General features: G+C 38.0%; 2 protein-coding genes across 4 annotated transcripts; both read left to right on the top strand.

Annotated features, from left to right (window-relative positions):
• The first annotated feature begins 2497 nt into the window (after positions 1–2497).
• LOC131038432 (uncharacterized) lies at positions 2498–2854 on the top strand. The gene has a single exon (XM_057970871.2). It carries the CDS (start codon positions 2498–2500, stop codon positions 2852–2854), a length of 357 nt encoding a protein of 118 aa, XP_057826854.2.
• Positions 2855–32604: 29750 nt separating this feature from the next.
• LOC131038430 (cytochrome b5 domain-containing protein RLF) lies at positions 32605–49053 on the top strand. Of its 3 annotated transcripts, none has more exons than XM_057970864.2 (6): positions 32605–32757; positions 34889–35002; positions 35520–35865; positions 46149–46283; positions 48440–48490; positions 48660–49053. In XM_057970864.2, exons 2-6 carry the CDS (start codon positions 34970–34972, stop codon positions 48734–48736), a joined length of 642 nt encoding a protein of 213 aa, XP_057826847.1. In that variant the 5' UTR covers positions 32605–32757; positions 34889–34969; the 3' UTR covers positions 48737–49053. The 3 variants fall into 3 exon arrangements, with proteins under 3 accessions (XP_057826847.1, XP_057826849.1, XP_057826848.1); XM_057970866.2 differs by lacking the exon at positions 32605–32757 and adding an exon at positions 32891–32914; XM_057970865.2 differs by lacking the exon at positions 32605–32757 and adding an exon at positions 32973–33400.
• Positions 49054–72089: the final 23036 nt, after the last annotated feature.

The following is a 72089-nucleotide window of genomic DNA, read 5'->3' as shown; positions in this document are numbered from 1 at the left end:
CTAGTCCGAATGGGTTAAACATTGATTTCTTTCAAAGATGCTGGGAATTTTTGGGGGTTGATATATGGAGGGTGGTCGAAGACTTTAGGAAGGGTGGAAAATTTGTCAAAGAGATAAATCATACCCTTATTTTCCTTATTCCCAAAAAAGCGGAGTGCACTGCTATGAAGGATTTTTTATCGATATCTCTATGCAACACACTGTACAAGATCATCTCCAAATCTATGGCAGAGGGACTTAAAGCTTTGCTTCCCAAGCTGATTTCAGAACACCTGAACGGTTTTACCATGGGAAGGGAGATAATCGATAGTATTATCCTAGTTTTCGAAGTCATTCACACCATGCATAAAGAGAAGATTGGAGGAATGGCAGTTAAGTTGGGCGTGGAAAAAGCATATGACCAGGTGGTATGGAAGTTCCTTCTCTGTGTCCTTGAAAAATTTGGTTTTCCCCTCCAATGGATCTCTTGCATTAAGTTTTGTATCTCTTCGGTCAATTTCTCTCTGTTGGTTAATGAGAGTGTTTGTGGTTTTTTTCCTGCCACTAACGGCCCGAGACAAGGCGACCCCCTCTCCCCTTCAATTTTCATCATTATGGCAGAAGTTTTAGGAAGATTAATTCAGAAAAAACATTCACAAGGGAAATGGAAAGGCGTCTGTATTCATGATCAACTAATTGCCATCACACATTCTCAATTTGCAGACGACACAGTGGTTTTTGGGGAGGCTTATGTGGCAGAAGCTAGATGCATATTGGAAACCTTGGACTAGTATTCGGAACTCTCGGGCCAAGTAATGAACAGGGATAAGTCACAATTTTTTCTCTTTAACACCTGTAGACAAATGCAGACAAGAATCTCGGGTATCCTGGGGATCAAAATAGAGGAACTTCCTATGAAATACTTGGCCATTAAAATGGACAAGGGATGTCATCAAACTCATATTTGGGAGGATGTGAAATAATCTTGCGTGGCCAAATCATCACAATGGAAGAATAGATGGTTATCTCAGGCTGGGCGTTTCACAATGATCCGATCAGTTCTGCCCGCTATTCCAATCTATAGCATGTCATGCTTTAGAATGCCACATGCGATCAGGAAGAACTTAGATAAAATGTTGAGAAAATTTGTGTGGGAAGGGGCTAAAGATGCTAGCAGAATTCCCCTCATCAACTAGGAAATGATGTGTTATAACAAAGAATCGGGGGGTGGGGGGAGGGGGCTGGTTTAAGGAAAATGGATCTCCAAAACATTGCCCTTGGTGCAAAACTCTCTTGGAAGATGTATCGGGAACCCCAAAAACTCTAGTGCAAAATCTTTTAGAAGAAGTATCTTGATACGGATCATCTGGATAGAATCCTTACAGTGGAAAATGCAGATAGAGGCTCTGCTTCTTGGAATTTTCTATGGGATTGTAGATCCATGATAACTAACCACATCTCTTAGCATATTGAGCAAGGGAACAAAGCAAAATTCTGGGAGGATTCATGGGAGGGTGAACCAGTGTTAAACGAATTATTTGTGGATCAAGATTGGATTAATTTAATAAAAGACCAGTACAGTTCTTATGTTGGGGACTACTTTGACTTTGACTCCTCTAATAGTAATATCAGAAATTGGAAATAGGTGGATGTTGGATGTCAGGTACTTTGCGATCAGCTAAGATCCATACTTAGTAGAATAAATATTCTTGTGTCCAACGAAGATTATAGTATCTTCTGGTGTGGTTCGAAGTCAGGTGAGTATTGCGTGAAATTGGGATATAAGATCCAAAGGGCAATAGGCCCGTACACTGACTAGCCATCTAAGCTGTGCTGGCACAATAGAATTCTCCCCAAACCTGGTGCCTTTCTATGGATTGCTCTTCATAACAGAATCCTCACAGGGGATAGGCTCAAATTGATAGGCATCTCTGGCCCAAGCATATGTGTTATACGTAAGAATGCGGAAGAGTTTGTTGACCATCTACTATTTACTTGCCCAATGGTAGAGGCCTATTGGAACTGGTTTTTAGATAAAATAAACTACACTACCTTTAGGAATTTGAAACTGAAGGATTTCCTTGCCTCGTGGCCTTCGAATAGATCTTCAATGTGGAGTGACATTTGGACTACAGGCCTGTCAATGATAGCTTGGCATATATGGAAGGAAAGGAATAGGAGAATTTTTAAAGATAAATGCCTTCCAGTGGACAGACTCATTGAGTGTATCAAAGTGTCCATAGAAGAAATGATCAATGGGAAGCAGAGAAAGCATATCCAACACTATAATGAATGGGACAGAAGTATGGAGAAAAATTGGTTCCTGGTCACCCCTACTTAGTTGCCTAAGCTATCGGTCAAGAAAGGCAATAGAAAACATATCAGATGGAAGGCACTCCCTGTGGAATGGCTGAAGCTGAATTTTGATGGTGCATATCGAGGCAACCCCAGGGTTTCTGGCTTTGGGGTTGTTATTCGTAACAGTGAAGGTAAGTTATTATTGGGCAGTTATGGGGCCATGGGGGTGGCCACCAATAATGAAGCAGAAATTCGGGCCCTCTTGGAAGGCCTTAAACTATGCGTCACCAATAAAATGACCAAGATAGTCATTGAAGGGGACTCCTTAGTTACTATTCAAGGGATTATTAAAAGGGGTTTCCAAAGGAGGAACCTTAACAAATGGGTCCCATGCATATCTCGACTTCTTAATGATATCGACCATTATGAAATTGCTCATACATATAGAGAGGGCAATCAGGTGGCAGACTGTGTTGCTAATATGGGCACTGACATCCCCCATGGTACTGTCACTTTTGATATACACTCAGTCTCAGAATCAATTCAGGATCTAATCAAAGTTGATCACGCTCAGTAAGGTTTCTCTGATAGTTTCAGTTTTGGCAGTTTGATAGGACACTATTGGTATTCAAGGTCTGTTTTTGATCATTGCACCCTTAAGGGTAGCGGGTGATACAGTCAAGTGGTCCGAAAAACACAGTAGAACTGTAAACAACTCTGACACTTTCTGGTTTCTTGGTTTCATGATAGATTCTACAATCCTCATTGAGGAGAGTGCAGTCTGGAGGAAGCTTCTAGATTGGGATGTTTGTTGCTATTTATGTGGTCGCTCTCTATATGCTTCCATATTCGAACTATCTTCTTCTGAGTGGGGACTGTGGAAAATATGTCCTTCTTTGGAAGCATCTCATGTGTTAACTGTGAGGAGGACCTGAGGGGGTAGCTGTAGAATTTGTTCTTCATAGTGGATGTGGCCTATGACGCCATGGAGGGATTGATAAGTGTGGCCCTCAATCATCAAAGGCACTGGTGCGACTCACAAATCCTTGAAGCCAAACTAATCCCAGTGGTGGATGTATTAGAGTCAAGTGAAACGATGGTTGGGCTTCTCGGCGGGTTTGTTAAACCCTTGATGGTGGACGAAGTGGCTAACTGTATTCTAAGTTTACCTTCTGATCGGAGGCTTAGTATTCTAAAAGTTTATTTCCAGATGGAACACTACCTGCCGTCAGACAGCTTGGACGAGGGGTCATCTAAGGGGGATGGGGAGGAGTCGGACAACGATAGGCACAATCGTGCTATGGAAAAATATTTGGCGAAGATGGCTGAGTGGGAAAAAATGAGAATCTTCAGCGAGAACACATGGGAGGTGTTTTGTTGCGCAGTTATGAACGGAAATATGGAGCCCTTCAGGAGAGTTACCTGATCAGAGGAGTGGTGGCTGTCTGACCAATCAACCAACAATGTTATCCATGTTGGTGAATGCACTTCTATTATTCTACAAGCCCTGCGTGACAATTAGCAGTAGATAGGCTTACAAGGGCTGGTTTATGCCATATTTGATTCGGCATTTTATGTAACCTTTTTAAATATTAATATAGGGCGCTATCCCCACACTTGATAGCACTTATCCAATATATATATATATATATATATATATATATATATATATATATATATATATATATATATATATATATATATATATATATATATATATAAGTTGTAGCTCTTATATATGTGTGGTGTGTGTGTCCATATATATACATATGTATGTGTATATGTATACGTATACGTATATGTATATGTGTATGTATGTATGCATATACACAGACATATCCACATATACTAGATATGTTAGTATGTGAGGTGTGTACATATCTACATCTACGTATACATATACACACATATCTACATATACATTATATATGTATACGTAGATGTAGACGTGTACACATATACGTATACATATATATACACATGCATAGCTAGATACAGACACATGTGTAGACATACATACATACATACACATGTACATAAATAATCTATGTATATATGTGTGTATACATGTATAATATATACATATACATTCATACATATACATAAATATATGTACATATATATTATGTGTGTGTGTATATGTACACACACACACACACACACACACACACACACACACATATATATGTAAATGTATATATGTAAATGTAAATGTATACATGTACACACACACACGTATGTATGTATGTATGTATGTATGTGTGGGTATACATACATTATACACATATATATGCATATACAATACAAACACAATTTTTTTTTATAAAAATTACATTATAAGGGAGGGAGAGAAATTATATAAAAATGAGCAAACAAAAAAAATATTTTAGAGTTTAATTTGTAAAAATAAAGAAAATAGAAAATAATCCAAATAATAAATTGAAAAGAAAAAAAAAAGAACAAAAAGGGGGTTAGGCAGGTTGGGAAGGAGTCGTCTCACAAAACCGTGCCATGGTGGATAGTGGGGTAAGGGAAACCTTATATATATATATATATATATATATATATATATATATGTATGTATGTATGTATGTATGTATGTATGTATGTATGTATGTATGTATGTATGTATGTATGTATGTATGTATGTAAATGTAAATGTATACATGTACACACACACACGTATGTGTGTATGTATGTATGTATGTATGTGTGGGTATACATACATTATACACATATATATGCATATACAATACAAACACAATTTTTTTTTATAAAAATTACATTATAAGGGAGGGAGAGAAATTATATAAAAATGAGCAAACAAAAAAAATATTTTAGAGTTTAATTTGTAAAAATAAAGAAAATAGAAAATAATCCAAATAATAAATTGAAAAGGAAAAAAAAAGAACAAAAAGGGGGTTAGGTAGGTTGGGAAGGAATCGTCTTGCAAAACCGTGCCATGGTGGATAGTGGGGTAAGGGAAACCCATCCCCCACAACCATGACAACCCTTGTGTGGGGACATGATCACCCACAAGTGGTCGTTGCCTTCAATTATTTTATTTTTGTTTCCTATTTTCTTTAGAAAATAAATACAAATATACATACATGTGAATGTATTTTTATGCACGCACACACTTTCATGCCTATTTCTTTTCCTGGATTGATGTTGTGGCTGCTCTCAGGGGGAGCGGTGGCATGTGTAGTTTTGTTGTGGTCTTTGTCCTTGACGACAAATGGGGAGAGATAGAGAGATAGAGCAATTTAGAAGAGACAGAAATGTGATGTTTTTGATAGTGATAGAGAAGTTTTTGAGAGAGATTGGGCAGTATTTGCAGTGTTTTTGATAAAGCAATATTGTTTTGCAGATTGATTAAGTTTTGGTTGCATGTTGAATTTAGTTGTGTTGTCAATTGTTTCCATCAATGACAAAGGATGTGTTGTTGTGGTTATCATTGATGTCAAACTTGTTGTTCTAGATTGGTGTTTGTTTGGAAAGTCTATGGTGCAGAGATATCTTGTTGTGTTGGTGATGCAGTTGTTCTATTGGTTGTTTCAAAAGTGTTCGGGCTTGGAAAGTGTTGTTGATGTTGTTTGTTACTATTATCTTCTGTGGATGTAGTTTTGGTATATGGATATGATAGTTTTGTGGTCCGGAAATATCTTTGTGTTCTTTGGATGTTGTGGCATTGTTCATAGCTAGTTGTGATAATCTATGTCAGACCTATCCTTAGGTCTGGATATGATTTGTGGAAGGTTGTTTGATGTGTTATGGGTCTCACTATAACGTGTGGAGATCCAGACTAGAGTTATTTGCATTGGAGAATATATTTTGACTGTTAATTGTTTATATGGATGCATAGCGTGTTGATATGTTGTTAGTTATGTTTTGGTGATTGTGGATTGGTGAATTGATCTTTGAAAGATGTGTTTTGGTCCCCTCTTTCTCCTAGAGTGGATCAACGTGTATGTTTTTTGTCCAAAAAACACATTTTGTTTTAGGGTGACTTGGTTCAAGCTTTGATGATCTATCTTGTATATAAGGATTGCATATGATTGAATTGAGAAAGAAAGAGAGTGGGAAGTGTGTATGGTGAAAATGGATAACAATAACAACAATATTGAAAGGCTAAATGAATCCAACCACTAAACCCTAGCCTATCAATCAACAAAGATCCACCATAACATATGAAGATTACCTAAGACAATGCAAATAACTCAAAATCACAAAGATTATACCAATCACATGTCTAATAGGGTTTTGATCTCCATTCTTCCTATCTCCATTGATCTTGCTTGATATATTTGCTCTCAGATTTTTATATGCACAAGAGCTCAACAAAGAACGGAATGTGGTTGCAAGTAGGATCGTAATGTAGCCAAGTCCTCCTAAAATTGTTGATTAGGGTTTGACAATGAAGGAAGCATCTCCTTAAATAGAAGACACAATATGAAATTGAGGGTTAAGATTGAGAGGTGTAAAAAGAGAGGTCGGCTAGGATTAGAGGGTAGGTAAAAGAAATAGTAAAATAATGAAAGAGGTAGGTAGTGTAGGAATTAAGAGATGAATGACATGTGTCATGTATAGAAAAAGATAATGAATTAATTAAATAAATAAAGATTTATTTAATTAATAGAGGAAGTAGGATAATTAAATAAATAAAAATATTTATTTAATTTAGGAAAAAGATAATTTAAATAAATAAATGTATTTATTTAAATAAGAAATAAGGCTAGAAGAGGATAAATGAATTAATTAAATAAATAAAAATTTATTTAATTAATAGAAGAAATAGGCTTAGATAATTAAATAAATAAAATATTTGTTTAATTAAACATGACAATTTTAGGTGTCTACATTTTGCCCCTCTTTGAGACAATGCGGCTTGTCGCGTTGTTTCAAAGAAGATAAGATGAACTGATACAGAGTTGCCCCAGTATGGGAATAATATGCCCCCTCGAGAGATTGGATGAAAATGTCTGAAAAGATTGCAGACAATCTCTCGATAAGAAAGAAAGGCTAGAATGGACTGACCGAATAAAGTGACAAAGTCACAGGATGAAGAATACTGACTCGGGAAATGAAGGCGAGGGGCTAGGGTAGGCTATAAGATAGACCACGGGCAAAAGACATCCTCATTGTCATCCACACCCTCACGAGATCACAGTGCAGAGCAAGAAAAGAGCAGCAACAGTTAGCAGCGATGGCCTTCGTACACCGATTCAACCGCGTTCACCGATTTCAGAGGCCAGCAGAGGCAGGAGAGCCGGTAAGTACCACCAAATCTCCTCGTACTTTGACACATTTGATTTTTGTCATTAATGCATAGTAGGTAGCAATAAATGCGCTTAGGAATAGGGCATAAAAAAATGCAAAAACGTACAACCGCGTCTGTGTCGGTGCCAGGCACGTCTGTGTCCGCTAGGCGCGTCTGTGTCGGTTCCAGGCGCGTTTACGTCTGGGACCGCATTTGCGTTGAATGCGACCGCGTCTATGCATTTCAGACGCGTTTATGTCCTGTAGGGGCGTTTATGTCCCAAAGTCGCGTCTGTGCATGATGTAGGCACGTTTATGTCCAGAAGGCGCGTCTGTGTCGTAGAGGCCCGCTTGTGCAGTCAAGAGGCGCGTTTGTGAATTTAAAGCGCGTTTATGTGTAAAAATGCAAGGTTTTGGTCTTCGAGGTCAAATCAGCAGTTCTGTGATGAACATACGCTGTCGATTGGATAAGCTGCTGAGAGGATACACTCAAACAAGTCCTCTAGGAAGACTAGGATAGATCAAGGCACTTTGTGATGAACAGTGAGTACCAGGATAGAGTACTTTGTGATGAACAGGGAGTACCCAAAGTATGAGCAGCACTTTGTGATGAATAGGGAGTGCAAATGTGAGTAACACTTTGTGATGAACAGGGAATATCACACACGTAGTACTTTGTGATGAATAGGGAGCACTACTAGGATAGATAGCAACACTTTGTGATGAACAATGAGTGTCACTAGGATAGAGAACCATTTGCATTTAGATAGCAGGTAGCATTTTGTGATAAACAGTGAATGCCACAATGACTGACATGATTTGATTGTGTGACTGCAGGAGTATCTGCCTATGCTAGAGTCACACGAGAGATTCCCGTCTACACAAAGGTTACGACCAGAGTTGTCATTTGAGGACAGAGCTGCCATCGAGGAGATTGGGTTGAGACATGTATTGTATGTGCCTGAGTTTCGGGCGAACATGGGATTGCTGACTGCGCTGGTGGAGAAATGGCACTCCGAGACTTGTACATTCCACTTGCCGATGGGGGAGATGACAGTGACCCTCGAGGATGTCTACAGGATATTACACATACCGATCGATGGAGAGCTGATCCCATACGATCGAGATGGAGACAGAGAGGCGCTGAGACGGGTGTTCCAGGATCCTGGGCTAGAGATGAGAGCAGGGCATGTGGCATGGGATACCATGACTGCGACAGGATTAGCCTTGCCAGCTATGATCGGAGGAGCCATCAGTGGGTTCTTGTGTCCAGATAGGGCTACACAGGGGTTGGCAGTTGGCTGGGGAGGCGCACTGGAGACATTGGTGACTGAGCACACCAGATATGCATGGGGTCCATGTGTCCTGGCACATCTGTATTATGAGCTTCATCAGTTCGTCTATCATGGATCAGTGGGACTAGGTTGCGGAGTGACACTGCTACAGGTGTGGGCATATGAGCATATACCTATCACACGACCGATACACTTCAGAGGCAGGGGTCATGGGCAGAGTTTTGTGCATCTCTATGATATGATCACTTCACAGCCTCGGATTGGCAGGTTAGAGCACTGGAGGCGTGTGATAGATGATATTGATGTGGTCATCTGGAGGCCGTACCTGGGGTGCGAGGAGTGGGAGGATGACGCAGTGGAGCTGCCGTATACTTTCAGGAGCAGATATCTGATTGGGCGGACACCTTACATACTGGAGAGACAGCTTGTGGACAGGGTTGGCAGACAGTTTGGCAGGATCCAGAGGATGCCACGAGGCTCGCGTATGTATGCCCGCACAGTCAGGGATCAGGCGCAGTTCAGGCCATTATTGTCGTATGATCAGGTCGTCACACAGCTGGCAGAGATGATGCCCCTACCCTGGGATATGTGGCCGGAGATTGAGGATGCAGGTATGGATGCAGAGTACTCTGCATATTGGGCAGAGCATCCGTTTCCACGGTTGACAGATCCGGGAGAGCTGCTGGAGGGAGAGGTTGGAGGAGATGATGATGATGATGGTGGAGGTGATGGAGGCCGAGGCCGACGGAGGCGGAGGGGAGTAGTGGGGGAGAGGAGGGTGGCACCTCGGAGGGAGGGGGGACAGGAGAGACCGGCTCAGGTGGTGAGGGGTCGCGGTGGATTGCCCCTGCAGGTACCAGCAGCACAGGGTCCTAGAGCACAGGGACCGAGACAGGGACAGGTACAGGGACAGGTGCCAGTAGAGGCACAGGTGCAGGGTCAGAGATAGGTGCAGGTACCCAAGCAGGTATAGGGGTAGATACAGGGGCAGGCACCCGCAGAGGGAGAGCCATAGGCAGAGGCAGAGGGTGAGGATCCAGAGGAGGATGAGCTGCTAGAGCTGAGGGAGATCTGTCAGGGCCAGGCAGATGAGATCCAGGAGTTGGAGAGGGAGAGGGATCGACTCAGGATCAGGCTCAGAGATACTGAGCGGGAGAGAGATCAGGCTATCCAGCGCTACACTGAGGCTGAGACAGCACTGAGGGCAGGGAGGCAGGTGGCAGAGGACGCAGGAGCAGGCTACGCATATGTCTTGCGAGCCGGAGAGGAGATAGGTTACTGGAGGGACCTCTACTATGGTGCAATGCCAGCAGATCAGCGGGCGAGGAGATTCCATAGACCATTGCGGACAGCGACGGCTACGGGAGGGAGTCGGAGGAGGCAGGCATCGAGTGGTGGGGTCATGGGTCCTCCACCACCACCAGATAGGAAGGGTGATCCTGGAGCGGGTCCTTCTATAGCTCAGCGTCCGTCGAGGCCAGGCGGCTCTGAGGGAGGGAGTTCATCATAGCCATAGAGGGCTCCCTTGTATCAGTATATGTACCATTTTTGTATTGTAGACACCTGCGGGTGATTTTGTAGCCATATGATTCTTTTGACATCATTGTATCATGACACATTTGATTATATATGAGAGATGATCCATTTTTGCGGCAACTATATGCATTTGTACCTATGTGATGAGATGTTCTTATGTGATGCATGTTTAATGTGATGGATGCAAATATGTATGCAATGCAATATTTTTGTCTTTTATGTTTTATCGGTGATGCATGATACAAATGTGAATGTATGTAAATGCAGATGAATATGATAATGCAAATATAAACTGTGCTAACAGATGTTGTGTGCAGGATTTGATGCAATTATGATATCTATATGTATGTATGAAATGCTTATATGTGGTAATGCAGGTGTAAATGTTTTTGGTGTGTCATTATACTCAGTCATGTGATAGCGGGCTACGCGGACTCAAAAAGGACGATGGAAGTCAATCCAGAAAGGGGGATGAAAGACAGAAGATATGAACGTGAAAGAGCTTCTTGTGCGTTATCATCATTGAGCTTTATTATGGCAAAATAGGTTATGACAATCGAGGCATTTGTTCGACCCAGAAAGTCATTGTACCTGTTTGCATGGAGATAAGACAGTCACAAACAAGGAATGCCCCAGTTCATACTAGACTCGCAGTGTCCTCATATCCTTGGACAAGTCATAGCATTACTAAAAGACAATCCACAGACAGCAAAAAATAGGTGACGATACCCCATCCTCGCCTTTCTAGTCAAAGACATCCTGGAGATAGAATCTCTAGTCAGAGACATCCTGGAAAAGCTAAAAGACATGTCACCAAAAAGATAAAATCAAAAGAAAACCAAGACTCGACACCAACATCCACTGTAGTCCTCAAGTTTAGTGTCTCTTGTCACTTGTATAAGTCATGTTTGATTGTGGTCACAATGTTCACTTTCACAAAAGGGATAGATTAACACTGAACCATATGTTGTCTGAGTCTGTTAAAAGATTTGATTTTGTTGAAGCCCATTGTCGTTGCTGTGTCTCATCTGAAACTGACTGAATCCATGAAACTGATACTTTATTGCGGAGAAGACGAAACTTTATTGCGGATCTGGTGATGCAAATGTTGCTTTATTGCGGATTGTGCGTGAATAGACTGAAGGAAGCTGGAAAAAACTGTACTCCTCGAAACATGTGATGTTCTTAGTTCCACACCCATCACTAGACATAGGATTTGCCTTAGCCACAGATAGGATCTGACTTATTATGGATGGAAAGGGAGGTTTATTATGAATGGCTAACCAATCTTAGGTAGATCAATACCAAGCCATGACAGGAATAGGTAAATTTATTGTGAGTGAATAGGTTGTGAGTGTGTGCTAAGTGAAGAGAAAGAGAATCCTGAAGGAGGGAGGAGCAATGTCTCTACACATGGCACTGGTGACCCAGTTTTCACCATGGTACTTGCCCAGGGCGCCACTGAGGTGGTTTTCACCGTTGGACGAAATTATTTCTCTTTACTTTTTTCGATTTTTTCAAAAAAAAAAATTTGTGTCACAAGGCGCCTGTTTGCCAGGTTTTCACCAAGTAACAATTTTTTTTGTTTTATAATTTTTTTGGATTTTTGAATTAAGATACTCTTGAAAAGCTATGTGTAGAACCTGCGAAGGTGCATGCTATTGATAGGATCCTCCAAAGGTTCACCCTCTGTAGTTGAGAGCTGATATACCCCAGATCCATAGGCTGCTGTAACGATATAAGGACCAAGCCAGTTTGGTTCGAACTTGCCCTTTTTATCTCTGTCTTGTTGATTCTTGGGGTTTTCTCTGAGGACTAAGTCACCTACCTCAAATATGCGAAGCTTGACTTTGTGATTGTAGCTGCGACTCATTCGTTGTTGGTAAGCCTTGAGATGATTAAAAGCAATTTGTCTTCGTTCATCCAGCAGTTCTAGTTCTTGTAAGCGAGAGACCTTGTAATCTTCATCGTTGATTATGTTTCTCAAAGAGATCCGTAAAGAAGGTAACTCGACCTCAATAGGCAAGATGGCTTCAGCGCCGTAGACAAGTGAGTAAGGTGTAGCTCCTGTAGGTGTGCGGACACTTGTACGGTAGGCCTAAAGTGCAGGATTGAGTTGAATATGCCAGTTATGGCCAGCGTCGTCGACTATCTTTTTGAGGATTTTAAGAATTGTTTTATTAGACGCCTCAGCTTGGCCATTACCTTGGGGGTAATATGGTGTGGAGAAACAATGGGAAATATGGAAGCGGTCACAGAGTTCACGAACATCCTGATTTTTGAAAGGACGCCCGTTATCAGTGATAATGGAATTGGGAATACCATATCGGCAAATGATGTAGTTCAGGATGAAGGTAGCAATTTGTTTCCTAGTGACTTGTGTGAGAGGCACGGCTTCAATCCATTTTGTGAAATACTCTGTGGCTGTGATAATGAATTTATGACCATTGGAGGAAGGAGGGTGAATCTTGCCTATGAGATCGAGTCCCCACTGACAAAAGGGCCAAGGAGATGCAAGTGGTTGTAGTTCTTGTGCTGGTGCATGTATGAGATCTCCATGAATTTGACATTGCTTACACTTCTTGACAAACTGATATGAGTCTTTTTCCATAGTGGGCCAGTAGTATCCAGTCCTGATGAGTTTCTTGGCCAAGGTAGGACCACTAGTATGCGGACCACATATCCCCTCATGCACTTCACGTAACGCAATCTGAGCTTCGTCGTTTTCTAAACATCTAAGAAGAGTGCCATCTAGACCTCGTCGGTATAGGATATCAGCGAGAATGACATATAGAGAGGATTGGCGAATGAAAGTGCGGCGTTGGTTGTTTGATAGATCAGGAGGTAGGATATTGTCACGGAGATATGTGAATATGGAACCATATAACTGGGATTCGGGACCAACAACGCATATCATTTCAGTAGGAGTGATCTCGTATGAGGGAATCAACAGGTTGTCTACCAGGAACTCATAGCAGGTCTCATTTTGCGGTAGATCAATTAGCAAAGCAATTGTAGCCATAGCATCTGCAGCACGATTCTGTTCTCTTGGTATCTGCTCAAAATCTATCTTTGCGAAGTGTTGTTTCAAATCATCTACCAATTGTTTGTAAGGCATTAGTTTTTCATCTTTTGTTTGGTAATCATCAGTTGCTTGACGAATGACAAGTTGAGAATCCCCAAAAACACGAAGTTCTTGGATCTTTCATTGAACCGCAATTCTTAATCCAGTTGTTAATGCCTTATATTCCGCTATATTGTTGGTGCAAGGAAATGATAAGCAGTATGATTTTGGTATAGAATCGCCTTGAGGAGTTATAAAGAGTATACCAGCTCCTGCCCCATGCTGTGTGTATGAGCCGTCAAAGTATAATTGCCATGGCTTTGCAGGTGATATTGTTAGAATGGATTCATCTGGAAATTCTGAATTTAGAGGAGCATCATCTATCATGGGAGCATCTGCTAATTGATCTGCAATTGCTTGTCCTTTTATTGCTTTTTTGTCCACGTACTCGATGTCGAATTCACTCAGAATCATTACCCACTTGGCCAGTCGCCCAGTAAGTGCAGCTTTGTTGAGAAGATATTTTAGTGGATCAATTCTTGCAATCAACTTAGTTTTGTGAGTGAGCATATAATGTCGTAATTTCTATGAAGCAAAGACCACAGCGAGACATGCACGCTCGATTGGTGTGTAGTTTAGCTCATATCCCACCAATGTTCGACTGATATAGTATACTGCTTTTTCCTTGCCGTCAGCTATTTGTTGAGCTAGTAGTGCCCCCAGTGCTGTTGGAGTAGCTGATATGTAGAGTAGCAAAGGCTGATCTGGAATTGGTGGCATCAGAACTGGCGGATTCAAAAGATAGTCTTTGAGCGTCTGAAAAGCTTGTTGACAGTTCTCATCCCATTTGAACTTGATGTTTTTATGTAGCAGGTGCTGGAAAGGATTACACTTATCTGCAAGTTGTGCTATGAATCTTCGTATAGACTGGAGTTTCCCTTGTAAGGATCGAAGTTGACTGATGTTTCTAGGTGGCGGCATGTCCAAGATAGCCTTGACTTTTGCTGGATCAACTTCACTTCCTCTTTTAGACATGATGAATCCTAGGAGCTTCCCGGAGGTTACTCCAAAGACACATTTCTTGGGGTTTAATCTTACTTTGTATTTTTCCAACCGATCAAAGACGACTGAAAGTATGTCCAAATGTGTATCTCTGTCTATTGATTTTCCCAAGAGATCATCAACATAATCTTCCACGGTTATGTGCATGAGATCATGAAAGATAGTGGTCATTGCTCTTTGATATGTAGCACCTGCATTTTTCAGCCCAAAGGGCATGACATTCCAACAGAAAGTTCCCCATGGACATGTGAATGATGTTTTATGTTGATCTTCGGGTGCAATCCTGATTTGGTTATAACCAGAAAATCCGTCCATTAAAGATAACATTTCGTGACCTGCTGTGAGATCCACGATCAAGTCAATGTTTGGTAATGGGAAGTCATCCTTTGGGCAAGCTTTGTTGATGTCTCTGAAATCTGTACATATTCTGATGCTGCAATCTGGTTTACTGACAGGTACTAAATTGGAGATCCATTCGGGATAATCAATTGGGCGTATGAATCCGACATCCAATAATTTCTCCAGCTCTGCTTTGACTAGTAATGCTACCTGCGGATGCATTTTCCTTAATTTCTGTTTCACTGACTTTGCCCCCGGTTTGACTGTCAAATGATGCATTACCAAATCTGGATCTAGTCCAGGCATATCAGCGTATGACCATGCAAAGTTGATTTGTCGTTCCTTGAAGAAGCTTATGAATTTTGCCCTTTCGGACTCTGTCAAGGATTGAGCCAAGAATATGTTGTGTGGAACTTCTTTTGTACCAATGTTTGTCTTGATAGTCTCCTCTACCAACATGGATGATTTTTCCTCATATGATGTTGGGAGAATGTCGAGCCTTCCATCTTCGGATGCCTCAGAGAGGTTTTCGCCCTCAGATACGTCCTTTCTTTTTACTTTTTTGGAGTCAGATAGCACCACAATGTGGTTTTTGCCATAAGACCCTTGTTTTGTTCTTATTTTCACATTTTTGCGACTGGAAGGTCCGACACCCTCACCAAAGTATGCCATGTTGTTGAATTCTATGGTGTATCCTGCTTTGTGGTCCCTAGGGGGAAGATCATCTCGTATGCCAAGATAGTCAATAATAGCTTCATCATTTTGAAACGTGTCAAATTGTGCTGGTCCTTCATAATCCCAGTCAATGAGTTGGTGGTGAACAAGGGGAAGGCCTTTAATGTTTTCAGAGTTTGCAGGGCTAAGAGTGAAGATGTGGTTATATTCGGGTATATTGAGGCAATCGTCAAGGTCATCGATGGCACTTTCCTCATTAGTTTCGATCACGAGTGAATTCTAATGGTCATCACTAGTAGCGCCTTCCGGGACAGGTGTTCTCATCCTATGCGATTTCGACCTAAGGCTTTGAAACGAAGATTGCATTTAACATTTTGACATTTTGGCACGCCCGGTGGGACTCTTGTCCCTTTGCATTTAACATTTTTGTTGCAGATTTTGCGTTTTTGAAGTTGCAGATCGGACAATTTTCGACGGCATTTTAGGTTTTTCCGCGTCTACGAGCGTTCGGATCGCGTCTCTGAGTTTCAGAAGCGTCTGCGGGATCGGGAATCGCGCCTGTATTTTTGCCAAAATTTATTTTGCAGGTTTCTGAAAGGCGCGTCTGTGTTTCCGAAATGCGTCTATGTTGCATCTGATCGCGTCTGTGTTCTAGAAGGGTGTCTGTGAATTCTGAGCGCGTTTGTGCATCACAGAACCGCGTCTGTGTCGTACAGACGCGTTTGTGTCTGGTATAACACCGTCTGTGTCTTACTGTTTTGAAATTTTTAAATTTTTCTTTGATTCAATTTTTTGAATTTCGTACTTAGGGTTTCAGATCTGGTTTATTTTTGGACTAACCCTTGCAGATCTAGCTAACCAAGTTTGTGCAGCTTGTTTTGGAGGCAAAAAAACATTTTTGTTGAAGGCCCCTTTTTTCACAAAGTCTTTTTGGGTTTTCTAAAATTTACCTAACTTGTGTTCTTGCAGGAAGGGGTGATCATTTGAAACAACCCAAACTACTAACAAATTTTGTTGCAGGGCCTTGGCTAGGGTTTTGTAATTTTGTTGTGTGCCTTGTTTTCATAGATTAGCAAACACTTCCATTGGTGCACTAAAATTGAATCATTGTCTTTTGTGTCTTGAATAATAGGCTCTTTTTGTTTAAATCTTTAGAGGGTCTGTCTTCCCGTGTGGTCATTAGGACTACTAGTGAGAAGAGAACGACCCAAGTGGTAGCAAAAGAAAAGCCATCTTCTTCCAAGCCACTATAAATAAATTTATTCATGGTGAAAACTATGAATAACGTGTGCTGATTAGTTCATACCGACACTATGTCTCCCCATAAACCCGTTTGATCAAATTTATTTGATCATTTGTAGGGCGTAACCCCTACCGGCTGGGAGCCTTCTGTATTTATAGAGCTAAAAGTGCCGCATATATGGCCACACGAGCGGATGCCCTTACTAGCACCTTTTTGTTTTAGAAGCCCAAATCCTTCTAGTTGTTGAGGCAGGAGGTCAGACCTCTGGTAGCGGCCCACACACATACAGTTCTTAGTAGAGATACAAAGTTCGCCATGGGGAGTTTTCATGGGGACTGATGCTTGGCTGACCCGAGAAGTGAGTGCCGAGGGTGGAGCCAGTGAGGTCAAGCATCTAAGTATCCGCTCTGAATAGCGTAGCCTCGGGGGTAAAACCCTATGTGGGATCAACAACTATTGTCTTGGCCAACCATAAGAATTGTGCTTGTCTTATGTTAAACATTCAAACATTCAAGACCAAACTACAAAACATTGTGTCTTTTGTGTCTTCAAGTGTATGCAAAACATTTTACATCAAACAACACACTTTTGGAGTCTAAACATTTGCAAACATTGAGTCTTCATCAACATTGTGTCCTCTTGTCACGAAAAACAGTCAAACAGTCAGATTTGGTCACAACAAAACAACTTTACAGATTGGAAAAATTGCACGAAGTTTACAGAAACGCGTCTGTGTCTGTTTTAACCGCGTCTGGGTCATCTAAGCGTGTTTGTGAAGGGCAGAATAGCGTCTGTGTTTTTATCAGTGTCTGTGTCTAACAGAGAGGTGTCTGTGTCTGAGAATCGCGTCTATGAAGTATACAAAAGCGTCTGTGTCAGGAATTGAAAACTTTTACAGTCCAGCAAACAAAGGAAATCAGTTTCGGAATACTTGAGCTTCCTAGGTTGTCTCTTCAGGTTTCATCTAGCATTCAACCTGTTCTAAGGTCTTATACAGTCCATCATTGCTTCACATCTCATTTTGCATTCATACTTGTCTAAACTTGGGTCACAAGGTCACTTGCTTGTCCTCACTATACTTTTTCAACACACTACATACAACTACACTTTGCTAAGTGGTCCCTCATCAAGGTTTCTTACCTTTGGGTCTCATTTGGTTTTACTTAGAGTCAAGGTCAGCTTACCTCATCAAGAGAAACGATCCTCTCTTTGGAAGTCACACCTACTCTACTACTTACATACTTGGTCTTACACTTTGGACATTGCAAGTACACCTCAAGATTCATTTACACCACATACAACTCTTGGTCTTCCATACTCTTTTCATTTTTCATCTAGTCCCTTACATCTTGGTCAAACACCTAGTTCATGGTTGAAACCCGCCTTCAAAAATCTAGGAGAATAGCTAAAGAAGCTCAAGAATCCGCAAACATGAGTTCTTATGAGTATGACAATGATTTATTTTACAATCCTGAGCACACTACATTACCAGACATGGATGTTTATAGAAACAATCCAAATGTGGAAAACACAGACACTACAAACAACAATGCCACACACAATGACAATGTGGACAACTTTTCAATACAATCAGCAGACATAGAAGAATCCATAATGAATCCTCATTTCAATAGATTGGTTGAAGAGATAATGAGGAGAGATCGACAATACTTCTTACACATGATGGCACAAAGTGGCGCTAAAATACCCCATGACTTTGATATGTCTCAACTTATGGAAAGTCGACCCTCACAACAAACTCAATCCAACATGGATCAAAGGAGACCAAATAGTGGAGGAAATAGAGGACCGAATATGATGCCTAAGTCACCATCAGTTTTGCTTCAAAAACTAGAAATCCCACATACACAAGCTCCAGCATATGATACTTACCTTTGAAGACCATTATGGAAGCCTTATGCAGATAGATATGCTCAATCATATGCTCAAGCTATGGATCAATCAAAACAAGTAGACAATCAAAGGCATCCTCAAAATTTGGACATAAGGAAACCTCATGTCAAATTTGGGGGCAACACAATGGAAAATGAAATGCCTATAGAATATGGTATATATGCACAAAACAGATATGGGGTTCCTCAACATGAAGCTATGCCAAGTGCTCCCTATATGCCGCATCAATATAGACCTCCATATGGACATGTCTACGATCAGTATCATCCATACATGCAACAAGCTCCTCCTCAAATGGGTGTTTCAAACACGGGGTATGCTACAAGAAATCGATCTCCTCCCAAGAGCAATTTGGAGCCACAAATTAGAGATCTACAAAAGAAAATGGAGGACATGAGTACATCAAAACCAACATACACTATGAGAGACATATGCCCTTATCCCTTTGATAAGAGCATTCCAATGCCTCCATTTCCTGCACACTTTGTGACACCAAAATTTGACAAGTATAGAGGAAAAGGAGACCCCAAGGCACACATAAGACAATTTTTCACAGCCTGCATTGAGGTAGCAGCAGAAGAAACATATTTGATGAGGTTGTTCCTGCAGAGCTTAGGCGATCAAGCTATGGAATGGTTTTCTCAATTACCTCCTGGTATTAAGTCATGGGGCGACTTAGCAGAGGCATTCATTCAGCATTTCTCTTACAATATAGAAACAGATGTCTCAATCACTACTCTATGCAATACTAAGCAAAAGGAAGGAGAATCTTTCGCAACATTTTTACAAAGATGGAGAAATTTAGCTAGCAGATGCTCTTGCAAAATCCCACAGAAACAAATGGTAGAAATGTTCACTCAAAACGTTAACAAGGATATTGGCTATGATCTCAGGAAAGCTTGTTTGTCTACTTTCAAGGATGTTATTGAAAAGGGCCTAGCAACAGAAAAGGTCTTAATTGAACAAGGAGTTATTAAGATATTCAAAAAAAACAAAGAGGACTTTAAAGGAAAAGACAAGCCAAGATTTTGGAATAAGAACAAGAACACAGTTAATGATGGTGTTGTTGATGACAATACAGTGAGACCCAAGTTCATCTTTTCTGGATCAAGTTCTACAAACAATCAAGTGAACACTCAAACAACTTCTAGACCACGAAGGAAGTACACCCCATTGGGAGAACCACTTGAATCAGTATTCAAAAAGCTTGTGGCGAACAAAGTGATTACAGTTCCAGATTTTCCTCCATATGAACCAAAGGTCAAACCAAATTGGTGGAATGATGATGAGTATTGTGAATTTCATAAAAGCAAGGGTCATAAGACAGGAAATTGCCATCGATTGAAGAACATTGTGCAAGATCTCATTGATAGAGGTGACATTGAGATTGAGGGACATTCATCTAATCAAGAACATGAGATGTTCAAGGAACCGTTCCCAAAGCATGACAAAGGAAAAGGCAAAGTCACAGATGATCAAGCCAACTACACTAGAGCACCTTATAATTATGACTCAACTATTAACCATATCTCAATGGACAATCATGTCTCTACTATTACCATCAAGAACAAAAATCCTGAGAATCCTCCTCAGCGACCCAAGATTGTCCTAAGAGGTGTGAGATTTTCTTCTGAGCATACCTCTGAATGTCATGTTACAACTCGTCGAGGTAAAATCACGTTGCCAGGTGCCTCCACTAAGAATGTCGCTTCTTCATCAACCAAGCCTGAGTATGACCTTGTGGAACAGTTAGGGAAGACACCCGCGCTCATCTCTATCCTTGAGCTCTTACGCATATCCCCTGCTCATAAAGCTATCCTTGATAAAATCTTGAGAGACACTGTCGTTCCTACTGATCTAAACGTGGACCAGTTTCAAGCCATGGTGGGATACCTTTCCATTCCGCATTCCCTTACATTCACAGAAGCCGATGACGCCTCCGTAGGTCAGCCACATAATGCACCTTTACACGTTGAAGCCTTCATACACAAACATCGAATAAAGCGAGTCCTGATAGATGGAGGAGCAGGCCTAAACATTTGTACATTGAGCACCATTGAACAATTGGGATATTCTAATAAAGCTGTGAATTCTACAAATCAAATCACCATCAAGGCATATGATGATGAAGAGCGCTCGTCCAAGGGCACAGTCACCTTACCGCTAAGAATTGGGCCAGTCACAAAGGATGTGGTTTGTCAAGTCCTAGATCTAGACCTCACATACAACATATTGCTAGGACGTCCTTGGATTCATGAAATGAGGGCAGTCCCATCAACATATCATCAATGCATTAAGTTTCCTCATAATGGAGTCGAGGTAACAGTCAACGGTGATCCAAATCCGTTCATATATTGCAATAACTTGAGATCACATACTGAGACCATCATTCCCAGTAATCATGAGGCTACTCCTTCTTCGACATACATTGACCCTGAGTCATTAAAACCTTCGACATCCAAACAAGGTGAACTTAGAGGCAAATTTCAGGACAAAGGCATGGGAGAATACACTTTGAATCAGACCATGTTTTTACGACAAGTCATGAGCTCTCCAAAAGAATATGGAAGGCCACATCCTAACAAGCAAATATCCATCATGATACTCAAATGGGATCCTACTACCTTTCATAGATGGGGCGAACTGGAAGAGGAAAACTTATACAAAATGCTCTATAAAGACATTGAAGAGGACACACAAGATCAGATCAATATACCCTGTGAGAACTATGGCAAAGGCTTCAAGATTCTACAAAGATTCGGGTATGATGGAAAAAGCCCTCTTGGGTTACGCCAAGAAGGCGTCATGGAGCCCTTACAACCTGAGCTAACTACAAGAAGGGAATGCTCAAAGGGACTTGGTTTTCTGACTTCCAAGATCCATAATAAAAGAACAGAAAGGACCTCACAAATCAAAGTTGCCGAAGTTCAACAAGAGGATTACTATTCCACAGATTCCAATGAATGGGAATGGGGTTCAGACAAATCCTCCAGTGACTATGAGCTCACCGAGACATTTAGAGAGCCAGATGAACCTACAGAAGAGGAGGAATTTTACAAAAAATTCAGAGTTGGTCGAGAACCAACCCATAAGGATCCCGCACAGTCTTCGTTTCAGGGTCTTAGGTCGAAATCACATAGGATGAGGACACCTGTCCCGGAAGGCGCTACTAGTGATGACAATTTGGATTCGCTCGTGATCGAAACTGATGAGGAAAGTGCCAAAATGTGTATAGTGAAAATGGATAACAATAACAACAATATTGAAAGGCTAAATGAATCCAACCACTAAACCCTAGCCTATCAATCAACAAAGATCCACCATAACATATGAAGATTACCTAAGACAATGCAAATAACTAAAAATCACAAAGATTATACCAATCACATGTCTAATAGGGTTTTGATCTCCATTCTTCCTATCTCCATTGATCTTGCTTGATATATTTGCTCTCAGATTTTATATGCACAAGAGCTCAACAAAGAACGGAATGTGGTTGCAAGTAGGATCGTAATGTAGCCAAGTCCTCCTAAAATTGTTGATTAGGGTTTGACAATGAAGGAAGCATCTCCTTAAATAGAAGACACAATATGAAATTGAGGGTTAAGATTGAGAGGTGTAAAAAGAGAGGTCGGCTAGGATTAGAGGGTAGGTAAAAGAAATAGTAAAATAATGAAAGAGGTAGGTAGTGTGGGAATTAAGAGATGAATGACATGTGTCATGTATAGAAAAAGATAATGAATTAATTAAATAAATAAAGATTTATTTAATTAATAGAGGAAGTAGGATAATTAAATAAATAAAAATATTTATTTAATTTAGGAAAAAGATAATTTAAATAAATAAATGTATTTATTTAAATAAGAAATAAGGCTAGAAGAGGATAAATGAATTAATTAAATAAATAAAAATTTATTTAATTAATAGAAGAAATAGGCTTAGATAATTAAATAAATAAAATATTTATTTAATTAAACATGACAATTTTAGGTGTCTACAGGAAGAACAATGTAGATAAAGTGAGAGGAAGTGTGCAAAATTTAGTGAAAAGAGGAGAAGAAGAGTTATGTTCGAATGATATGCAAGCTATGTTGAGATTGTGGCAGAGATATGAGATAGATTGTCGACAGTTGAGGTCTGAGTTGTGTGTGTTCATGTTGGTCGCTTGATGCAGAGCTCAAGGACAACTTCATGATCAGGAGATCCTTATTTTCAGATCATTTGTGTATCTTGCCCTATTGCAGTTAGCTTCAGGTTTTGCAAGTCCAAAGCAGTGAGCTATTTTCATTGTAATATGTTATACATAGTGAATATATTTTGTGGGCAAGTGCTCAGCGTGGTTTTTCCTTGTTTGGGTTTTCCACGTAGAAAATATTGGTGTTCATGTGTTGGATGTGTATCATTGATTAATTGTTTATATGTTGCATTAATTTCTGTTTAAACTAATTCATCCCCCCCTCTTAGTCCTACTTTGGGTTCAACAAAGGTTTGAAAGTCAATTTATTTCTATTCCTTTTGATTGAGTTGAAGATGCAATTGAAAGGATGTAAGTTGAATGCTAGATCTAGGGTCAATGTTGGAAAATTGATATAAAACAACACGAACAATAAGCTACAAATGTGGTATGCAGACATAGAGCTAGATTTGAGTAGAAGGGACAAAGAGGATCCTATGTCAGAAAACTTGGCATGAAAGTATGAGACTAGGATGGTTGGGGTGATCCAGTCATGTGGCTATTAGATGCGAACAAACAAGGAACTTATGGAATCAAAATGTCACTCAAAATCTTATTTCAAAAGTTCGTTAAAAATTCACGAGAGTGAGATGCTCGGGGTGACTTGGTCCTTCGCTTTTCACCTCTACAAAAGTCATATCTAGTCGTCATCATCATCTCCTCTACCAGTATATTTTCCTGTAGCTTCTGAATTTTTCACCTACACATAGAAAGAAGGGAAGATGTGTTGTTGATAGGGGTTTGCCTAGGTCAAACCTCGAGTTTGGAAGTAACCCTTGAATTGAATTGAAATTGTAAATGGAAATGCTGAATGATATACCTCAAATATGCTCCAATTGATGAAGGTTGATGATGCAATGCTCTTTGAATGCAATTGTAAAGCGGAAAATCGCGAGCGAACCCTAAGTGTTCCCCCCCCGCCACTTCGAGGAGAGGGGAAGGAGGTCACTAGGGTTGACGGTTTTCACTTAGGGGAGACTTTACATTCAAAAGAGGGGTTGAAACCCACAAGATCCAATCCCACACAATGCAAGATTGGATTCTAAATGAGTTTCAAGGGTTAAGACAGCAAGGCTACCCTCTTTTGTAAAGAATGTAGATAGAAGGATTAAGCTAGGAATGCATAAAAAGTGAGAAAGATTCGCTTATAAACAGAGATAGGAATATAGGATGAAGCTGCGGACCTGGAATTAGCAGTAAAATGTCGAGACGACACTGTCCTGCAAATTTGAGTGAAAGTTGATGGGACGATGGCGCCTGGCGTGCACACGGTCCTCCGAAAAATCCGCGAAACGAAGGGGGATCTGTTCGTCTCTGCACAAGGATTCCAGATCTTCAATTTCAGCCGCGTACCTGCAACCTACACACAAAAAAGCGAGGACGATTGGGGGGTTAGGGATTAGGGGTTTGCCCTTAGGTCAAACCCCGGTTTTGGAATTAACCAAGAAATGAGAATGCTGTAAATGTAAATGATTGTAATGTAAACAAGTACTGATACCTTGTTGTAAGAATGTTTGTATTCTTACATGCGAAGGTGTAATTGTTGTTGTATGTTGTATGTTGTATGTGATCTCCTCTTCAATGGTTGAATCCTTGTCTTGAATGCAACACTTAGCCTTGAATGGAGACTTAGAATGATCAATTGCTTGAAGGAATGCTTGAATGCTTGAATGCTTGAATGTCGCTTCCGCCTTTTTTCCATCTTCCTCAAAATGGGAGAGGAAATGTAGTTTATATACTTGTCAATTAGGGTTAAAAGACTGATTTTTCCGACCTTAGGCCGACCTGGGAAGATTATTTTCCAATTTGCAAACTTAAAGACCCGAGACCCAAAAGAGATCGGGCCCAAAAATAGGGCCAGGGACCAAGGCGCTGGGCGCCATGGTCCCACCTCCAGGGACAACAGGGTGCAAGGAGGATCAGGCCAGGGTGCTGAAAAATGCAGTTTTTGATGTCATGAACAAGTTTCAGGGTCTCCATTCAGGTTCTGTGTTGCGTCGCCATCGTGAAGACCCAAATGCGGTCGAAATTGCAAGTGTCGCATATTTAGGACGCTACATTTAGCCCCCACTTTAGCGGGAGTATAAGCGTACGCTCATACTTCCGGTAAAGTACAAGGAAACAACATTGAAATACTTTCACCACGTCAAGGAGGCAAGATACACCAAGCCCCCAGTGGACTAAGGATCTTACGACTTCGATTGACAAAGTAAAAGGGAAGATCACGAGGGAGAACCATGACTGTCAGTAGTAAGGTTCCCTCACTATGAGTCATGCAAGAAAAATACCAAAAATTTTCAAGGCAAAGCTAAGTTCGCTAAGAAATTTTCAAGTATCCTGAAGGATAGACGGGGTGTATGCCCCCCTACTTTAAAGCGATCGCACACGCCTCAATGGGGGTGATTGCTTTAAGGTAGTGATACATATAAGAAATGAGAAGGGAAAGGAGCCCGTTATCACAAAGGTTTAGCCCCCAAGTGTGAGATAAACCCAAGGATAATAGACACAAAACACAAAGCACGAGGTGACTTCGCTTTCCTCGAGGTCAATATGTTGTATGATAATTCATGTATATCATATGTATGTATGCATAATTGTTCTTCATTCCCCAATCAAGGAAGGTCACCTAGAAGAAGGGAACACATGTGTCTTTTGAGTCAACATGAGAGAGACCAAAAGAGATCTCAATGCTTTGCATCGTCCTCAAGTAGACAACACTAAGGACAACAAATAGAAGAATGAGAATAACACATAGAAGAAGTAACAAAAGAGAGGAGGAAAGAGTCTGCTATGCTAATGAAACTAGTCTAGCACGTCATCTACCCCCCGATCTTGCTGATCAATATTTCGGGAAGGCAGGAAACACGCTAGAGGAGGAACATTCAACACAACAGATGGAGCTATCAAAAGATCCAAACAAGGGCTATGTTCATGTTCCAAGCCACATTGTTCTTGTCTAGGAGCTAGGATAAGTGCTTTAGAAAATTCGTTAGATAAATGGTTATCAACATCAACATATTCATATTCACTATCAGAAGCAAGAGAAGTAACATTCTCATCATGAATAACATTTTCATCTATATCATCATCAAGATTTATAAAAATAGGATCTTTAACTCGCACAGGATCAAGACCATCATGCCTCTTATGTTTATGAGATTTTGGAGAAAATGGAATAATGCTTGTTGAAGGTGTTTTTGGGGATTGCAAAGTTTGAGAAGTAGCTGCTTGAGCTCTAAGACGACGCTTTCGTCGGCGTTCACGCGCAGAACGGTTTCGTCTAGTCTTAGTAGGAAGTGGAGAAGATTGAGTATCACTTGGGTGTTTAGGTTGTGGTCTCTTAGGCTGGATAATAGGAGAAGAGGAAGGACTCTTCTCTCCATAAGAGGAAGGAGGAGGAACTGCTCCATATAAAGGAGGAATATTTGGTTTAGGAAGGAGACCAAGTCCATCATGACGAGGAGGTATAGGTCTACTTTTAGAAAGCTTTTTAGACATAGACATAGTCACATCCATAGGGATGGGTTGGGAATCTTCTTGAGGAAAGACATTAGTTTTATCTTTCAAAGGAAGAACTTCCTTCTCAAGAACGATAGGAATATCAAGTTTGGGTGTTCTAGGTTCACTTAGAGATAGGATCATATCTGTTTTCCACTTTTGATAAGATTTGAAAAGATGATCACTTCGCGGAGGAAGAGATTGGAATTGTTTAGGCCAAAAATAATCAATAGGAATGCTAGAAGTTCTTTCAGCTGGTTTAAAGAGACTATGATTGACAGTAACAACTTCACCATTATGGGGAAATTTCAAACATTTATGAATAGGAGAAGCAATAGCTTTCATGGAAGATAGCCAAGGATAGCCAAGCTTCACACGAAATTGTTCGGATGAAGGAATAATAGCAAAGTTCACCTCAAGGGATTTGTTATGGACCTCAATAGGTAATGTAATAGAACCAATTGCAGGAGAAGAAAATGCATCAAATAATTTCACAATCACATCTGTTTTGTCATAGATCACTTGATTCAATTGCAAAGTAAAAAGAAATTCTTCAGTAATAACATTAACCATGCACGAAGGATCAATAAGCACTCCACGACAAGGTGTATTCTTGACTTTTGCAACTATATATAAAGGACCATCAGGTGCCCTGATAGTTTCACTAGAATCAAATGTGATGGAAGGTTCTTTAGGGTTTTCTTGCTGCTCTACAAAGTTAATCACATTCGGAGTCATAGACACAAGACCATCAGATGAGAAAGAGGAATCATTAGTCTCAATCACATTAGAGGTATGAGAAGGTAATGGATCAGTAAAAATCTTAAGATTTTGGTTAGGAGGAGCTATAGATGTGTTGCCTTTATCATTCACTCCCGAAACAAAGATAGTATTATTATCAATCAAATCTTGAATTTTACCCTTTAAAGCAAAACATTTTTCAGTATCATGCCCAGGTTGACGATGAAATTGACAAAAAGATTTGTTATCAAAATAGGGTGAATTAATCTTTGTAGGATCGATTTGCCTTATAGGAGGAAGAGTGAGCACATTTTGTTCCAATAATTTATTCAAAGGAGTAAACTTTCTTTCTTTCTTGAAAAACTTAGAAATAGGAGGCACACCTGATGCTGCATTCACATTGTTGTTGATGATGTTTTCATTGAATTTAACAGACTCTCTGTTCGGTTTAGACTTTCCAAATGGTTGCTGACTACTATCACCCTTATCACTCGGAGCCATAGGATTTGCTTGTTCCATTTGACTCATAGTCAGTTGATAATTGTGAAGAGTTGCACACAACTGTTGGAAAGAAGTAAACTCAGAAAACAGAAGTTTGTCTCGAATATCTTTTTGTAAACTAGAAATAAAGATTCTTTGAATATCATTGTCAGGCACTGGAAAAGAAATTTGAGCACACAAATGCTTATATCTACCAATGAAATCGGTCACTTTTTCTTTAACACCTTGTTTACAATGCATTAAATCAATCAAAGTAACTTTAGGACTTATATTGTTTTGAAATTGTTGAATAAAAGCATTTGCAAGTTGTTCGAAAGAAGTAATAGAATAAGAAGGCAACGAGCAATACCATAGTAGGGCTTTATCTCTTAATGTTCTAGTAAACAGTTTTGCAAGCAACCTTTGGTCATAAGCAAAATCGGTACATATTGTTTGAAAAGTCTTAACATGTGTTAGAGGATCACCTTTACCATTATAAAGCTCCAAATGCGGGATTTCAACATGTTTAGGGGGAATAGCTCGAACAATGTCAAGAGAAAGTGGGCTCGCAACATCAAATGTGGGCACACTAAACTTAGATTGATTCATAGAGGCAATTTGTTGCTGTAAAGAAGAGATAGTTTGTGCAAGATTGTTAATGGTCGCTTCAGTCGAAGAATTCATATTAGACGTGTTAGATTGTGATGGAGGTATTATGTTATTGAAAGAAGGTATTGATTGAGAGTAAGGTGGCGGGACACTATGATAGTTAGTCATAGGAGATGATTGGAAAGGAGGAACACTACAAGGAGGAATGGAATGGTTAAATGAATTGCCCCCTTGCGTCATGTTCATTTGTGGAGATGTAATAGGAACACTCATTGAAGGAATGAATGAAGAAGTCGGATTGAATGAAGGAAGAGGGTTGATTGAAGAGGAAGGATTGCCCCCATGACTGGTGATCATAGGTGGAATGTCTTGTATAGAAGTAGTCATTATGTTTGATGTAAAGGTAGGTATGCTAGCAATAGAGGTTGTCAATGGAATAGAATGATTGACTTGAGTAGGAGGTCGTGTATAACCTAAAGTTTTAGCACAACTCTTCATAGGCATCACATTCGAATCCACAATGTGTGCAATACCACGCAAAATATCAATTCCATTCTTATCACTTTGAACCATACGTTTTAGACCCTCAATTAATGAAAGAGCTTGACTATCAGGATACTCTTGAGACATCCATTGCTGAAAATCATCAAATTGGTTATCCAATTTCGAAAGTTGTTCTACAGAAACCTCATGGAGAGCTTCTTCATCATTAGGAGGATTAGAGGAATTACCCGTGTCCTCGTTAAAAATGCCATTCAAATTAGGTTCCATCTCTTCGGTAATTAAACCTTGGAAAGACTTAATTCTAAGGCTTCGTCTAACGGGAATAGTGTAAGTAGGGCTTATTGTTGTAAAACTCATGCACTAGAGAGGGAGAGAAAATTTTGAATTCAGAGATAGCAAATTTCAATAAAATCATCCAATCTCCTAGATTTAAGCTGTTAAATGCAATCACGACAATCTCCCGAAATTTCAGAAAAAATGTCAGGGATCGTGGCGCTCGGCGTGCACACGGTCCTCGCAACTTTTTTCGAAATTTTCAGGGATGAAAGTTATGATGATTTTAAAGCTAATCTGAAAAAATTGAGTGATTTTACGATCTGTAAATAGGCTAAATTAAAGTTGCAATCTCAAAATTGAACCCTACCAAGATTGTTGAAAAATGCAAAATTTGAATTTTGAAAAAGAGAGGGAGACTGAAATTTTGAATTTTATGATTTTAGAGGGAATACTAAGAGCAATGCAAGCTTTGAAATTTAAAAGTTGACTCAATTTCACGCAAAATTCAATTTTGCAAGCGGAAATCAAAGTTGGTGTAATTAAACACTTAATTTCAAAAGTCACAAATTGCAAGAATTTGAATAAAGCACTGAAATTTCAAATGAATGCCAACACACTTTTCAGATTTAGGATAGTAAGAAACACAATTTTGACATGAATTTCAATTTCAACAATTTTTGAATGATTAGAAGCCTTAATCCAAGCAATCACTAGACCAACTTTGACTTTAATTTTGAAAGTGTTAGAATTGATGAAATCAGCCCAAATTCTGGATTTTAGCAGAAAAATATAGTAAGATCTAGCTCCCGAAATTTCGAAAAAAATGTCGGGGACGATGGCGCCCGGGGTGCACACGGTCCTCGCAACTTTTTTCCAAATTTTCAGGGATGAAAGATATTATGATTTTATTGCGGAATCCAAAGTTACAGTTGATTTGGAAATGTTTTGATCAGTGAAATTATCAGTCAAAGGTTGAATCAAGAGGGTTTTAAAAATTAGGGTTTTGACACTTAACCACTTAATTTTCAGAATTAAAGCACAAATATGAATTGACAATTTGCAATAGAAGGGTAGATCTGAAACAAGCATTAACAATTAGACATTTCACAAGCTTAATTACTAAAAAGAAAATTTAGGGTTTTTATGCAATTAACCTCTAAAATTTGCAAAAGATCAAACATCGAAATGTAATCAAGGCATCCAATTTTCAGATCTAACCATGAATAATCAGAAAGGATGTTCACGTCGGGTTCACCAAAATGTAAAGCGGAAAATCGCGATCGAACCCTAAGTGTTCCCCCCACCACTCCGAGGAGAGGGGAAGGAGGTCACTAGGGTTGACTGTTTTCACTTAGGGGAGACTTTACATTCAAAAGAGGGGTTGAAACCCACAAGATCCAATCCCACACAATGCAAGATTGGATTCTAAATGAGTTTCAAGGGTTAAGATAGCAAGGCTACCCTCTTTTGTAAAGAATGTAGATAGAAGGATTAAGCTAGGAATGCATAAAAAGTGAGAAAGATTCGCTTATAAACAGAGATAGGAATATAGGATGAAGTTGCGGACCTGGAATTAGCAGTAAAATGTCGAGATGATGCTGTCCTGCAAATTTGAGCGAAAGTTGACGGGACGATGGCGCCCGGTGTGCACACGGTCCTCCGAAAAATCCGCGAAACGAAGGGGGATCTGTTCGTCTCTGCACAAGGATTCCAGATCTTCAATTTCAGCCGCGTACCTGCAACCTACACACAGAAAAGCGAGGACGATTGGGGGGTTAGGGATTAGGGGTTTGCCCTTAGGTCAAACCCCGGTTTTGGAATTAACCAAGAAATGAGAATGCTGTAAATGTAAATGATTGTAATGTAAACAAGTACTGATACCTTGTTGTAAGAATGTTTGTATTCTTACATGCGAAGGTGTAATTGTTGTTGTATGTTGTATGTTGTATGTGATCTCCTCTTCAATGGTTGAATCCTTGTCTTGAATGCAACACTTAGCCTTGAATGGAGACTTAGAATGATCAATTGCTTGAAGGAATGCTTGAATGCTTGAATGTTTGAATGTCGCTTCCGCCTTTTTTCCATCTTCCTCAAAATGGGAGAAGAAATGTAGTTTATATACTTGTCAATTAGGGTTAAAAGACTGATTTTTCCGACCTTAGGCCGACCTGGGAAGATTATTTTCCAATTTGCAAACTTAAAGACCCGAGACCCAAAAGAGACCAGGCCCAAAAATAGGGCCAGGGACCAGGGCACTGGGCACCATGGTCCTGGGGGACCAGGGCGCTGGGCGCCCTAGTCCTGAAGGACCAGGGCGCTGGGCGCCATGGTCCCACCTCCAGGGACAACAGGGTGCAAGGAGGATCAGGCCAGGGTGCTGAAAAATGCAGTTTTTGATGTCATGAACAAGTTTCAGGGTCTCCATTCAGGTTCCGTGTTGCGTCGCCATCGTGAAGACCCAAATGCGGTCGAAATTGCAAGTGTCGCAATTTTAGGACGCTACAACAATCATAAGTGTTGATATGATAACATGACAAAACATGAATGACTCAAACACAAACACATGTTTGCATGAAGATTGATGTAATTTACCACTCCATAATGTTGAAAATGTTGGAAGGATATGGTGGGATGGAATGCTTCCTTGAATGCTTGAAGATGCTTGATGTGGATGTACAAATGATGGATGAAAGTGATTGATTGTGAACTACATGGGATTGTGAAAATGAATCAAAAGGATGCTCTTAAATAGGGTTCCCAAGGTAATTTACTGATTAAGTCAACCTCCAACAATCATTAAGACATCGAGATCCGAAATCACCGGGAAGGGGAAGTGCACCAACATATCCAAAATAGGTTATGTTTAAGGAGGACCAAGACGCCTTGGGTGCCCCTATCCTATACCAGGATGCTCGGGACGCCCCTATCTACCAAAAATAGGGCAAACAAGTGGGAGATGAGAGTGCACAATCCAAGGCACATGTTCAATTTTTTGTGTAGAAAGATGGCATCAATTTTGAGGTAAAAAGGTTAGAAATGGACCTAGGAGAGATCTAAGATGGGACACACTAAAGTAGGGGCATGGAAATTGGTGTAAGTTGTATAAGGTTACAACAAATTGGTTAAAGAAAAGCACATTATATCAAAGAGTTCAACCCCTTGGGAGATCATGATGAAAAAGACTACCTAAAGGCTGCAATTAAAGGAAATGCTAGACTTTTAGTTGCATAATTGAGAACTGGTTCTCATCATCTTAGATGTGAGACGAGTAGATGGATAATCCTCAAGGAAGACTGGGAAGGAAGTTTTTGTGTTTTCTACAGCAAATGAGTGGTTGAAAGATCATACGACTTCATCATTGAATGTGCAACATATAAAGATATTCATGAAAACAATTTGAAAATGAAAAGTCTTAATGAGACTTCACATACTTACAAATTTCTGCAACATATGAAAATATTCATAAAAACAATTTGAAAATGAAAAGTCTTAATGAGACTTCACATACTTACAAATTTCTTGATCTCTTGATCTCTTGGATTAATGATCTGGTAGACATCATTAAAATTCATTCACCCACATTCTCCCCTTGCTCACGACAGAGAATATAGGTATATTCGATAATAACGTCATATCAAAACGTGGAAAACACGCAAGAGATCGAATACTTTGACCGTAGCTCCCGCTAAATTTCGTTTGCTGCTTCGACGAAATAGTTTTTATCTAAAATCGTTGCAGCGGCGAGTTCCAGGTAAGCTCTTCAATTAGTTGATTGATTCTTGTTTGCTTGCAAATTCCTTTACTTTCCTGTTCGCTGGCTTTAGTATGGGAATTGCACTTATCACTGCTTTTAGCTCACGTTAAATTACAGAGACCATTTTGAGTTTTTTTTCAAAACCAATAGTGGGGTAAATAATAACATCGATTTATTACTCGGATATCTGTGCTATTGAGCAATTTAATGTTGAAGGAAAGATGCTTTTCTTTTCTCTGTTCTCTGTAATGTGAGCATATATCAAGGAAATTAGGGTAATTGGTATGTGGTATTATTTGGTTGCCCTCATGCGCAACATTAATAAATTTTTCCTCCAGAAATACCCTCATTATTAGAAAAGTAGTTGTTGAATGGGATGAGAGTAAGTGGTAAATCAGCGGACCTTTAATGGTGGAACCCTCAGTTCTAATCCCCAGGAGACATTTCAAGTGTTGAAATTCGGTAGCATACTTCATCCAACCATAGTTTTGGTGTACTGCTATGGACCAGGAGTGGATGTAAAGTCAGGATATCTCTGACAAAGGATATGTTCTTGGGTTGTGAAATCGAAGCTGGGTCTGGCCACAGAAGGGGAATGTAGTATTTGCCAAAAGAAAAACACCAAAGGTCAGCCTACAAGGTGAGTTTATTAATATCAATCAAAAAAAGCTCAAGGAGTAGGCCAGAAGAACCATCATGATAACATCTTCTTTGCCAATATAATTTTTTTGCCAACCATTATACAAGTCCCGAGCTTTACGAAACTCACAAGCACTTGCATTTTCACCAACATCTACCACCGATTATCCAGTTATGAGAGGGACAGCTGAAAGAATTAGCTGAATCTGAAATTCATTCTTCTCGATGAACTATTTGCAGAATTGTACAGTCGTATAAGCTCCTTTGGAGAATCCATCTATTTCCAACTTCCTTTGTGCTGGCATTGCTGCTTCTATTAGAAAGGACTCTCCTTGATGTGCACTACTCACTTTACTATCAGCCATGAATTAGCAGCTGTGCCTATCCATTTAGCTGTTCATCAGTTATGTGGATTCTAGTATTAATTAAGGGTTAACTTCCACTCTAATTCCAAAACCCATATCCACTGACAGCTAGAGGAGATATATTGGTACCAATAAGAATCCAAATAGCTATACATTCCATGGTTTGGCCTGGTTTTATATTTTGATCTTTGAGTAACTATGGCCAGGAAGTCACATTTATGGCTGACCAACCAAGATCACTTGTCTCTTTCCTTGATAGCTGCTCCTAAAAATTTCAAGACAGCGCACACAGAATCCTGGGATAGCTTAGAAATACCTTAATAAGAGTGAATCCATTGGCAACATTGACACTAAGAAGTTGGTGGCTGCCCAGAACCTGAATTTTTGCCCTAATGTTGAGCAGCCTTCAACAAATATACAGATTCATTTTTAATTTTCTTGCTATGACATGCAAGTGATGGAAACCTCACCACATCCTAGTGAGTTTACTGAAGGTTCTGTATTTTACTTATAACTTCTCAAGATGTGCTAGGAGACTGTCTGACTTTTAAGCATGGGGGAGAAGATGGTGAATTGTATGTCATTGTTAGCCATCCTGTACACCTTATTTTACTAGAGTCATGACAATGTGCTAGTTAAGTTTATTATACTTATTGGCATATTGTTGAAGATATAATATAATTGTAAGCATCTCTTCAAATTTCTCACCAATCTCCTTGTTAACACACTCAAGAAAATACTGTCAAGGATTGGTTGCCCCCAGGTCCAAGAAAGCATGATTAATAAAAGGGTGATTTACTTTGGATATTCTCATAACTGTCTATGAAAGTTGTAAAGAGCACTTGAAACAGGATAGCAGGCCTCTTTCTGTAAATAGCATATGATTGGATTAAGTGGGAATTCATTTTACTATGCAGTTCTAGTCCATTTGTCTCAGGTTATAATCTATGCAAAATATTACCTTGTTTTAACTGGTCTTTCATATTTCATGCCATTTAACAGTTTTGCTCTATCTGTTGCACCATGTATACCTTCACAAGTTGACATTATTTAATATTACACATTTTTTTTTACATGATATGCATATTTATGGTGCTTTACCTAACTCTACAAAAGAATGGCAGTTTTGCAGAGCATTCACAGTCGTGCCTCTGTTTCTTTCCTATTGTTCCAACTAGAAGGATCAAAAGGGTATCTTGGAACTCATGGATGAGGCTTTTGACTTTTCATTTTGTCAGGCAAGTTCATTTCTACAATGAATTGTTCAGACTCTTAATATATCCTTTATGAATAGTAAAATTGCACTCTCAATTTAAAAAGAAAGAAAATATATTAATGTCTGCAAATGACTGGTGTTGGTCAATTGGATTGTAAATTAATGCTGGCTTTGATACTACACATAAGGGAGTGCTTAAGCTCATCATTAATAAATGAAAAGAGCCAGCCATGAATACAATCGCAGCCTAGAAGGCATGAAAATAACTCATAATTTCTAGTCCTTACTGGAAGTGTAATCTTGACAGGGCTTTGAACGCATGGGTCTTCTTGTTAGGGCTATACACTTAATTGAAATGCTGTGTATCTTTCTTCAAGAAAAATAAATAAGATGATATACATTCTTAATGAGATCATGAAAATTTTCTTTTTCTTGAATTGTTTTTCAAGTCTACAATGTGTTTGATTGGATATATGAAAGTCTCAGTTATGCCCAGATAACCATGCATTAACATGCTAACATGCACAATTTCCATGCAGGTTAACTCAGTCCCTGATGTGGATCAACTGGAATCACCAAAACCCATGCCTCAAGTTTCTGAGCTTCGTATAGATGATGTGTCTGACGTTCATATAGATGATGTGTCTGATAGTGCTAAAAATGTAGAGTCCAAAGTTTCTTCAATTGAAGATGTGAAAATATTCCAGGTGCCTGCTCCTAAAATTAATAGCACAGCAAATACAGAGACCACTGATCCAAAAACAACAGTGTTAGCTAAATCTATTATTATTAAGAAACCAGTACCTCGAGTGAAGGTTCCATTTGAAAAGGGATATAGCCAAATGGACTGGCTAAAACTGACACAAGCAAATCCTGATTTGGCAGGTATGAGCCATTACCACATACAAAAACCTGTTTTTTGGCTTCTATGTCAGGCATTTACTGAACATTATGTCTTGTGTGATTCTCGTGCATCTATGCTGCATCACATATGACTTGATTTTTAATCATTTAGGACCATTTGTTGAATTTTTTTACTCAAGCAAAATGCTTTTATATCCATTTTCTTTGGGCAAACAGAGTTGGAACAGCATACTGAGAACAGGCTAAATAGAATGTGCAAGCCAACTTACAGTGACAGTACATATAAATTTGGAAAGTTACGGTTAGTGGAAGAAATAATCCAATATGTTCAAGACATTAAAGACTGCTAATCTATCCTGCCGACTAGTTCTTACTGCGATCAACGATTCAAAAACTTGCAATATATAAGCATTTATTTCTCGCATTATTGTGGAGGTGCAGAAGTAGACACAATTAGAATTTGAAATTTTATCATGTTGGCAAATAAGGCTGCTACAAATTTGCACAACCACTACATCCATATGACATAAAATACTTAAATAACAAGTACCATAAAATTAAATCTGAAAAAGTGGAAACAGTTCTTGATATAAAATATTCAATCTTTAATTCCAGCGATTGAGAGTCTTGCATGTTTTTCATTCTTGAGGAGCCTTTGAGTTTTATTTTTGCAACAACTTTCTATTTGTTTGACAATGTTTAGTTCTTTAAAAAGCTATAGTAATATGATTAATGTAAACTTCTATTGCACTTTCTCATGTTTTGTAATGTCCCCACTTGGGATTTCCCTTAATTTAAACCTGAGACATCCATTCTAACCACAAATTAGAATAGTAATATATTAATAAATACAATTTTATCAGAATTAGATATATTTTACTATAAAATTCTGAGATTAATTCGAATAATGGAACTTATCTTGATCAGCTTTCCGGATTTTGACAATTGAGGATATGTTATGACTGATAGAGTTAATGATACCAGCAGTTCAGAAGGTGTCATTCATTGATATGAGTATGCAATTTGTGTCTATGACTGATTTTGTAATGGAAACTGTACTGTTGTGGTTTGTGTTGTAGTTCTTTGTCACTATGCTATGTATATACTGTCATCCTTGACACCAATCCATGTCTTCATGCGATCTGGTTTACTGACTCTGTGCATATAGAACCACCCAACTGGGCAATGATGGTGGTGTTCTTCCGGTTTTCTATCCATAAGTATATATAACCACTTTATGCCAAAATGTGAATGAACAACTCAGCTCATCCCCATGCATACCACTAAGAACAAAGATGTTACTGCTTGTAACATAATAACAGTTCTGATCTTATCAATCCACGGTGATGTTATTGGATGCTTTGATTCCTTTCCTTTATATCTCTCAATGTGAGGGAGAGGTCACACCACTTCATCATGTATACCCTTTGGCAAGAGACACACCCTTTCACCGTTAGCACCCTTTGAAAGAGTGCAACTCTTCATTATTTCTGCCCTTTGAAAGGGACACAACCTCTCATAATCAGATCTGCATTTATTATTTAAATTAGATCTGCACCTCTCATTTTCAAATTATTCCCCCTCTCAAATGAGGTTCTCTTCTCCCTTTTATATCTCATTGTTGAGGGAGTCACAACTTTTCCTTTCATGTCTTTTGACTTTTCATTAACTTAATTAATTTTTAATTAATCATATTTAATTATATTATTTAATATTTTAATTTAATTTTAATTATTTTAATTTTATTATTATCATTTATTATTATCATTTATTATTATCATTTATTATTATCATTTATTATTAAATTTTATTTCAAAGTGGGGACATTACATGTTTGAAGAGATTATTTGCCAAAACATACATTTTAATGATCTAAGTATAAACATTTTCTGAAAGAATCATGGCTGGGTACAAATGCAATGAATGTTCTGCTGTTTTAAGGAACTAGGTGCTTCTTTTACCAATATCCAAGCTATTGGAAAGTCCTAAAATTTTGCCCTAAATGTGTGGGGGCAACTCACCAAGTTTTCTATTTTCCTTTCAGTACAAGAAAACCATGAATGATAATTTTAGACCATAGCAAACATCTATTAAAGAGAAGGAACCTCATAGGCCGAGCTTGCATTTGGTTGATGTAAATAATGCCCAATCATTTACTGTAAAATAATGCAGTGAGTTGAGGTCTGATTATCTATATAGAAGTAAACACCATGCTTTGAGAGAAACTATTCAACTATCTACTGGCCGTAACCACCTTTGTCTTTATTGATGGTACAGATATTTTAATCTTCAAGAAACCAACAGTAACCTCTTAGTCCTACCTGGTTTACTGCCTAGGTTGTAAGGAAGGTTTATTTCCAACTGACAAGTTGAAATCTTTAGGGAACTAGTACGAAGAGGTGTAATCATGATCGGCAACCAAAGTTCAATCAGAAGTGTAATCTTACCAGCCAGGCAAAGGTGTCCATCATGCCTCTTTAGCTTTTTACATCAGAAATTTAATTTTTACCATCTAGTCCATCATATATATGATAGAAACATTGATCCCAAAATAAATTCGTAAGTAATGAACAATTGCACTTTCATTGATTCTTCTGACTTGGGTTGATCCAACTTATAACATATTTTGAATAGTTACCTCAAAATTAAGTCTCAGGGTCACCTGCCATAGTACCAGCCTTACTGGGCAAAATAGAGATCTCGAAGCAATTGAAAGTGTCCATTTAGGTAGTTTTGCTGACAAATCCAATTGTGCAAAGGGGCATTCAAAACATCTCTTGACCAGATATACATTAGACTAGGTTTTTCCCGATTTTTACTGTAGGTTGCCAGGGCATGGAATGTCAGATTAAGTGATAATGCAGGTACCCATTGTGTCCATCTATTGTGAGAAATGTCTTTCCTTGTTCACTTTGTGGAAATGCATTAGAATATATCAACCATCTAAAGTCAATCTTTGAGAATATATAGTGTATACGTTCTTTGATAATATATAGTGTATACGTTGGGTCTTGTCAAATGGAATGGAATTCTTCTTCTTGATGACATCTTTATTAAAAAATTTGTAATATAGATTTCTTTGCTTAGTCATTTCACATGAATTTTTTTCATTTTACTTCCATGTTCTAACTTCTAAACATGTCAATTTGGTTGGACATTTTGATTTTACCTCCCCTTTTGAACAAAAGTAGTGGTAACACTGGTAAGTATGCATAGATATGTTAAAGCTACAAATATGTGTACGTCTCTTCTTGACAAGTCAGAACTATGTTGTAAACTTGTTTATGCTTTTTCCTTTTTGCTATGCAAGGTTGACTTGGGATCAGCTACTTTTACGTGCAATATGTGAAGAGCATAGAGGCAATACTGAGAGAGAGAGAGAGGGGGGGGTGGGGTGAATCGGTATTACAGTAATTTAACAATTTAAATAACTGAAATCATATAAAAACACAACAAGAGCAACCACAAAGACAAATACACCAGATATCTTGTGGAAAACCCTTTTGGGTAAAGAAAACCACGGCATCAAATAGCTTTCATTAATATGAAATGGGCACCAACCCGGATTACAAACATTGAGCACCAACTCCAGTATACCGAGGCACCAACCCCAGCTCGAGAACCAACTCTAGAAAAAATAGAAATTTATTAACACACTTCAGATTTTACATAGCACCTCGAACTCTTGCCATTTTGAAGATTACACTAACTCTGCTTAAGAAGATAATTATAAGACTCCTGATTTCAAAAACTCAAATAAAATAATCCTTTTTGAACACCACAAACACAGCTCCTAAACAAGAACTTCAATCCAAACCATATACACATGAAATCGCCCTCTTAAGAAGATAATTATGAGACTCCTGATTTCAAAAACTCAAATAAAATAAATAATTTTGAACAACACAAACACAGCTCCACAAGAACTTCAATCCAAACACACATGAAATCACCCTCTGCTCAAACTCAGACCAAGATAAACACATGCTGTGACTGCTGTAGCTGAAAATCATGCTCTATTGTTGCAATCTCATACAACATAAGAGTAGATACGAAACAAAGCACTTCATCCCGTCATTGGTTTTCATTAGTTTTCAAAACAAACATCGTATATTTAAATTTCTCCTCAATTCATGCTATCCTCTAAACAACCAGAATAACCTCTCTATTCACACAAACATCCTCTCATCTGACACAGCACCTTCAGCATAGATTCCTGAGGCTCATATTATGGTGGAAGTCTCTATAGCAATAGAGAAAGAATTTTTTTTATGCTACAGACCCATTTCTTCCAAAAAAAAAACTCCTACACACCACCGTAATCGTCCCTTTTATGAGACAGAAACTCCTCTATATCCATCACGCAAAAACAAACTCTTCAAGCACACCCACAAATATCGAAACATCACCACCATAGTTTTAACGCATATATGCCTCAATAAACACAAGTCCACTCTCATTATTCCACGTAAAACTGAGAACCCATGTTTTAAAACATGCTTCCATTATGCATGAACTCTACTAAAAACGTCTTCCATGGATTCTGCAAAAAGGTCTTCCATGAACTTTGCCAAAACGTCTTCCACATTGATTTTGAAAGTGCCAAATATAGCCGCTCCAATAAAGATATCGATTCTATCATTAAAAAAATGACTCCATGATGAAAGGTTTGGCTGAAGAATATTTTCAAAGGTAAAATGTTACGCTGTCACGTAAATACCTGATGCAGTCCTGAAAAGGTGAGAGTATATTGGTGAAAGAATATATTAACACCAATGTCTTACAACTGGCAACTATCGCAGCTTAGAGATAGGAGAAATTGCTTGGCATTTTATTGAATTGAACCTCTAGTTATTAGACCACAATACCACCGTCCGGAACATAGTAAATGCATTAGGAAGCCGGCCCATAACATTAAACTTCAAAGAATATCGACCCCTCTAAATAAACATTATCATAACACATTAAAAGCTCCTTTGACAATTCAAGGATGACATGGCAGATATCTGACACATGGCACAATAAGAAGACAAGCAGCTTGCTGATGCAGACACACACAGCTCAAGTGGACAACCAAGCAGCTGAAGCAGGTCAAGCACCTCAAGCAGACAACCAGGTAGCTCACCCGAAAACTCTATTGCTCAGAGTAAACCAATGACATCGATGACAAAATGTTAAACAATATGTATAATGATTACATTATAGGGCCAGGCGCCATGATTGTTGAGGCTGTTAAAGTCTTTACATAGATTCTGCAAAGAGGACACAGATCTGGATACAAAATTCTCAAACAAGACGGTAAGACAAAAGACCGCAATCACATATCCTTCACTCTTTGCTGCTGGTAGGAAAATTATAGCCACCCCTGTTTGAACACCAAGCCTCAAGAAATTCATATCTTTAGCAATTTTTTTCACATGTTCACATCTGGGCTCTGGAAGTAGGTTGCCGCTCCATTTGGGAATATTCCAGAAGTGTTTTAGGGATGCCGTCATGAGTCCCTCTCGAATTGCCTTTACAAGTTGTACGATGCCATTTGATATTGCCATTTCTGCTAACGTGAAAATCTCACTAATATCATCATCACTGAGTTCAATATCATAGCTGCAATTGCCTGCAGACTATATATTTTTGTTTTGATATGCTTTTGCCAAACGCTTAACAGTTCCAGTGTCTTGAATCATGTCCATGGCTTTTGAAAGAATGGTAGAGCCTATCTCACTGTCAAAGAGATTCTTTGCATTTTGATCCTGTAACTCCAACTCACCGCCACTCTTATCGCTCTGGCTGTCATTAGTGGGCCAATGCCAAGTACAGATGCCATTCTTTCCAAATTGTACTTCCTTGGGTATTTGGTTTCCTGTTTAGCTATCAGTAGTCATATGCAGAAATTCATTTTTTTCCAAATATGACGAGCCTAGAAACATTGAGCCACCTTTATTAAGCTTTGATTGAATCTAAATCCGTCATTGCAATCAGTACTAACAATCTTTTTTGTTGTGCCAATATCAATCTGAGTGTATGATCTGTTTTTCCCACACGTTGCCAGATATATCACTGAATCACCTGTCAGTATAATGATAGATATGTCTTATTTTTTAGTTTTAGACTTGTAGTCGTCCACAACCTCATCCCTTCACATGCATCAATATTATTGGCAGTGATAATTTCCAGCATCGTCAATAGCGTAGTGGGCCGATGAATCAGCTATTTTATTACCCTCTTTGTAGCAGTGGTGTATCATATATGAGCTCAACCTATTTTATTTTGGCCAGATCTGTTCCAAAATGTGTCTCAACTTCCAATCAGGTGTACTCCTATTCTTTACTGCACATACAACTATCATGGAGTCACCTTTGATTTGAATGTCTGATATGTTTTTAGCCTTGTTAAGATGAAGTCATTGTGACTTGGGTTCATTGGTGCCTGTAACAAGTCCATTGAGAAACTGATATTTTGTCACACCATCTTATTCACATTACAGCTACTCTAGAATTTCAAGGTTGTGGTCACATGTATGTGATCAAATGAGAGTCTCCAGCCATTAAAGCATTCAGACTAGTATTGCCAACTTGACAGAAATTACAACTGGGTGAAATAACATGAAGTCTAGATGAATAACAATTAATGCTTCTTAGTGAATATAATTTCTGGTAAAGTTTGATGGCCGTAAATGACCCATCAACATTAAGGAGCAAAAATGCTCTCCAGCTTTAGATGCTTCTGATCTTCTTGAATTGGAACATGCTGATTATAGCAGTTTTGTAAAGCCTTCTTTGTATTTACCGCAGTAGTAATGACAATAGTTAGCAAATCTACAGAGAATCCCGTTAACCAATCAAACAAAAGTAAAACCGTCAAATGGGCAAATGCCTCAGTAATGACTTTATAACCCAACCAAAATAGTATTGCATGGAAAATGAACCTTTAAAGGGGTCGAAATTCTTCATTGAATTAACACTTAGTGCTATTTGTAAAGAGATAAAAAAACTCAACACTTTGTCAGGCCCCGTCCTTGATCATCATATTTTTTCCCTAATCAATGAATATTGCCTAAATGTAGCAATAAAATTATTGTTTATTAATGGATGTTTATTTATAAATTTAATATTTAATTTGAATATGAAATAAAACAATTTTTTTTAATTAAATTTGATATTATTATTAATTCATTAATATTTATTTATTAATTAATATTTGATATTATTATTAATTAATTAATATTTATTAAATGATGATATTCATGAAATGTTTTGATGAAATAAATTAATAATATTAAAAAACAAACCATGAGTACCTTGTCTTCTAAGGGTCCCACGTAAACTCCTTCAAAGGTCAGCCCCCTTTGAATTGTAGTGACTTTTGTAAGGAAGACAAAGGCACTAATTACTTGTGATTCTTGGAAAAATATTAATCTAGCAAAGGGATAAGAAAAGGAGTATTAGGAATTATTACAAAGATCAAGGGAGAAGGGCAGCGGTCAGTTAGAAGAGTCACCTCACTTGGAAGGGAGGTGATCATGGCCAAGAGATATGTCCCTCCGTCCCTCTTAAGAAATATATAAGGCAGATTCTTCATTGGAGAGAGGGCATGGAAAATATGATTTTGGATATATACATAAACTGCAACGAACAAAACAGCAGCAATTAGAATTAACAAATAACTACTAGGGGTTGCTTAGTGAAAAGGAATGGGGAAAAAAAGAAAAAGCACTGGAAGGAAGAAAGGAACTCACATTGCTGGGTATAGAAGTAAAGAAGTAATAAATAGTATTCAGTAAAAAGTAATAAATAATATTCAGGAATAAGTAATAAATAATATACAGTAAGAAGTAATAAGTAATAATAAGATGGTACTGTTAATAATGCAATAAGATAAATGTAATAGGTTGCTGTTAATAATAAGAATAATATAATTCTATGGAGCCCTCCCCCACAATGAGATAATAAATGTAATATAAGTATAAAAGAAGAGAATAATATTATACTATATCATTCTATTACATCATATTATACTACAATGAGAATGATATAATGCTATTAAATGTAATAGTATAATATAATGCTATGTAATAGTCTCTCTTCTTTTGATTGTAATTATATTGGGATACACTATATTGTAATTGCCCCTCCATAGGAAGAAAAGAAGAGAGACTATGGAGCCCTCCCCCACAATGAGATAAGCTGCTACAAAGAAACACTAGAAGCATACTTTAGTAAATTTTGGAACCTTATTTATAGCAATAAAGACATGAAGGCTGGAAACATTGGAATTCAATGAAGCAATAGAAATGATTAATTGTCCTTCTGCCAAGGAATATTGGAAGACCCTCAATAGAGAAACCCTAGAAGCTGATTGAAGCAACATGAGATTGATAGATGATTAGGAACTGAAATGAAGTGATTTGATTAAAATAGCACCCTCTTAAGTGACAAGATGTCCAAGTAATCCTCCAAGATACCTTAAGGAAAGGGTTGAAATAAATATACTTGGGGCTGAAACTGGAAAAAGTGCATGGATGGTTTGAAAGAGATTTTTGATACCTTTCCAACATTGCAAGAATTGCTAAAATTGAAGATTGTGGCAAAAAGTCAATGAGCTTTGGAGCCAAAAATGGTGATCTGACTTCAAATAGCAAATACCATCAAATAGCAAAATCTAGAAAAATATCTCGCTCTACTAGAAAGAACATAGAACCAGCTTTCCAACGATATCTTATTTTTGAAAAATGGACACCATGGCAAAAAGTTATGATGATTTTCCCAATTTTGGTAAAATTGCCAAAAATGGAAAAATTATTTAGCACGTAGGGCTCTATAGCCACTGGGCACCCATATGACTTCTTCTGGCACTAATTGAAAAAAAAACGCTGCCACCAATGATGGCGCCGTTGTTGGGGTGGGGAGGTGGAGGGGTGACACAACCTATGTTACGGCTCACCTCTTGATGATGTGACCATAGGCAAAATGCCCCCTTCGACTAGGCACTAAGGTGTAAACCAAACGACAACCAAACAAAAAATATATTGTAATGTTTATTAAAAATGATTTTAAAAACAAACTTCATACCCTTGCAGCGACCTATGATCAATCATATGACTGACGTAGGCCAAAGTACCTTGTTATACAAACAATGGAATATGCCCAATTTTATGCATGACTCGTTGGGGAATATACCATCCAGATGTAAATTATTTTTTCGATACGCATTGATGATGCCAACAAGTATGACCAAGTTCGGATTAGTATGACCGTAGCTAGCGGTAGAAGAAAAAACCTCCAATGTCACGGGATGACAATGTTGGAATTTGATGATTTGGCAAATGATCTTTAGGTTTCTGGGCCTTTCGAACACAATGGCAAGGTCTATTTTGGCCCAAAATTCTTTAAAAATTGAACTACCTCTCGGATCAGGCAACCTTCACCCAACTTGAAATTCTTGTAGACCTAGCCCAATATGTTGGTTGATGAAAAAAAGTCAATCCTGACTTTCTTTATGAGCTAGATTCAATCGTGAGGTCCTTGAAACCTCAAAATGCACCTAGCAAATCCTTCAAGCATGTCTCTCAAATCCGAGGAGTCTGCAACATTGGAGCTCTGATACCATGTAGGAGTTGAATGTGAACTTCCCACACCCCAGGATCACTTGCAAAACAAGATAACCTTCGACGAGAGAGAAAATGACAAGAATAGCTTTCTTGATTATGGTTTCTCGAATGATTGATTGAATATATGGAATGTACTTATGATGCTTTGCTTATAAAGACAAGGTTGAAGGATAGGATTAGACAAGATTATGACATGCATCCTAATCTTATGTTATGAGATAACAACATGACAATTATTAAATGACCTATGATACTAGAATTGAATGTCAAAAGATAAGATCTTGTGACAACTAAGACCTTCTAGAAAGATTCCTTAGGACCTAAGTAAACTTAATTATGTGAATAGGACCTGCTAATGAACTAGTTAGGTAAATTACCTTATTTACACCAACACTATCTCTTAGACATTTGCAGTTTCCCTTTCATTTTGTTTTGATTTGTGAATATCTTGTGATAAACACCACTATGAGTCTGTAACTAATGAAGTATAGCAACGAAGATTCTTATTTTTATGAGCAAATCATATCAGTGAAATATTGTTTTTTTCAAGTTTAAATACATTCTATACTGAAATTTGACTTGTTTAGAATCTGAAAAGGGAAATTATTTTACAGCTATGTATAATAATAAATGCATTGATGATTGAACAGAATGTGACAACAGTTGAGGTGAAATTCCTAATTTTTCAGTGCTGCAGGGCTCAAGGGACAGTCAAATAGAAGACTAATTTCTATGGATGAAGTGAAACAACACAAAAGTGAAGGAGACCTTTGGACAGTGCTTAAAGGCTGTGTATACAACATTTCCCCTTATATGAAGTTTCATCCTGGAGGTATGATTTTTTTTCAATATTTATTGCTGATCACAAGTCTTTTATCATGAATGAAGATATAAGTCCATAGCGTGAAATGAGGAATTTTACTTTGAATAGTTGGCATTACCAAGGCAGTCTTACTGACGTTGTTTAAATGCTGCACTAGTAATTGCTTTGACGACCACTGAAAGAATTGTCACATTATTATGATTTTGAGTATGATCTAGGGGATGGAAATATCATAAATACATTTCATGTGCATTATGTAGATGGTTCAAGAATGTTAGTGGAAGGCAAGCCAGATTAAAAAAAAATTATCTGCCATTTTTATGAATCATTATTGGCAAACCGAAAGATGATGATGTCTTCAAAAAATTGTTATTTGATCAGGAAAAAATCAGGTTAGGGTTAGGGTTTTGGAAAAAACTTCTTGCAGCCAGCAAAAATTGTGAAATGCCATTTAGTACAGTTCAAATCCCTTGGAGGTGCAATAAATAAGGGATGAGGTCAGGATTGTGCCCTGGGCAACTTTGGCAGAATGGATATCCCCAAATTCTTGTCTCTTAGCCAAAGAGGTATCTGTTAAGGCTTGTACTCCCGTATTGGGTAGCAAAAACAATCTGGGTTTGATATAAAACTTTCCAACAAAAAAGAAATAAATAAAAAAAATTCAAAATTGGTTAAAATCACAATTTATCAGTTTGGGGAGAGTTTTTGACAATTTATTGTAAAAATTGTGAACCACAAGGAGTTGTTGGAATTGTGATATTTTGTGTAAAAATTGCATGGTCAGCTGATTTGAAGTTAAAAGTTTTTCATGATTAATGTACTACGTTTATCTGGGATAATGGACAGTGCCTGCCCTTAACCATATAATGATAATGCTTTCAGTTTTCTATAAGAGTTGCAAACTTTTACACTTGGATAACAAAGCATTCTTTAGATGGTGGTTCTGTTTGCATTTTAAGGAGATACATCTCCACAAATTAGCTTTTGTCTCTGTCCCAAGCATATGCATATGCACGTGATTGCACTTACACAATTCTTTTCTGCATGTGACTTGAGACAAGCTCTTGATAACTTTGGAACATATCTGTCTTTTTCATAGACCTGATTAATGTATGTAACCTTGTAACCTCAGGCTCTCCACCATACAACCCTTGTTTTTTCATTCTTACTTAACTGAAGTGGGTGGAAGTGACCTAATTTTAGATATGAACACCTGATTGATCTGCTTAGAAATAAACTAAAACAGAAATCCCGTCTGGTGGTTGAGAAAGAGAGACTATGATGCATAGCTCCATGTTGTTTCTCAAAGAGGGCCACCGATTTTGGGGACGGGGGACCAAGGACCTAAATTTAGGGATGGTGGGGTGACATAATATATATTAATAATAAATTTTATTGTTTACTTTTTAGTTTTGTACATTAATAATAATTTGATTTGTAAATTTGTAATATAATAATATATATTTAATTTTGTTTTTGCTAGTAAACTTGGGTCTGGCGCTCACAAGCTGCAAAAATAGTTTAAGGTGTGGGGTTTTGTTAACACATATTCTTATATGTATATTTAATATATATTAATACACTAGATTCATCAAAAAGACTATCCATCCAGATTTTATCACCCAACCAGAACCTTTTTTTTATGTACTAATATTGTTCTAATGTTTGGTTCAGTTTTAGCATATGGAGGGTGGGGGTTGATAACACTGCCCCGCCCCTAGAATTATCGACAGTTAAAAAAATGGTTTTGTTATCTATTGCTGCTGCTGCTTTTGATCTTGAAATTGAATTGATGGATGCAAAGACAGCATTTCTGCATGCTGAATGGTTACTGCTGTGATGTAATAATGCCCACCATTTAGAATGGTTATGTTCCTTGGCAGCCACAGCAGTATTCCTTAAACCTGGTTTCTAACACAGTTGGGATGGAAAGCAATTTCTGACATTAGATTGTTCACAACGTTACACATTTAATTGCAAAAAGTTTGAAACTTTAGTTTACTACAAGTTTATGATTAATTGCTGCACTTGGTCCGTATCATCAACATAAGAACTAATGGTTCGTTGGAGCTCAATAGAAAACTCTCCATGCAAATCATTCTTCTAAATGTTCATTGTACATTTATTCAATACTGTGTTTTATGAGAGCATGTGTGGTGTTGCAGGTGTGGATATGTTGATGAAGGCTGCTGGCAAAGACTGCACTGCACTTTTCAGTATCCTCTTGAATTCTCATTTTTCATTTATCTTTATTGATTATTATCAAATTCCCAGTGCTGCTGATTATTTATTAGCTCTGCAAACTGAATTGACTATAGGACGCTAACAAGAATTTATAGCCTATTTATGGTTCAAATGTTTATCGTATCCTTGACATTCTGGAAGATAAATATCATGCTTGGGTGAATGCGGAGTTTCTACTGGAGAAGTGTTTGGTTGGCTTCCTGGATGTACCAACGTAATTGGTGGGAGCATGAATAAGATTTTTGGGGAGTATCATTTATATCTGATAAGAAATGTATTCAGTCTGTTGTTAAGAACCTAAGAGGATGGATAAAAAAAAATGTGTCTAACCTTCAGTTTGCCCAATTGGGGTGAAAGGATTTGAATCTGCAAGTTTCCCTGTAAACCCCAGTGGCTGATGTAGTTGGAATTCATACAAGGCAAAGCTTAATTCGTTGCCAAATTATTCAAAATTCTCTCTCTGCGGTCTTTCCATGCCAAGGAGCTCAATTATACTTGATTATTTTCTTAATAAAACATATGGATGGCATTGTTAGCTTGTCTTTCTTTATGATGCATTGGATGAGAGTTGTTAGGGTCGATAATGGGGATCATATCCCCATAAATCCACTCAAATTGCCCTTCCACGTATTTAAAAAAGAACTTGTGAATGACTAAAATTAAGAGCCTTGATAAAATGGGCCTCTTATTTTTTATAAAAGATGATTTATTTTAATAGAGAGAATATATTACAAAAAGTCCTCCGTTCTCTAAAATAAAAAACGCGGCTGAGGGATATAAAGGCAGATAAATACAGAAACAGATCATTATTATAAGATTAACGAAGAATACTACCAAACAGCTGATTACACGAAGCATACGAAGGAAAGTCTTAATAAAACATTTAGTAAAGAAAATAGTCTCAGCAATCCACGGATTTAATTATATATACTAGAAAGAGTATTTCATTGGGCTTCTCTTCTGCCCCTTTATGGTGGTGTTGATTTTTTCCGTTGCAAAGAGAAGGCTATGTATTCTGTAGTTAGCCATTGGTGTTAAGCTCAATATCTGATTGAAAAAAGTTTCCAGGGAGCTTTAGAGACTTGATAACTTAGAATCACATCAATGAAAAATCTTAATGTGATATTTTTACAAATTTAAAAATAGTGTTCATAAAAATATAAAACTTAAAACAAGCCTTAGTGTTTCTCTGTACGTCAATATTATGTTAATCACTCCCATGAAGCAAGGCCTTTTTGTCATTTTTCTTTGCCAAAGTCTTTAGCTTGTGCCCACTCCATCAATTAAGTTATTCAGCTCTGCCACCCTTCTATCCGCAAATCATGCTTGCATCCACTTGTCAACGTCTTTGCATGACACTCCTCGCCCTTGTCACACATATTTATCAAAGTATCCCTAGTTTTGCCCGCACACCCCATCAGTCAATTTTTTGTGTTTTAATTTGTCTGTCTTGCATTCCTATACATAAGATGTCCACATGAGCGTTTCGGGCCCTCTTCTCTTTCCATGTTTTAGTTTGAATCTATCTCATTAAGCAACTCAAAGTCAATGCAGGTATCAAGTGAAGGCATCACGAAACTAGAGAAGTATGAACAATCTCAAGGGTTATGAAGCACATTGAATTCAGCAACCATTTATATATTCAGCATATCACCTTCTGGTCTTCCCTTTCAACAAGATGTGGATGGAATTTTAAACTGTAAAGTTATCAGCCAAAATGAACTTCCGAGAAAGAAGCTGTAGGTCGGAATGATGATCTCTTAATTCTAGATTAGCAACCTGACAGTGCTAATGTACTGGGAGAAGAAAAGAAATGCCTACTTCTCTTTAGATTTAGCCCATTCGAATTGAACATCCTGATTATACATTTCCAGAGTAGTGACATCATTATAACAGATTTAGATTTTATTAAGCATCGTTTAGGTCAGTGGAAATGTATTCACACCTGTTATAAAGCAATCAAGTCATTAAGTTATTTCAGAATGATTACTTTCAGATTGACATATAAATATTAAAAACAAAAATGCAAAGTAGCAAAAGACTACGAAAACATACAAAGATATAAAAAAGTGGTGGATGAACTACTTAGACAACTATCTATACGCTTTCACAAGCCACTTGGGAACTATAAGATAGTGCATAAGGATATAGGCATACAAAACATTAGCGAAATTTAAAACAACATGAGTCAGTTGCACTGGAGGAGGATGAAGAAAGTACAACCCTGTGCAAGATTGCTCTCATCAATTTCCAAATTATCCTTATCAGAAGATATGCAACTCATACCCAAGACTAACAGGTGTACCAAACAAAGGTTTCCATTGTGATTGTTCATGTTTCACTTAATTTGATATGTTGTACCTGTTTTGATTGCTTTCAGTAAAAAGGTGACAAGAAGTTATGCAAGGGATGCCGATTTTTGTTTCATTATTCCTAATTAGAAAATTGCTATGAAGAGAGTATCGAAATTTATTATGAACTATATGGGCCATGAAGGTCAGATATGTATTTCGACATTGCATTGTTTATTTGTATACACAAACATTATATATTAAACTCAAAGCTGTGTGAATCTTTGCATGTTGAGAATTAGACACTTAATGTATTAAAGTCGCTAAATGGTTCCTTTCTTGAGGTTTATTATAATGTGGCTAAGTTATTTGCACAAAAGAAATAAACTTATTTCCTTTCTAACTGACATGAACCTCAAAGATTGAGTAACACTGTGACAAACTAAATTGCATACCATGGTTTTAGATCGAGTGACTTAAGACTCCCATCTGTGGATGGTTGCTCTTGAACATTAACGCCTCCTTGGCCTCTGGCCTCTTAACTCTAATTGCAGTCGATCGTAGTGATAGTGACTCCTCAGAAATTGTTGTCAATTTCATATATAAGAGATTTTTCATTATTGGTATAAATTGTAGCATATGGATTTAGCACATGTATAGTCACTTTGGTGGTTGGGGTGAGCTCTAAAGAAAATAGTCTAGATTGGGTAAATCTAGTCAATTTCGACATCTTTGATAGATAGTTTCATCCCTAAATTGACATGGTGATGTGGATTTTTATTTTTATTTTATTTTTATTTTTTTGAGCATTCTTTGCCATTAGAGATAACTACCATCCCACAATCTAGATCATGATTGTAAGAGGCAAGCTAACTGTAGGGAAGGCCACACAATGCTCACAAAAATTCCTCACAACCAACAAAACAAAATTTAATAAAATATATATTAAATATTTTCGAGAAGATGGATCATGATGTATGATTTGAGACATTGATTTTCAAAATATATTAACATAGTTTAATTATTATATTTTAACAAAACTATTATGGATTGTGGGAATATTATATTATGAATAATGGATTATAACAAAATAACTATGTATTTTAGTAAATGAAAGTATTGAAAAATCTATGTAAACTTTATATACTTCAGTATATAAAACAATAATTTATTTTCATTTAACATGTTTTTATTTTTTGAGATAACTGTATATTTAACATATGTATTACTATACATAAATTTTAATAGTTGAAATTACGTATCCATAGATACTAAAATCTAATAATTGTTTTGTTATCAATAGTGAATACCATAGTTTTGAACCAACCCCAAAATATAAGTCCTTCAACTCTTGGATAATGAGCTCATATAGTGGTGGTGGAAAGAACTAAAGTGATCCCCACTTCATTCATGGAATTTCTCCATTAAACTCAAATCCAATCTTGCAAAAAGGAATTAATTGGTCCTCATGCCCTTTGGGAGGAATGCTGATGAATTTTGATGGGATAGCTAAAGGTACCCTAGGCAAATAAGGTGTGCTTTGTTTAGTCGAGATGCCTTAGGAAGTCTTATTGGTGCAACATTAAAGAAATTGAAATTTGGTTTCAATAATTAAGCAAAGGGACATATATTCCTCCTTGGCCTTTATGTGTGTAAATTCTTTGGAGCTTGTAATATGTAGATATAAGGCGATTCCATGGTGATTATCAATGCCATTTGCAAATAGGGTGTGCCAAATGGAAGATAAATATTATACTACAAAAATCATGGCTTCTAATGGACTTTTTGATAATATTCATGTTGGTGTAATTATTTATTCTTATAGGATATAATTACACTTTACTTTAGTTGACTTAAGATAATGCATCTCATCGCAGTTTGGATATGAGACACTTAGGGAAGTGTGCACATAGGGATGATGCTTGTAGGAGAAATTCCACCTTTTGTGGTCTTATCTTGTTGTTACATTCCACCTTCGGTGGGTGATCCACCTCTTGTGGAATATTTTATTATTTTTCCTACTTACCCTTACCTACCTTTGTTTCTCATTGAGCCACATGTAATGATTGTGTGCTCACATATCCATTTGGCCTTGCCTATATAAGTAGGCTCATCTTCTTCGTATTGGTTAATCTAGTTGATCATATTTTCATATTGATGAGAATACAGTTTGTTCTTGTCAAACTATTGTCTCTTATTTGTGCTCTTGATCTTGACAAATTCTCACATGGCATCAAAGCCATTGGGGCTTCATTGAATAGTTTTTGAGAGACATTTTGGATGACTTCATTTTCGGATATGAGGAGTTGTATTTTTTGGAGGCCTCATACAACGATTTCGACCTCACCGTTGAGTATGGGAGGCCATTTCCATAAAAACTGAGAATAAATTCGCGGACAAAAGTGCTTTTTTTGGGCATTGGAGGAATTTTTTACCCAATTCGGGTACTACGGTACAATTTTGCAAAAAAAACAAACATTTTTTCTGCAAATTATTTTTAATTTCATATTTTAAAAAATTCGTATTTTTTTTTATATTGTAAAGTTTTTAAAAAGAAAAAATCAAAATATTATATTTGTGGGGGTTGTTGTATTTCCCCCCACCATCGTACCACTGCATTAGTTTTGCAAGGTACAATTGCAGAAGGACCGCCGCCACAGTACTGTTCACAACCACTGTTTGTGACTTGGCCTCGACTGTCGCTACTGTTTTCGGCCAACCACTTCAGCTAGCTCCCACCTGATTCAACGCCATCGTCCTCCTCAGGCGCCGCTCAGACCTTTGACTGACATTGTGCCACCGCGAGACCTCCCATCGCCACCATTGCATAGCTGAACCAACCATTGCTGCTTCGCCAATGTACCCCATCGACCATGTTGCTTCGCTAGCGCAACCACTGCGATGCCACGCGGGCTCCACACGGGTGCCACCTAGGCTCCCACGTGGCACCACATCCACTTTGACAGGGCCCCACAAAACCATGTGGCACTCCTCTATTGGCCCACAGGATATCGACAGGTCCACTCAGCATATGGACATAGCCCAGTTAGCACCTAGTTGCCGCTTATTCACCCAGCCACACACTCGTACGACTCCACATCAACGTGCCATGTTGGATTTCATACTATGACACGTCATCTGACTGTATCGCCCAATCATGATACCATGTCATCTGTCACGTCAACATCAGTACGGTCAGCAAAATGGGTGCGACGGTCTGGTGATGGCCATATGATCGTCAAATTTAACACAATGTTTTGTTGACGTCAACACTACATCAACACTTTTTGAAAAATTTAGACCCCTTCTCCATAGATCTCTCACCTCTATATCTCTCTCCTCTCTAATTCTTTCCTTCCCACCTCCTTACCCCTCTTTCTCTCTTTGTGAACTTATCTCTCTTATTTTATTCTCTCTCTCCCTCACCTATCTACTCTTCCCTCTCTAGGTGTCTTAGCTACTCCCTACCCACCTCTCCCTTTATTTGTATATCTCTCTTTCTCTTTATTCTTCCCCCCCCTCTTTTTTCTCCCTCCCCTATGTAGGATTTAGATAATAGGTTGTAGGATATAAGGTTTATGGTATGGGTACAAGATTGATGAAACATTGTTTAGGGTAAATAGGGTTGAGGGTAGTGGTTGTATTGATACTTAGGACACCATATGACCCCTTAAGACACCATATGACCCCTTACGATACCATATGATCCCTTAGGACACCATATGACCCCTAACAACACCATATCATGTCCTAAGAGCTCATATGGTGTCGTGAAGGGTCATATGGTGTCATAAGGAGTTATATGGTGTCGTTAGGGGTCATATGGTGTCATATGGTATTCTATGACCCCTTAGGACACCATATAACCCCTAACGACACCATATGGTATGCTAAGGGGTCATATGGTGTCCTAAGGGGAAATATGGTCTTCTATGACCCCTTAGGACACCATATAACCCCTAATGACACCATATGGTGTTCTAAGGGGTCATATGGTGTTTTATGACCCCTTAGAACACCATATGACCCCTAAAAATACCATATGGTGTCCAAAGGGGTCATATGGTTTCCTAAGGGGTCATATGATGTCCTAAGGGGTCATATGGTGTTCTATGACACCTTAGGACACCATATGACCCCACATGACACCATATGACCCCTAATGACACCATATGGTGTCCTAAGGGGTCATATGGTGTCGTTAGAGGTTATATGGTGTCCTATGGGGTCATATGGTGTTCTATAACCCCTTAGGACACCATATGACCCCTAACGACAACAAATGATGTCTTAAGGGGTCAAATGGTGTCCTAAGGGGTCATATGGTGTTCTATGACCCTTAGGACACCATATGACCCCTAACATCACCATATGGTGTCCTAAGGGGTCATATGATTTCCTAAGGGGTCATATGGTGTCCTAAGGGGTCATATGGTCTTCTATGACCCCTTAGGATACCATATGACCCCATACAACACCATATAATCCCTAATGACACCATATGGTGTCCTAATGGGTCATAGAATACGATATGATCCCTTAGGACACTATATGATCCCTAACGACACCATATGACCCCTAATGACACCATATGGTATCGTTAGGGGTCATATGTTGTCATAAGGGGTCATAAACACCATATGACCCCTTAGGACACTATATGGTGTCATTAGGGATCATATGGTGTCATTAGGGTCATATGGTGTCCTAAGGGGTCATATGATGTCCTTAGGGGTCATAAAACACCAAATGACCCCTTAGGACACCATATGGTGTTGTTAGGGCTCATATGGTGTTCTAAGAGATCACATGGTATCCTAAGGGGTCATAGAACACCATATGACCCCTTAGGACACCATATGACTTGTAACAACACCATATCTTGTCCTGAGTGGCCATATGGTGTCCTAAGCTAGATAGTAATGGTTTCCTAAGGGTTCATATGGTCCACCATGCACCTGCACATACCCAGATGGGTTATATAGAGATATAAGATACCTAGAGGGAGAGAGAGGTGTAAGAGACCTCGATAGGGTGAGAGAGAGAAGGTTGATATAGATGGAGGGGGATAGGGAGAGGTTGGTAATGAGATATGGATGGAGATGTAGAGAGGTGGAGAGGGAATGAGGGAGAAACCTAGAGAGGGTGTGATGGAAAGATGATGATGTAGATGGTAAAAAGAGAATAAGAATTAGTAGGGAAAGGAGAAAGAGATGGGGATAAGGAGGAAGAGGGAGATAGAGAGGGAGAGGGGAAGAAAATAATGGTGATGCCTATAAATGGGAGGGAGGGATAAGAGGAGAGATGAAAGAATACAAAGAGAGAAGAGCATGAGGGGTTTGAGGGAGAGGTAGACATGAAGGGACTACAAGACCTAGGGAAGGAGAAGATATAGAGGTGGGGGGAAAGAGAAGAGGAGAGAGTTAAAAAATAAATAGGGGTAAAGGGGGAGGGATATAGAGGGGAAGAGAGAGGGAGAGAACTAGAGAGGGGACACATAGATAGGTGAGAGAACTATATTGGGAAAGAGAGATGAGAGACATAAATGACAAGAGAGAGGAATGAGATAGAAAGAAGGGGGGGAGAGAGGTGAGTAATGAGACATGATGCAGAGGTAGATAGGTGGAGAAGAAAGAAGTGATAAACCTAGAGAGGTGTGAGAGAGTTGATGACCTAGAATGTAGAGAGAGAGAGAGAGAATAAAAGAGGAAGAGAGAATAAAAAAGTGGGTGAGTGAGATATATATGGGGGTATGTATGGATGGGGAGGTAGAGAGGGAGAGGGGAAGAAATGAAGGGAGAGACCTAGAGAGGGGAGGGAGGGAGAAGAGAAGAGATAGAAGAACATAGAGAGGAGTAAGAGGGGATGGATGGAGAGGTAGACATGGAGAGAGTGAGAGACCTATGAAAGGAGGAGATAAATAGGTTAGGGGAGGAAGAGAAAATGAGGGAGTTCATAAAGGGATAGGGTTAAGGAGGAGGGAGAGAGAGATAGAGAGGGACATAGAGAACAATAGAGGGGGCATATAGATAGGTGAGAGACCTAGATGGCCAAAGAGGAGTGAGATAGATAGAGGGGGATAAAGAGAGGTGGGTAATGAGACATATATGCAAAGGTAGATAGGTGGAGAGGAAGGGAGGGAGAAACCTAGAGAGGGGAGAGAGGGTGGGATGGAGAGGTAATGACCTAGACAATGAAGATAGAGAATAAGAGAGGAAGAGAGAAGATGAGAGAGTGGGAGATAGAGAGGGAGAGAGGAAGAAAGGAAGGTAGAGACCTGGAGAGGGGAGGGAGGGAGAATAGAAGAGATAGAAGAACAAAGAGATGAGTAAGAGGATATGGATAGAGAGGTAGACATGGAGGGAGTGAGAGACCTAGAGAGAGAGAGAGAGAGAGAGAGAGAGAGAGAGAGAGAGAGAGAGAACTAGAGGGTGGACAATTAGATAAGTGAGAAACCTAGAGGAGGAGATAAAGGTGGGTAATAATATAGGGAGGGAGAGGTAGTGAGGTGAATAAGGAGGGAGGGACAACCCTAGATATGGGGAGAGAGAGAGGATAAAAGGGATATGTAGTGACCAAGAGAAAGGGGTGGGAGGGGAGAGAAACAATAAGAGAGTGAGAGAGAAGGAGATTCAAGGATAGAGTAGTAAGAGAGACAAGAGAGGGAGAGAGATAGGTCTAGAGTTTGAGGAAGATAAAGAGAGTGAGATACATAGCTAAAGAATGTTGATTACTTAAATTTGACATGCTGATTACTGAAATATACACTCACAAAACCTTCACATTGGACAATGTAAAACATTTGGCACACGCGCCAAATGCAAAAAATGACTTTTCAGCTCGCCAAATGTGAAAATTCAAATTTTTGCATTTGGCGAGCGTCATATTTGGTGCTCACCAAATGGTTTGCTTGGGAGAATACCAACCCTTTGGGTTGGATTTTCCTTGGGCATCCATCCCGTAGGTTTGGACAACCTTTTCATGCCAATGACACATTTTTATGAAAAGATAAAAAGTGGCACCTTTTTGGTACCACAACTTGGTGCACTTACCCCGATCAAATAGCATACTTAGAGATTGTCAGACAAATGTGTGTCTCAAATGCTAAAAACTTTGGGGATCTGCATAAGCAGACTTTCTTGCTAGGTACTCTCAGCTTTGGAGATTTCAAAATTGTTTCAACAAAAGCCTATGATGTAATTGACAATAAATTAATGGAATAATTTAATTTATTTAAACATTTTGCAAGAAAGAATTATGATCTGGAAGGATATATCTACTACTGCAAGAAAAGACAAAATCTAGGTGATTATTTGCATGTGAGTTTGGAAGCAGAAGATATATTTAGGAACGTGGAAGATGCAGAGGCTCAAGTGATTGATAACATAAACAAACAATTGGAGGAGAAAAGATAGAGATTAATGGAGATGTAGTCAGAAAAAGAAATGTCAGAAAATGAACCAGAAGACACTGAAGCCATTTCTAGGTCAGGAGCAAAAGATATGCAAGAAGAGTTCAATGAAGATGATCAAATTGTAACTCAAATAGAAATTTATAAAGATGCAAGATTGGATGGACATGTTGCTTTTGTGACAGATGATGTACTTGTTAAATCCAAAGAATTTAAGTATTTTCTTTATAATTTCAAAGGCAAAAGGCTAAGGGAGTCTATCCTAAATGTGACACCTAAAAACGAGGCATAATTATTGAAGAAACTAAAAGAGGATATAGAAGCAGAATTGGTGAAAATGACTCCACAGAGAGGGAGACAATTACTGATAGAGGTTCTAGAGTAATTATTTTTCCAGGATGGGACCCAAGTGCCTCTTCTATTTTTGATAGTTTATTGCACTCTAATAATAAGGAATTCAAATTGGATATCCAGGGAGTTAATGGCATTTTTATTGGGTCAAGGTTTGATCTAGATGAGGAAGAACTAATTCTATGGGCACTGTATGCACCAAACAAGAGACCAACATTCATTGATGTGGATAGGGCTTTTGGACACATGATGAAATTAAAGGTGGGAGAAATTGATCATATTGTCTCAGCAGATATAGGAGTAGATATTTACAAATTCAACATGGCACAGATGGTTAGAGTGGTAAGGGAAAGGAATCAATACAAAGCTATGTACGAGGAGGTCATCAGAAGAAGTGGGTAGTTTGAACCCATGTTGCTTTCTCTTGAAAATTCAAAATGGAAGAAGAATGTGAGGAATTGTAGCAGGAAAATCAAAGAATTCTCAAACATATGCAAAGTGTAAGTATTGATACTGCTTCTTTCTTATTGAATAAAAGATTTGAAAATCTGCAGGGTCACTTGGAAGACTTTTGGGTTGTGTTTCAGAAAAAATATGGACAATGCAGTATCACATAACAATATAAAAAAAAGACTGGGGGTCAAGCTTCATGAGAAGAATTTGGAGGGAGCAGATGCCAAAGAGATTGAGAAAATTGAAAGGCTACTTGCAAAGCATGATAAATTCGATGCAGAATGTAAAGATGTAATCCAACATGGTATTCCTATGTTAGTTGACCAGAAAGGCGAAATTAAGGATAAGGATAAATGGATTGTTGAATGTCAGAGTCTTCTCAGTGTTGCCCTTGATGCTTCTCGGACAGATGGAATGGAGTTAAAGGAAACCATTGCACAAATGGAGTGATTTGTCATATTGGAGATCGTTGTCAGTGACGTGATTTATAATGCGGATACCTATAAGTCGGAAAAGTATTTGGAGCATATTAAGAACTGTGGTGAAGTTCTTGGCAATTAGCTCTTGTTATGAATGTTTCAAATTGTTGTCTTTTAAAGTCTTATGTAATATGTTTGTTATGTTGGTAGTTGTGGTAGGGTCAGTTAGTTGGTTTTTTTAGTTAAGATATTAGTTAGTGTAATTTTGAATGAAGGGGCATGCCCTTTCATTTTGAAACTGAATCCTTATCTGTATATATAAAGGATCTTTTGATGAAATGAGAGATAGATTCAAAGATGCAATTATATACAATAGTCTCAGGTTTTATTTTTTGGAAATGCCAAACTAGTGAAAAGACATTGTGCTATATGTAATCAATTGATTATCTTATGATTATTTCAATACAAAGATCAAGAGTTTTTCATCTCGGATGGTATTTTTTTTTTTGATTGTTTGATTAGTTCCTTGTGATAAATCTATTCATTTAGATTCTTTCAATGTGAATGTGCTATCCTATGTTATTATAGTTTGGGTTAAGTTTCAGTTTGATTATCAGTTTGAAGGATTGGATGTCAAGCTTCATTTTGTCTTATTGGTCTTTCAGAGCAAAGTTAAATTCAGTAAGACTAACTGCAACATTATGTTAGGGGTGAAGGCATCGATCTACTATTGTTTGAAGATAACTTAATTAGGTGTTTTTAGAGTAATCTCAATTAAGAAATCATACTTATAATAAAGTAACCTTTTATTTAAAAAATTCATTTACAAGCAAGCAATTCAAAGTTTTCAGTAATTATTTAATTGAAGTGACAATCTTGAGAATAATTTGCCCTCTAATGTACATAAACCTTGGAAACATTCAATTTCAATCAGACATACTTGACAACAATGGGATTAATACCCATCAAAAGTCTCTTCTCAATCTTCAAAACACCCTTACAAGACAACAACTTAATAGACAACAACCATACTTTGAGGAAGACAAACATGACAAAGGCTGCCCTTACCTTGTAATGAAGACAATCACTCTTGTCAATCTTGATATCATTGTTGCAGACTTATCCTCCAATTTATAGAAAGATCCAACAATTCAAATGAAAGTTATGATAATTCTTTCAAAACTGCTACAACATACAAGAAAGACAATATTAAGATAAACTATACAGGATACACATTATGAAGAAAACTAGTCAAAATTCTTGATAACATCAAATGAAATGTAGTGTTTGATTAGATTCTACTTTCTTTTAAAGTTCTATACAATACCCAAATTTCTATTAACCCATAACAAAATATGCAACTAACAAATAAAATGAGACAAATTATTCATATTTCAAGCCTCCAACTCAAAATGATTATGCATGATAGAACCAATATCCATTAGGACTCGTTTCACCTTGTGTTTTATGATAATGAATTCAATGTGTAGGGAAAAATTTATGGGTTGGATCACTCAGTAGCATATCATTTTGGTTTAAGGCTAGTTGATAAGGGGATGATAGATGGCATAATGGTGCCTGGAATTGGGTAGGATGAATGTTAGTAGGCACATGTGAGTCTTTTAACACTTTAGTAAGGATCTCTTGATGGATAAATGATAATTTTAAAATATAAAAAATAGATCAATCAATCATTTTGGGAGAAGAACATCTACAGTAGGGATTGTGAGGTGTGTTGTGGCTCTTGGTTGGTATCTTCTGAATCCATTGGCCATGGTTGCAACATTATGTGGTCCTGACAAAGAGATATTATCATTGAAGCTTCATTCACTGGAATATTTCCTTAGTCCAAATGAAAAGTATGAAGTTGTTGAACAGGTAATGGTTATAGTAACCAACCAAGTTTGTGTTGACATAAACCTAGCAGCATCACATGAATGGATGTTTTCTCCTCTGCAATTTGTAGCTGGCCTTGGACCTAGAAAACTTCTTCCATACAAAGGGCTATTTTGAGGGCTGGAAGGGTTTACAGTCATAAAGAATTGTTGACCCCTCTAGAAGCTATGAAGCAACTTGTCTTTATAATTGGAAGCCACAGAATGGAGAGGTTAAGGAGATTGAGGATCCATATTTTGCCAAAGCGGATACCATTAAACAAAGTGAACAAGAGAATGCAAGGAAAGCAAAGGAACTTGCAAAAAAATCTTGATGACAAGAACGAAAGGACCAACCTCTTGTATAGTTGTTGTTGAGCATCTATCTGCAGCAATTGTGCCCGCTTCCTCTCAATTTTTGCACCTTGAGCCCGTGTATAATGATGGCGCGTAATTACTTAAAAAAAAAAACACCACGTGTTCGTCAGAATTCCGACGTGAAATACAAAATCTGCACAATCAACAAAAGTCAACCCGATGGTAACACACAAGTAGAAGCATGTGATCGGGATAGAATACACTGATGAAGTCCATCAACATAACGCACACTAGCGGTAATGGAGAAATATTGTATTGTCGATAGTCTGATGATGCTATTGGTAAGACTTATCCTGATGGACACTGACAAAAGTAAAACACGTCAGCAAAGGTTACGACGATAAAGGGTCAAAGCTTATGCTGAGGAGACATAACGTATTAGGAGGAGCTATGCTGAGGGAAAAGACATCAGGGAAATCATGCCCATCACTTGAACACATTTTAAGCTATCTTGATGCCCGATGAGACTAGCAGGATAACTCGCACCGATCAACAAGAAGAGAGGTCATTGACTTATGTTATGCTAATGGGTAAGAAGAAATCAAGAGACTATGAAAATCATCGGACCAACATATGCCGATCAACAGGTAAAATCTGTGAAATTTTAACACATCGAAATTTCAACGAACATGGGGAAATTTTTGAAAAAAAAAAAAAAATCCGACAAAGCCAAATAAATCCCATAGCTCCTCGGAAATGCTCGTCGGAAAACTGCTCCAAATGTACTAGTGACTTCCGACGAACACCATTGTAGTCGGAATTCCAACGAACGCAAGCAAGGTTTAAAAAAAAAAGGAAAATTTGACACAAGCTGCATTGTAAAACCCGACAAAGCAAAATAAATCCCATAGTTTGTCAGAAATCTTCATCAGAAAATGCACCCAAATGAGTTACTGTGGGCATTTGGTAGCCATAAAAAACCATGGACGTGTGTAGATCCATGATGTTGCCACTCATACCTGTAGTAGTTTCTCAATCACTTTTTCATGGAAGGCTATAAACCCATGATGCAAAAATAATGATGTATTGTGTGGATTTTGCACCACATAATTATCAATGAGTTTCTTATGTGAAAATAGTATTGGTCCACTATGATTAGAAGCAAAGAGTTTGTGAAGGTTAGTTCCATTATGAGGATGTACCTCACAAGGACACTCGACAGTGCATTAGTTGGTTTGCAAGTTGGTTGTCGGGAACATATTGTAGTTGTTGTTGGAGAGCTTGCAAAGATTGTGGAACCTTGTCTTCCACATTTGCTCCCATAAAAATTATAGCACTTTGTTGGCTACGATGGCACATCATTAGATTGTATAGAAATAGCAGCAACGCACATGTTTGCCAAACTGATTGTCATGGTATCTAATTAAGTACAGAGAAAATTCATGCATATGGATCTTTGTGGTCCTAGTTTCAAGGGCCAACAACATTCTAGTTAGAAAAAACGTTGGAAAAGCCATGCTGAATAATCCTTCAGTATTGTATTCATTAATGGATGAAGAGTTAATTTCAGGACAAGGCAAAACACTTTGTTCTTTTCTCTATAATTTCATTATTATCAGCATAGGCTGCGATTGGTGTTGGTATATCTGTTTCTTACTAATCTTGATCTATAGTGTGCAAGATGTTCGATACATCATCACTTGAATCAGGGAGGAGTTCCAGAGAATCAACATCAATGATAACATCACTATAATATGGATTATATATGAGTGCATCTAAGACATGATATTTGTTGACATAGCAGTCATAGTTTGTCCTTCAATGTTGCTTTTGCGGACAATAACAATCTCAAGCTCATGCAATCTTCCTGGTAATAGCTAAGCAATGCTTGAGATATCTTGGGAGAAGTTGATAGTGTGTCCATTATATTTATGTTGCGCCCCCCACCCCGCCCCCCGCCGTGCATGTGAAACTTGCAAGATTGGTGCAACCCTAGCTATTAGAATCTATTCAACTTGTGTGAGCTTTTTAGCACATCTGGTTGTGTTCTTGGGTCCATGTTATTCATTGAGGAGAATCGGTGGATGCCTTTTTCAACAAAACATCTAGTACATATGGTAAGTGGTTGATTTATTCTAATCTCCATGGCAACATAGTTCTCTTTGCATACGTTACACATATTTTGAAGGGACAGTGCATCAGTTCGTTCTCAAAAACTTTTCATTGAATTGAAGTAGCTTTCAGAGATTTTTTAAAAAAATTTTGCCCATCATACAACATATTGGTTTGGGAATATCCTAAGGTTAAAGCTAACTGAAATATGTTGAAATTGTTAGATGTGCTTGCAGTAGGTTGGAATACGCCGAACAAAGATTTCATCTTTATGTTGGTTGTAATAAACTTGATTGTTTTTTTTCTTTTTTTGGCTTTTTGTAGTTCAACTTATGTTGTGTCTGTGTGGTTTGGTTGAATTTGCAGCGCCTACAAAGATAATTGGCAAAGGGAGAGTAGGTTTAAACAATAGAAAAGATTGAAAAGATCGAAGCTAGAAGACAAGGAAATACAATGAAAGGAATTTATAGTTTTGCAAGGCCATAACAAGCACTTAAGAAAATAATCCAATGTCACCGACACCAAATTTGTGGCACGGTCAATGGAAAATAATAGGGAATTGGCAAGTGTTATTATGAACCATTGAAGATGCTTTTGAAAGATCTAGAGATATGTATATACATCCCCATCTACATACATAAACGTGTATATTAAAGCGCATACATATGTATATATCTTTACATCTATATGTATATAAAGAGAATGGTTGACCAATGTGTATTTAGATGCGCAAATAATATGAACATACAAATGCATATAGATGCATAAATACAAACATATATATACAATTTAATATGCACACTTATATATCTAGATTGACATTCACATACATAAACATGTTTGTACATGCTACATACAAGTTATTTGCAGTTTTTTTTAAATGACATAGTTTTTATGGGGTACAAGGATTTTGAATTTATTTGCAGTGTTTTTCTGACTAATGTGTTGCTGACATTTTTTTTAATAACAAGGGCATTTATTGGAAGCACCAAGAATTTGGTAGCCGGATGTGGCACATTTATTTGCAGTGTTTACTGAAAGTATTGTTTATTGTTATACACACACACACAAGCACATATACAACTGTGTATACATACATTCATACATTCATAAATAATACATACACATACATATACCCATAAATATACATAGATCTGTATATGTCTATCAATAAAGATGCATTAGTTTGACATATATATATATATATATATATATATATATATATATATATATATATATATATATATATATATATATATATATATATATATATATATATATATATATATATATATATATATGCATGCTTATATAAATATAAATAGGATGCGCGTACATATATATGTATATGCACGTGTACACACACATACAAGAACATATATACACAAATATGTACATATATACATGAATATGGGAATATGTAGGTGCACATACATACACACACACACACACACGTGTGTGTGTGTGTGTGTGTGTGTGTGTGTGTGCATACTGTTACCACATCATATTTTCTTCATAATAAGAGCAAATTTCCTTTTAAAATTCCTTTCGGAGTCCTTGGTTTTCTTGTAATACCTTGGTTCAAGCCCTTAGTCCGTTTGTAAATTGTCTTTCAATAAAAAATGTCGAGTTTTAGTAATTGGTTGAACTCTGTGAACACTTTGAACTATCTTGAACCGGGTTCATTAGGCTCATTTAGGTTCCGCGGGTTCCTAGGTGTTCGGGGGATTTTTCATACTAACATTTTCTTTAAGCATTTTGCAGCGGCTCTTTATGGTTTTTGTTCGGTGACGTGTCACATCATCTCTCTCCAGGCGTTGAACTCATTGAACCAGGGTCAAAAGGTTCAAACGTGTTCAACATGTTCAACACAACACAAATGGTCAGCAACACTTGACATAATTAATACTCTCAGCAAAGATTTCCCCTGAGCGCGACGTACGCCTTGAATTACCTGAACCCCAATGAAGTCTGTTCAGGGTGTTCATATGTGTTCCAATTTGGTGGGTCCCGCGGGTTAAATGATTTGATGGTGCATTGATTACCAAATACGAGGAAGGTGAACCATATCTTAAGTGACGTCAATTGTTGGCATTTCGAAGTAAGTAATCATTTTGGGAACTGATGGTTACTTCAAAAACGTCGCCATGCATTCAATGCATGCGTGCGATGTCCAATCCACAACTTAACACACTCAAACTGACAATTGGAATTATTGCATTTAATAGTTCCGTATCATTGCCCTCGCTATAAGGTATGAAGGATTAATTCTCTGAAAATTTGTTCCTCGCTGCTACGGTGTTATTTTTCCTGGATAGAAGTTTTAATCACCGGTAGTCCTCTGGTTGCTCAACTGTGAAGGTGAGTTCATTTCTTGTTCTCTCTAGTAATTTTTACCTGTATTTCTTCTCTCGTAGTAGGGTTGTCGCAACAAATTAAGGCTTATCACTTTGAATTATGAAGTCCACACTGCACTTGTTCGGGAATGTTTTTAGCCTTGCATGTATAGAGCCCATAGTCAGCGATACCGACCTTAAAGGGGAAAATCTTGAAGTTTTAAAAGAAAGGGTATTCAAGGGAATTGATGGTTCTTTTGGTGTGGAGATTTTGAGTAGCGGTCTCATAGAGGTAGCAACCTTTCCCCTAGCTATCCCTTGCCCAGAATTGGTTAGGGAATGTATCGCTAGGTATGATCCAGTCTCTGAAACCATTAAGAGAGACAATGGTGAAACCCTTCTTGCCATAAATCGTGAAGTAATTTCCTCTGTCTTCAAGATACCTGACTACCAGTTCTCCAACTTTTCCCCTGCTCAGTCAATCATCGAGTTCAACGCAAACAGAACCAGACACCGAAATAATGTAGCAAAATATTGGTTGAAGGTTCCTCAAAGAGGTGGTTCCAGATTGCCCAAGAATCCCAATAAGAATCACATGCTGCCTCACATTCACGATGTCATGCTTTTGTTGCATCGAGTCCGAGGCTCTGTAGAGGCTTATAGTTTCGACGACTGGATTTATTGCTATGTGCAGCTAGTAATAGAGGGGAAGCAATACCTTGATTGGGCAGAACTGATTGCCGATTCAATGAGGGAGCAACTGAGTATGGCTAAATAGTTTAAGCAAAATTTCTTCATGTCTTCGTATCTTGTATACTGTTTGGCGTGTGTTAAGGAGTTAGTTGGAATACCAAGACAACTCACTGAAGAGGATGTTCCCGTGTATGATTTTTACCCCATGCTGCAAAAAGATAATGCCTTGCAGGATTTCAGAAGGGTACACAATGCTTTTCTGAGCGATTTGTGCTATGAATTGAAAAATATGAAAACCAAAAGAATCTCTGAGGATGCACAAATATTGATAAAGAGGTTTGGCAGTTTCTTTCTCTAGTTTCCTCATTTCTGCTATATAAGAATATGCGGCTTTGAAGAGGAACCCTTCAAGCTCCCTCATTTTTGTTCAGATTGCTTTGTTTTAGCGGAGATATGTAGGCAGCCGACCTCTGTGATTAAAAGGGTGCAACCCAGAGATAAATGGGAGGGTCATTTTCCCATCCAATTAGGTGTGTTGTCCTGCAGTTCAATGTCCGACGCTTTGAGTATTGGAGTGGATCTCAAGAACTTCAATTTTTCCTTGTATCATGAAAGGAAAGGTTTTGATAATAAGGGTTTTTCTCGAAGTCTTGGTCTAATGCCGTATCTCCCAATGCCACAATTAGAGGACTTCTAGGAGGATTGTGGCGATGAACTTGAGGTTTTCAAAAGGGGAAACATGAGGATGGTGTTAGAGCAATTTATTTCACTACAGGTAAAGATGGACATTAAGGGGCTCGAAGAGGACTATCTAGAACTGTTTGAACCTAGATACTTAGCCCGTATAGAAACTGAGGTGCCTTCAATCAACTTGGACAAGGAAGAGGAAGATGATATACAACTAAGAACCAAAGGAGTTTTGGAGAGAACCGTGGCGTGGGTTGCTAGGAAGAAAGCAGTGAAATTAGGCGTCAAGTCTAATTCTGCGAGAAGTAATGAGGTTCCTCTGCGTTCACCAAAGCGTTTTTCTAATATTTCTTCTATGCTTGTTCATGCAGGTAAAGATAAAAAGCCGCCTCAGGTTAGACACAAGTCTAATTCAGCTTTGGATTTCTGTACTCCTCAACATACCCGGTCACGAAGTGCTGCTCAGAGAAGGATGGATCAAGCTAAGGATACAGAGGTGAAGGATACAATTCTTGATGCCCAAATATTTGAAGTTGAAGACCTGGATAGCGATGTTGCTAATGTCTTGGATTCCCATGTGGTAACGGTAGCTATGACACCACCTTCCAAAGCAATCGAAGGAACAACCAGTTCCAGTGCAACTCCTAAGTGGTTAACCACTTTGGTAAACAAAAAGTGAAATTTCCTTCCCGTGACTATTCCAATTTAGGAGATGGTCGTTAAGTACACAGAGAAGGGCCCCAAGCCAAAAAAGTTCAAAACAGCTACTCGCCTGGATAATGATGAAGGAACCGAAAAATGGGTCGCTGAAATTGCCTCATACAAGCCCAAGGATGAAAACAAGGAAGCTAGTATAGATGATTTTGAGATCACTAAGGTGGAATTGGGAAATATGAGTAGAGACTCAGACAATCATTTCTTCCAAGTATCGGCAAAGAAAATGTTGACCAAGATGGGCAGGAAAAGAGAGAGCTAAAGCGACACATAAATATTCTTGCCCAGTTCATCGACAACATTGGTTGTTTTGGGGCACTCCCTATATCTCATGCTACAGAAAACTTTGATCCGACTTCACTAGAAAATAAAAAGTTAATGAGCCAGATTCAACGGGCCAAAAGCATTGCAGAGGCCATGGAGAGATGGATCGAAGGAAGAGTCAAGGACGGAGAGAAGTATATCACTGACTCCCAGAAGTTATGTGACGAGATACAAAGCCTCATCGCAGAAGTTCAAAATCAGATTTCGCCATGGGAGAAAGAGGAACACAAATGGGAGAACGTCTTGTCAATGTTCACGAAAATAGAAGAGTATGGAGTTACTCGATTCCTGACAGAGCATTCAATCATAGTGGTGACAGATGAATGCCAGCTCTTCATGTTGAAAAAGACCATGATGTGGCGGGTGCTCACCTTCAAATCTGTGATCTTCGACGCTAAGACTTCTGTGTATGAACTCCAAGACCTCCAATGCAATATAGTTAATGACAACAAGGTGGTTAACCCTGACCACGATTGGCAGTTGGGAATTTGTGGGCTGAACACGCAGAATGCAATAAGAGTTTTCCAAATATACATGGAGAAAATCAAAGCCAAGGGTAATTTCACTCCTGAGGATATAACACGGGTTTCTTGGATCGAGTCCATGACCTTTATTGGTAATGATCAGTTACCAAAACATGTTGAAAAGATGGTGAAGCACCGGTGGAACAAGGAAGCGGCGAAGGCAAAGCTCAATGCGATGAAGGTTCCAAACCAATCTATAATCCAGGAACTCGCAACCGCCCACAACGCCCAGGAAAGTGGGGAAGAAGATGATGATGGGAAAGCGGCATAATGCGTTGATCCAGGCCTTGTTTTTGTTTATGTGATTTTCATGTTTATGCAAAGACTTCGGGACATCTGTCCCAATTATATCTTTTTAGTTTCATAACTGATTTGGGGGAGGTCGAGTTTTCAGGGAGACCTCCCTTGTTCTAAAAACTATAAATTAAAGGAAGATAGATGGAATAGGGGTTAGATTGGGTGAAGAATTTTAGTTAGTTTTTGGTTTTATTTTCCTTTGTTTTGTAAAAGTTCTATTTTGTGGAAGGAAGGATCATACTTTAAAATCTGAAATAGAAAAAGATTTATAGATGTATTGTTGTGCCTTTGTCGCATAATATATATATATATATATATATATATATATATATATCATACTATTTTTGGGAGAAGGAAAATCTATGGGTTTTGAATCTGTGTAGTCGCATATCTTTGCATATGTTGATCTAATCAAATAACAGTAATCACCTTTCTAGTGCAGAAAATTATTATTTTTCTGGGACTCCTTCCTATGAGTTTTGTTTTTTAAAAAAAAGATTTGTGCTTGAAGATAGATTTGGTTTCTCTTATCAGTTCTTTTCTTATCCAAATTGTTAGAATGGTTTTCTGAACTTTGTTTCAGTTACTTCCATCTCGTGTTGAAACGGTTGGAAAGTTAATTCTTTTTTTTTTCCGAAATATGTGTGAAATATTGGCCTCTCATCCAAGAATGAAGTAGGCAGCCTTACAAGCTTTCAGGTTAAAAGCATACCAATAAAAAATTAATTAGATTATTCCTCGAATAACTAAGATAGGGAGTTGTACCTATAGAAAATTCAGAGGGAAGTGGTTTATATAACACTTACCCAACTATTTAGTTGAACACTTGTATTTTAAAGAAGGTGACAGAGTTTGAAATTGATCATTTTTAAGAAAGGAAAAATCCGTTCACTAACACATACATATATGTATATATAAATCATAAGATAGTTGTCTAGATATCAATAGATCTATATACATATACACAGATATCTATATACATATACACATATACACAGATATCTATATACATATACACATATACATACATAAATTTATATGCATGCATAAATGGAGATACATAGACAAATATACATACAAATATATGAACATATACTGTATCACACTTTGGAGGCTTTCTAGCTAACTTGCATTTACTATCACAGCTATGTTCATTACATTATACATACAAATATATGAACATATACTGTATCACACTTTGGAGGCTTTCTAGCTAACTTGCATTTACTATCCTAGCTATGTTCATTACATTATTTTACCCTTGCACATCACTACCCTTTGACAAAATATGGATATTTGGAAGAGATATTTTTATTGATAGTGGGATAGGGTTTGCAAGGAATAAGAATAACAATTTAAACTAAATAGTTACTATGATATATAAAGTTCGCGAATCCATGGACACTAAAATTGTATTTTGTTGTTCAATTCTAGAGATATGCACAAATGCAACCATCCATACATAAAAAAATTAGTTTTGTAGAGAAAAGAAGAAAGGGAACACGACGAACAATATAAAGTTTTTAGAAGTAGCGCAGATGGAAGCAACAAATTGCACATAGTTTATATTTCTAAGTACAATAATTCCAACAATTTACAATGTGATTGTGTTCAATACTGAGAGTTAAAAGAAGCAACCCATTTATATGTTTAGCAAAAGCAATAGTAAAAACCATAGGTTTCCATGTAAAATTAAAAGACAGAATTGATTTTATGAGATCAAGATAATCACAAAAGAAAGCATGCACGGTTTGTCTATCCACCAATAAAAAAAGAAGCATGTATGGATTGTTGAAGTAGTGGTGTTAATAACCTTCCCTTTGAAGTAACCCACATGACCGTTTATGACAGAAAGAACCGTTGGCCTTTCAAATGCATGCAATTGGCTTATTTTGTCACCTTTTGGTTGCCAGATTGAACCCCACAAATTGACATCAATAGTGGAAGATTATATATCAGTTATCTTCACCATTTTTGGGTTAGCCTCACTTCCATCCTTTCTTTGTATTGTTGAGATCTCCCCAATGCCACAAACAAGCACAATAATATCAACCAAAGTATTGTTGTCATAGTTTTCAATATCATTAATAGTTGTGAAAGTGTAAGCTTTGTTCAGGACAATGATGTCATCATCACAACGTTTGAGTACAAAACTTTGGTCCAAAGTAATTTCCAAATGGTTGATGGCTTCTTTGAATGAGCCTTTAGACATAGAATAAAAAGCCCTACTTCAACTCTATCATAGTGCATTTTGATAATGTCGTTAAAACAAGTGATTTTGGTTTTTGTACCCTTGATATCAATTATATCAAAGCTAAAAACTTGGCCACTGCCTCTGTGTGTATAAAATTGGTGCATTTGTTTTTTAGTTGTGACTTGGCTTTTTATTGTCCATTTATTTTGGTAAGTGTTTAAGCTTTTTATAGGGCTAATGTTTTCAGGGGGCCCATGTTATGTAGGAGACATGTGTATTCCAAATTTTAGTGACCATTTTGAGGAAGAAGGTGTATTTGATCCAGACATTTGTTCTTCCTTCCCATTAAATAAGTACCTAGGCTTTCCAAGAAATTCACAATTCATAATATTAACATCCAGGGTGGATATTATTATAGTCTTGCCATAGGAGAAAAATAGCATGTTCAATAATATGTATGGTATGGAAGTCAAGGTAGACAATGTGCACATAGAGAAATACAGAGTATGATGTATGCTACCTTGATCCTTGAACATCTCTACAAACTTATTTGATTAAGGAGACTATGGACCC

This window comes from Cryptomeria japonica, chromosome 8 (assembly GCF_030272615.1).
Source record: "Cryptomeria japonica chromosome 8, Sugi_1.0, whole genome shotgun sequence".
NCBI classification, from domain to species: Eukaryota; Viridiplantae; Streptophyta; class Pinopsida; order Cupressales; family Cupressaceae; genus Cryptomeria; species Cryptomeria japonica.
This window is presented reverse-complemented; position numbering and strand designations above follow the sequence as displayed.

Coding starts and splice junctions, on each gene's coding strand:
- LOC131038432 (XM_057970871.2), top strand. CDS start 2,498: ATGGGGGTGGCCACCAATAATGAAGCAGAAATTCGGGCCCTCTTGGAA.
- LOC131038430 (XM_057970864.2), top strand. CDS start 34,970: ATGGATGAGGCTTTTGACTTTTCATTTTGTCAG. Junction 46,284..48,439: donor TATGAAGTTTCATCCTGGAG/GTATGATTTTTT, acceptor GTGGTGTTGCAG/GTGTGGATATGTTGATGAAG. Junction 48,491..48,659: donor AGACTGCACTGCACTTTTCA/GTATCCTCTTGA, acceptor ACATTCTGGAAG/ATAAATATCATGCTTGGGTG.